Consider the following 72,089-nt stretch of genomic DNA (forward strand, 5'->3'; position numbering starts at 1 on the left):
CTTGTGTGTGTATATTTAGTGGGTGTCGGTCTGTGTTCGTTGTCGGCTCGTCTGTGTTTCTCGGTGTAACGACGGCTCTCTGCATTCTCCGCTCTTAGGTTTGTCATTTCGTTTTCCCAGTCTAGGTTTTGTCAGTCATTCCTCACTTCCTGTTCTGTCGCTCCACTTCTGTAAATAAAACATCACTGTCACCACCAGTCAACTGCCTGCATTTTGGGTCCTTTTCCTCCTACACCACACGGCTCACCCCGCCAGCCGTGACAAGCCTTGGGTTTTGTCTCAGTTGACTGTTAAGTAGACTTATGTTTGTTTTAAACAGTTTTTAATTTTTTTAACTTGTCTTTTTCTTTTGTTTCCCATAAAACACCATCCTGATCTGTCTTGTCACCTGTGGACACTGTAAATGAATTGCACATCAGGTGAAGAGTATTTATGTATTTGAGTATTCCTACAAGACCCTTATAGCACTGATTAGCCTTGCAGATTGAAGATCCCTGTGTTGGTGTTGTTCTGACATCATAACAACGTTAGTCCAGGATCAGCATCGCAACTGACCGGTCACATTGTCAGAGAATTCAGTTAGCATTAGCCATTAAGTTAGCTAATGCTACTAGCAAGCCAAAATGAGTAACTTGCTGATAAATGTATTATCTTGCATAAATTAATAAAGAAAACACTTCCAGAAAAGAGTTTTATATAAACAAAGGCATTTCTTGTTTTTTTGCAGCCACATTCCAACGCTAGGACGTCATAACTATGTGATTGGTCAGTTGCAATGTTGATCCAGAAACACCACCAACATGGGGATATCAGATTGAGCAACTGAGGCACAAAGTAACAGTGACAATTTTACTTTTTTTCTAGTTCAAGCCTCTGGACCATCTGAGGATTTGTTTAAATTCATGTAATAGTTAGAGATTGTCTTTAGCTTTAGAGCTAACAGTAGGGCCTAGCAAGACAGGAAATTAACAGAATGGCACGGGAGTTTCTGAGACTACCTTGACTAGATGGATCAAATGATTAAGCTAACCAACTGTGAAAAGAATTAAAACATTAATAGATAATAAATAATGGAAAATAAGCATTTGTTGCAGTTTTCCATCCCTTGTAATAGACTCATGAGGTCTGTTTCTATTGTTAAAGCTCATGATTAATATTCTCGACATTAAGTATTTTGCGTATATATAAATATTTTTTTTCTACAATGAAGCAGCTATATATTAGAGGTATGTATTTATAGGGAACTATTAAATCAGCCTTTCTTTCTCGTTCTTAATTCCTATGTGGCTTTGCTTTTTCCTTTGTAGTGGGGATCCCCATCCCCCTCTACTGGACCACTGTCAGTGGGAATCTCCTTCAAACCCCCGCTGCTGCCTGGCCCGGCATCGCCTCACGCTGCCTCCGCACATATGCATGTCATGCGGTGTCAGTGCCGAGGTGTGCTCTGATGTTATGGGGCCTGATGGCAACATATTCCCTGCTGATAGCGAAGATTGCTACACTCAGGTATAGCTCTGAGTCTGTGTGGCTTGTGAGCCCGCCCTTCATGTTATGGGTCTATACCCCGGCTGACTGGTGAGCCCCCTGCACCTAAGCGAGTCCTCAGTGACAATTCAGCATGGCAGCCGGAGGTTTATGGGGCAGGCGAGTCTTCTCCACTGTTCTCTATGCTCTGTTTCACTGGGCACTTGCCCCCATTTCGTCCTCTTCTCACACTAACCCTCCTGTTTTTCCATGTGGCTGAGCTTGGACCAGGAGGAGGTGACTCACACGCTGTGGCTGATGTACTGAGCATCATCACTATGCCCCTCTGTTTTGCATCCCCCCAGTTAAATTTAAGCGAATGCCTGACGGTACGGGATGCAAAATGGTATCAATCCTCACTGGGCAATTCAGCTGCAAATGCTACACTACGGCTCAGTTTCCGCTACTGCTCCCTAAAGCTCAGAGAGCATCAGTGACTTGCTTGTCTAAACCTTAATTTTTTTTTTATTTTAGCAAAAATAAAATAACTAACTCAATAAGATATGAGATAAAATATAAAGATCATAAGAACAGATGGAAGAAATTTCACAAAACTTATTCACGTAAGGCCTTGGAGGAGTTTTTCCACCTGTATTAAAAACAGCGCTGAGTAATATTCAAGTTAGCTGTGATTTAATATGACATTTAGTAGATTTTGCTGTAGCACACAACACAGAACAGCAGCAGGCAGCACCCATGGGAATCTCGTCTCCTGGCACACAGTTAACATTCTGCATTTGTCCAGCACTCTGTAATTTATTGGATCTCATCTGTCCAGGCTTTGATTTATATATTGATTTGAAAAATAAATAAAAGTGATAGGAACCTGCATTGGGGTGTAATGATGGACTGTGTCGACATGCAGGAGTAGGGATATGAAACATTGGGAGGAAATTAGATATTATGCCCCCAAGACAACTGCAGCCAGCAGCACATTCATTATTGGCTGGATATTTATTATTAAGAATTTCTCTTCATGAGTGACTGCTGTGGAATATTTCGACCGTGCTTGAGCAACCAAAATGGTGTGTGTGCGCGAGTGTGTGCGCGAGTGTGTGCGTGTGCGCGCTGTACAGTATGGTTTTGTAAGTGTGTGCGCAAATGTTTGCTGCCATGTTTCAGCAGATGAAGACAAGAAGAAGGCTTGGTTTGTCAGACTCTTAAGAGTAACACACACACGCACAGTCCTGTCAAGCTCCTTAGGTAAAACGATAAAAAAAAAAATACATGCAGTTCACGCATAAAAAGTCACGATCTCGGTTATAGAAGGCACCGGCACGCTCTCCAGCTCCATATTTCAACGTGACAGGACCACATTTGAGAAAACAGTGGGCTAGAAAAACACTAGACAGCTGTTAAATACCAAAACTCCTTGCCAGGACTTCCACTGCCGCTCTGCACCAGTTTTAATCACAGCACAGTGAATTTCAAACAGCAGTATAGAAAAAAGGGGGCTGCTGTCCAAGCCTCCAGAATTTTTATTTCATTTTTTCCCTCCCACTTCTCTGCTCTAATCCACTTCAATTATGTTTCCTCCCATTTCTCCTGATCACTTTACAGCTCAGGAGCACCTGTGCTAATTGTAGCTGCGATGATTGCTGATATGTTTCGCATCCTTAAAGGAGTTTGCGAGGGGGACGACAGATAAACATCCAGCCCTGGGGCTTTTTGAGAAGCATGGCTCAGCCTAGCAGATGGCCATCATATTATATGAGGAGAGCTTCTTGCGCTGGCTGGTACGGGTGGGTGGGGTGTAATGAGTCTGAGGTAGGAGGATGAAGAGGTGTGAAGCAAGGCTGTTGTGGAGAGTGAAGGAAAAGAGGGAGGAAAAGGTGGGGAGGTGGAGGTGGAGTGAAAGAAGGTAATGAAAGGAAAGAGAAGATACATAATGAGAGAAGAAATGAGAGCATCAGGAGGAGATGAGAGAGAACGACAGAAAGAAGGCCTAAGAAAAGGGGGAAAGCTATTAAACGAACCTCAGCTCATTTAAATTTCTAATTCGGTGCAGAAGTTTGAATTTTGGAGATGTAATTTGGTCTTTTACTGAGAATCAGCCTTGGGGCTATGTTTCAGCTACAGCCAGCAGCTGGTCAGCTTAGCACAAAGAGCAGTAACAGCTAGTCAGCTCCGTCCAAAGGTGATAATATCTGCCTTACAGCACCTTGAAAACGCATTAAGGGAAAAAAACAAAAAAAACTCCACTGCTTTGTGGCAACCTCACACTGATGACAAAACAGGAAAGTACTGCATGATCTTCCAAAAATAGTAACATAAACCTACTTGAGGTTGTGGAAATGCACTGAAATAATATGAAGCTTCAGGCATGCTTTGCATTCCACATCTACTGTCTAAGTTTTTATACATAAAGGTGCTAGTAGTTCACTTTTTTGTTAAGTTTGGGCAGAGTCTTGCTAGCTAGTTGCTAGTTGTAGCTTCATATTCATGCTACCAATCAGACGGTCGGTGTCGGAGTTTTCTTGGGCAAGGTACTTGAACCCCAAGTTGCCCCTGTGGTGTCCATCAGAGCCTGAGTATGTGTGAACGTTAGAGAGTGTGTAGGCATAGATATATGAATGCATGTGTGTGAATGTGACTTGCAGTAAGAAAATGCTTTGATTATTCAACTGAGTCGAAAGACACTACATAAGTGCCAGTCCATTTACCAGTCACGAGCACTATTAGCAGAATATGCTGCTTCTCCAAATGCTAAACTGTTTCCTTTAAAAATACATTTTTCTTTTAGAAATCAATGAATATTAGTTTCAATATTATCTCATCTTCATATCATCTCGTTACACTGCTGTTATTCAGGCCCTTGTCCCATCAGAAATGAACAACGTTAACTGTGGTGGTGTTGTTCCATTAAGATTGTCTTAGAGCACAGGTATCTGCGACACACTGATTCATTTTACCAGTTACGCCCATGTTTACCCTGCTAAGACTTCTCAGAATGACTCCTGTGACTCCTGGGCCTATTCCACCTCAGGTTGTTCTCATGTTTTAAAAGAGGCATAACAGGCACAATGGGAGTGTGTGTCCCATTAAACCCAGGATGACAGGGACTGTGTCATCTGGTATGTGTCTGTGTGTGAATAGCAGTGTGAGGGCAGCTGCATATCCCTCACTTCGCCACCTTACTGCCCTCACTGACACATAGCACCCATAATGAATGGCTCTGCCAGCGCTCTCCTATGTGGCCATCCGCAGTCTGACCACATATTATATAGCAACCTATCTGAGGTGGACCGCATATTATATAGCAGCCTATTTGCGGGAATGATGAGCTGCGGACACCTCCCATTATTTATTAGGAAGGGCCTCAGCCGTGCGAGAGCAGAGGTTGGTTGGATGTGTGTGTTGGCAGGTGTGTGTGTGTGTGTGTTGGGAAGTGTGGGGTGTGAAATGAAGAACAAGAAATGGGTAAAGGATAGAGGAAAAAAAAGACAGAAAAGCGGTATCCCAGATGACTGCAGCTGCATTTATCTTACAATGAAACAGTTTCCTGTTCTTGGATGTTTGCTTTAAATTTAGAATTTCAAACAGCCTGTCAACGTTTAAAGAAAAACTAACCACCTAAACTCACTTATTACAAGACAGCACAACAAAATAACGCAAAAGTACACGAGTTAAAATAAAATAGCTGACTTCGGTGGATGGCAAATTCCTCTGTGGCTTTGAAAAATGGCAAAAAACCTAACCGTTCTAACAGGGGTCAGCCGGCTTCGTTAGGTGTGTTCTCTCGGTGCTAAAAGACAAATGATGTACTTTGCCTTGGGTCAACTGGGCTTTCCCATCCCATAATGACCTTTCAGGGAGCTGGAGGAGAATAGCCTTTCCCATAGCGATAAAGCAGTTCTGTACGCCGCACATCGAATGTATGTAATGGCAAACTAATGTTTTTAACCTGTAACATGACCCTTCAACCTCTAATGGACTGTTTCGCTGCCCATCAATCATACAAAGACAGTATTAAAGCAAGGCGGGCTTTAAAAAAAAGAAAGAAAAGGGGGAAAAAAAACATGTTTTTCCTCCAATTTTCTAGTCTGTGTGAAACTCAAATCTACAGCCAAACAAGAAAACATCCAAAGTAATTTTCTCTTTCCAATTGAGTTACGTGCTCTCAATCTGCGCAACACTTGCCATTTTGCTGTAGAAGAAAACTTAGTAGTCCTTTGTGTGTGTGTGTGTGTACTGCTGCACTACCAAAGGTTCCCCGGAGGAGGGAAGATCTCTGTCAGTTTGTCATCACACACAAGCTGCCAAGTTTTATGAAATACCAAATTACTAATTGGCCCAGCGTTAGGTTTCCCGCCTGGAAGTGAGACTGTAATATCGGGACCTCTATTAGGATCACAGAGAGAGCCACACTCAGCCCGTCTCCTGCTGAGCTGGCAAGTCTCCGTCATTTCACAGCACGCCGGAGACACGCGCGTACAACACAAAATGATAATGAGGGACAGACTCAAACATTTTCACTGTGTTCGTAGGCTACTTAAAACACCGCAGCGGCCACGGTTTCACTACCAACATTGGCGATAAAATGAGCACTACTGCAGCGCAATTCTTTTAAATGAGAGGGAAACATCTGATCGGATGGATGATCCTCAGTCCAACTGCATTGTCTAACCACTTTGTAAAGTTTGCACAGATGTGATTGTTAGACTAAAAGCCTACACATTAACTGTGAAAATTGTAGAGGTCTATTTGTTCTGAATGAGGCCTGAAAAACATCAAGCTCCTTGGAGCCTGTCTGGAGCACAATGAAAGCGAACAGGTGCAGAAGACGTTATGATAAAACCTCTATGAAAGGATACACTTGCCTCACAATATTTCCACAATACTGACAGACAGCAGCATTGTTCACATCATCCAGTGCTTTACATCAAAAGAGCCGTGCGGTTAAGCGGGGCTAACAGCACGATACTGAGTGAATAAGACCGGACGAGCACAGATCTCCGGGGTGATGACTGGATACTGAATCTGGATTAAAACCAGATGCACAGATATGAAGCTAAAACCAGAGATTCAGAGACGGGTGTGTGTTTGTATGAATGTGTGAAAAACAGCAGTACACCACTGTCCTGAATGTACTGGCAGTCGCACTAACGTCAGTCAAGTAATCTTTTTAACCACAAGAGGAAAAAATAAAACCGGTTATAAATCCAGACCAAAAATGCTTTAATAGCCCTGCAGGGGAAGCAGCGGTTTGCCTGAGGAAGAACCAGGTGTGAGCTTTATCATGCCATCATTTAGAAAAACTGAACTGGTATTTATGTGACACACACACACACACACACACACACACACACACGATGGATCCAAATGAATAGGACAGCCTCAGCGCTGTGAAGACTGCTGTTTATTTTCCGTCTAGCAGCGCTCTCTTTTTTCAGGACTCCTAATCAAACACGCCCAAGGCCACTGGATGGATAAACACACACACATTTTGGCAACATTTCAATTCTTCTCTCAACTGGTGCAAAAGGAGAGAATAAGGGCTGGCTGACAAAAAAAGAAAAGAAAAAGAAAACACCACCACTGTGATTACTAAATACGTATTTTATTGTAAAAAGAGCTTTACCCTTTGACCCAAACGTATATGGTTAGCAAATTATGGCAGCTGTTGATGTCCAGGAGTGACTGACTCCCAAAAATGTGACCATCGCACATAACACACATTATGAAGGTTCGAGTCACATATGGATTACCCCAAGAAAACCAAAACAAACAAACAAACAAAACTTATGAAAGCCACTTTTATAAAGAAGGTCCTGAAAAACATTTTCTTCCATCTTTCTGGCACATGCAGGGGCAAATATACTTCTTTAAAAAATTAATATGTATTATTTTAAGTTGGGTGACAGTAATTTCACACATGATACAGATTACCACGTATCTCTGTACTTGTTCTTTCAAACATTTCATTTTTGCTCCAACCACTCGAAGGTTAAAGTGTTTCACTCAATTCCAGTGCAAAACTGTGCAATTTGGTGAGCTAATGATCTGGCTTCCCTTTAGAAAGTCTCATACTGCATGTCCTCAGTGTTGTGCAACACATTGAAAAAAAAAGTTTCAGTGGGTCTTTGAAGCATTGCTTCACAAGATCCCACTAGGCATTGATCCCCTTTTAAAACGCAGTTCCTTCATTTTCCTGCAGACAGTGCCACTTCGGTTAACCAGCGGTGTCCTGGTACGCAGATGGAATACAGCGACTCCCTCTCCCACAGTTTGATTATTATCAGCTGTCTGTAAGGCTGATTGGAGGTCGAACCCTGTGTGCCCATCTTTGGCTCAACATTAGTGGTGATGAGGCCCGGCATATGCTTCAGCACATCCTGTGGGTATTTCATCCCGGAAGAAGCAGAGAGAAGTGGTCTGTCGGCACAGGACTTCCACCAAACCTCTGAGTGTCTCCTACACATTTTGTGAAAGAAATCGGACTTTCTTTCCCGCCAGCAGCCAGCTCCTGAGGTCCTTGATGGAGGGAAGCTTCATTTTGTCCTTGTTTTTACTGTAAACATTCAAAAAAATTCCAAAGAGCACCAGAAGGCCGCCCCAGATGTACCTGACGAGGGCAAAGACGGAGAGGTTAGATGTTTTATACAACTAATGTGGGAAGACTCACGACACCCCGAGAAGTTTGTGGCTTCAGCTGAATGATGCAAAAGGTTAATAAATGGATAAATATCTGCTTTCCACAGAAATGCAAGGAGATAGTCTGTCCTAATGAGCAACACTGGGCAAAGGTTTGCATGCACAAAAATCCACAGGGCATTGTTAAAATAACAACACATAACGTTTTCTTTTTGGACAGTTTGAGTGAAGTTGAATTTTGCTGAAACGATGGACCAATGCTGCTGCCCTATCAAACACATGCAAACCAGGTGTAATACAGGTGTTGTATATCATACAACTCTTCAGAAATTGATGCAATTAGTATTTATAAATTTGGTTAAATCTGCCATTTGCTGATAACACACTGTAGTACTGCAGTTTTTTGGTTTTAAAAAGTGTTAGCTGTTGCCATAAAAAGGGACTGAGTCCAGTTAAGGGCGAGGGCACACACCAGCTGGAGGGAGAATAAATTTGGCTGCGATGACACACAAAAGTTTGTCTGTTTCGTGATACACACACACACAGTTTTCAAGAGTCACTGAACAACAGAGCAGCGGATTCACTCTCTGACAGCTCAGAGGGCGAGTGAGAGGGTGAACAAAAGAGGGAAGGACAAACTGAAGGAGCGGAGGAAAACTCGAGGTCTGCAAATGGACCGAGGACATAAAAACCAAGGGCAGAGAAGCCAGATCAAGTTTTTTATTAGTCAAAAGAGGGGGTCAGCGGTCACACTGTAGACTTACTTTAAACTAGGAGGAAAGTGTTTTAAGTCAAAAGGTGGTGGTACTTACTGGAAAGTGAAGGGTTTTGCAAAGAACATGAAGGAAAGTACGATAGTCATGGCCTTCCTCCCAGTGGTCACTGCACAGAAACCCGCACAGATGCGTTACCATCAGTGACACTCGTTACATTTCTTTACTTAATTACTTTTAAAATATGACTAAGAAAAGACAAACATCCTGGGTTAAGATAGTGGTAATTTTTTTTATCTATATAATTGTGTGGCTGACTGAAATATGACTATTTGCCGTTTATGCCAACAATGCTGTTTTCACACGAGATAAAACAATTCTGAGGAAAACTTTATAAACTGCGACTCTGACCTGTTACAGCAACCAAAGCGCCAAAGAGCTTGATTAAGGCCAGCACAAAGGAGATCCCAAAATAACCCGTAAGAGAGAAGAAGAACGCGTAACCATATGTCTTCACGGGATGCTGAGAAGGAAAGAGAAGAGAACAGATAAACGAACAGGGTCCAGATGAAAAAAACACTAAAAACTGCAACCAACTACTGGAAAACATCAAAACATCATCAATCTACAAGGTTAAAGTTGAAATATAAAAAACAGCATCCTGACACATTAGTCCTAAAAGGATCTGATTTCACATTCCTTCCAATGCTAACGGTTGAAAACATAAAGCAAACAACCCCACTAAAAGCTAGGAATGTGTAATGACATCATCTTCAGGTATATTCACCTCTGAGCAGAATGCTACAGCTGGTCCCAGCCCACCAACACACAGCAGGCCCACCAGTATGTAGACAAAACCAATGGAGTATGAGTACAGCACCTGTGAGCGACAAAATGCGGCATTACCACAACATAGAACAGAAGTACTTCCAATCACACCATCAACCAAAGCATTCTGGATTTTTCTCCAACAATGTGTGATCCTATCAAAATGCCTTTGGATTTATATTATTTCACTAGTGTACCATTTCAGAGTTGGAGCCGTTATGGAGTTTCATGGCTTTCTCTTGCACGTTTCCAATGGCAGCATCTGCACACAGTGCCAGGGAGATGAGAAGGACACCTGCGTGCACAGAAACATGCACATGTAACCATTCAGGGCGAAGAAGGGGAAACATTAACAAACTACTCAATTTCAAACAGACGCCTCAAGGTGCTTTAACTAAATATATTATAATATTATTCTAGAAGTTCATTGAGCACAAATAGACATTTTATGCACTAAAATAAAAGTTTCCAACCACACTTCAATGATCCAAGAGTAAAAGGGAAAGAACCTGTGACAGACGTCAGCAGCTACATTATGGAGCTGTGCAGTTATATATACAGTGTCTTTAATGTACTCATCCAACATCTCTGTATTTGTATAGGAGCCTCTGTTCGAAAACCATCTGAGTTTGCAGGTGGATCTCAAAGGAAATACCTGTGACATTGAAGTTGGGGGCCACTTTGCTGTCTGCTAGGGTAAACCAGATGAGTCCCAGACTCATGCAGAGAGCAGCAGACACATCAGCCACATTATAGCGTTTACCTGGGACATAAAGATGGAGAAAAATGTTATTCAAAATATCTTTTATTTTTCAAGCCTTAAATCTAAACCCATTTCTTTTACTTTTAGATTTCATGCTGGTGTAGTTTTAAAGTTTTTAAAACTACACCAGCATGAAATCTACACTTTAATGTATGATATGTGTAACACTTTAAAACATCCCAGGCACAATAAACCAAACTAAGAGAGAGTTTCCCCTCAAGCACAGCTTACAAAGAAATCTTTAAAAGATGACGACCCACCTTTAATAAACAGAAGTTAACATTGGACTGAAGTAAAAAAAACATCACTAAAGAAAGTTTTTGAGTTGTGAACAATATCCGTTGCAAAGTTTCTTGGGCTGTGCATGCAAGAATGAAAAAGGAAAAAAAACTGTGAAAATGAAAAAAACGTGGGGGGAAATAAAACAACAGGATGAAGGAGTCTTTCAAAAACAGGCTGACGGATGGATGCCTTGAGGTTGACAGGGGGACGTGGCATCAGGTTGTGGTCGGCTTTGATTCCCTGACTCGTCTTTGAAGGGCCTCACATCAGATGCACCCCCACACCCCTGCCTCCATCCCTCCATCCATCCGTTCATCCATCCCTCTCTCCCACTTTCTTTCCTCTTTGCATTTGGAGTGTACAAATTCTGTTTTCCACTCGACCCCCTTGAGGGACTGTGGTCCTCACATCTATTCATCTAGAGAGACGCAAGGAGGCGGGTGAAAAAACATAAAGAAATAAAAGAAATGCACCAAACCCTTCTCACGTTCAGGACGTTGAACCTTGTGAAGGCCAGTGTGAGGATGAAAGGACAGACAGAAGAGCGGGGAAGAAACTGCACGTACTGCCGACCGGGCCCTCACGACAGAAAACAACAGACGCGGATGAAAAGGATGCACTGAAAGTTGAAAGGTGGTCACTGCTTCAAAGGAAATATGTGATGAATGAAATGAGGTGAAAAAATGAATCTACTTTCCCCCCCCTGTAAATGATGATGTAACATTCACTTTTATTATATTCTGAATAATAAAAAAAATCTTCATTTTCAGTTATTTTGAAAAGACTGTTACCTCATGTGCCAACAGATTTGAGCTACATGTACGATTACAGTTTTGTTGAAATGATGAAAACTTAAGAGATTACAGTAACAGATGCATGCTCTGAGGGGATCTCCTGAAAGCAGGAACCTTTAAGCTGACCCTAACTGTTGATTGACATTTGAACAAGACCAATTAAGCTTTTATATGCCAACACAAAAAACAAATACCAGACTAAATAAATATACCATTCAAAAAAGTTAAAGGAAAACTTTGAAAACAAACCGAATCCCAGTGGGGGGAAAAATAATACTGATAGGACTGGATAATGTGTTAGGAATAAAAGGAGCCCCAATGTGCTTGTATGCATCCCTGACAATATCAGGGGGGTCCCCTCCCAGTTCTGAACCATTGCATCACAGAGCTTCTGGACAATCTCAGGTGCAACTTGGCAGCATAAGATGGACAGAAACATAATGTCCCATGGGTGTTCTCTTTGATTTAGGTCAGGTGAGATTCGTCAATGTTATCACTTACTCCTCCAGGACCTGCCTATAAATTCTCACTGCATGAGACTGGGCATTGTTGTGGACCAAGAGGACCAAAGGACCCATTGCACCAACACAGAATCTACTAATAGTCCAAGGATATTATCCTGATACCTAATGGCAGCCAGGATGCTGCTCACTAGCCTGTAGATGACTGTGCGTCCCTCAATGGATTCGCCTCCCCAGACCATCACTGACCCACCACCCAACCAGTCATGCTGCATGATGTTTCAGGCACCATAACGTTCTCCACAGCTAATCCAGACCCTTTCACATCTGTCACATGTACTCAAAGTACATGCTCTCTGCTCCCATCTAGAGAGCTAGGTGTCTAGAGGATGTCAGTCCCTCATGCCACCCTCATGAAATTTACTTCTGATTATTTGGTCACACCAGTGGCCTTCTGGAGGTCACTTTTTGTAGCTCTGCACATCCTGCACAAAGGAGCAGATACCAGTTCAGCTGACGGGTTGTGCATATTCTACGGTCATGTTCAGCTCTCCTAAAGTAACTGTCTCACCCACACCTTTAAGACTGTGCTGGGAAGCATAGCAAACCTTGTGGCAATCAAACGTATTAATGTGTCATCCTGGATAGGGATGGGTATTGATAAGATTTTCACGATTCCGATTCCATTTTCGATTCTGTTTAACGATTCGATTCTTTATCGATTCTCTTATCGATTCTTTTTTTAAAAAAAGGAGAACATTAAGTTCGATTAGCTTAGAACTTTGTTTTATATCTTCTCTTTGAACAAGATAGAAATTTAGGAGTAACATGGCCTTACAAACCCAACAGTGAGATCTTAAGAGATCCACAGCCTACAGCTCTTCAATGGGGTGTCACAGGGTCCCCAGGAAAAAAAAATTGTAAATGTAAAATAATAAAATAAATATTCTTCTGTAGCAATAACAAAGTATAACATAAATTATTCAGTAGCAATTACACAAGAATATCCAGTAATGTCCCTGCCTACAATTAAACACATTCACTTACTGAAAATCATCTGCTGTGGCAAATGGGTGCAAACCTTTGACCACAAACTTAGTCACTGCTCGGTGACATTCGTCTATCCTGGCCTGAAAGGAGACGCTACCGGTAGACTGCAGCGAGAACTGCCAGCATCTGAGCCAGACTCTGTCTGTCTCTCTCATCATGGTCACCTAAATGCACAGTAATGGCAGGTTTTGTAATGAGGCAGATCGCGCAAACATAATATGCACTGTTAGTTGATTATTTACCTGCCGCATTAACGGGAGAGGACGTGCAAACGTTACCGCTGCTGCTGGGTTGAGATTCACGAGTCCGGAGCGGAATTAAAAACACGACATTCATTTAAGGTTATCGCGTGTTTTGTGAGCAAATGCTTTTGCATATTCGTAGTGTTTCCTTCCTTAAATGAAATATCTACTTTGCAAGTATTGCAAGTTGCCCTGTTGTCATCCGTTCTCGTAAAGTATAACCAAAGTTTTGAGCGTTTGAGCCGCTTACGCGCCATGTTTCCTGCCAGGTAAATGACGCTCCGCAACGTGATGACGTCATTCGGGGCGACTGGAATCGATAAGGGAATCGTTTGCAAAAATGGCAAACAATTCCAAGGAATTGAAACAGTGGGAACCGGTTCTCAACAAGAACCGGTTTTCGATACCCATCCCTAATCCTGGAGGAGTTGGACTAACTGTACAACCTCTGTAGGGTCAAGGTATCATCTCATGTCATCAGTAGTGATACTGACTCTAGCCAAATGCAAAAAATAGTTCCTTTAATTTATTAAACAGTTTACATAACACAGGAAATCCCCTCAAATTATTTTACAATGAGAAAGGCATAGGATTGGTCTACAGAGAGCTGCAATACTGATGCCCGTGGATGAAGACTTTGCAGAGCAGGAACCAAAATACACACAATGCGCACACTGTAAATAAGTATCAACATAGGAAACTGACCTTGTATAAACACTCCTCCAATCATGACTGGGATGAGTTTACAGCACTTGAAGATGACCTGTGTAGGGTAGTTCAAGTAGCCCAAAGAGGTATTTGACAGGCCCATAGTGCCCACTGTTAAAAATGCTATAATCATATAGGTCTTCCCTGGTATCCTGGAGATGAAATTTAGAAAGAAAAAAAAAACAAGGAAGAAAAAGTCAGACACAAAATGTGTTTTACAGTAAAGGCTGTCTTCTGAGGGGCAAAGCATAATCTGTTATCATACCTTCTGCGTTTGTCCTGTGTGAGCTGAAGCTCTACTAATCCAAACATGGAGTAGAAGCCAAACTGGACCAGAGTGAGGTACCAACCAAAGGGCTTGAATCCTTCCACAGAAAATATTAACTCCTATATTGAGGGACGAATATAAAGACATAACAAAACACCCTTAATAGCCTTGTCTCAGTTTTATTTAATCAATATATTCACATGTTATCACTTTGAATAACATATGTAATTACTGCATTTTTACTGTATTACTATACGTGTGTGTGTATAAGAAGGATCGTAATCCCCGTTACCTGTAAGTATCCATACATGAGGTAAAAGAAGAAGACTCCAGCCACACAAATAAAGAACTGTGTCGGTGCACTTAAGCTGCTCAGGTTGATCCCCAGAACCCTCAGCTCCTCCACAGACTTTATATGAGGTGACATCACCTCTGTAGACGAGGGGATGGAGATTGAAATGTGCTTCCGTGAACTGTTGTAGCCCACCAGGCCATATTTGGCACTCATTGTGTCGGCGCCTGCTGGAAGCTGCAGGGACATAAAGAAAGATTTGATGCTCCTCCTTTATGATGCTTTGGCATAAAGCACAGACTGCAGCTTTGATAAGAAGATAGGGAAAGAGCTCAGAGAGGCATTTCATCATTACTGTGTATACGAAATGCAGATTGATACACCCTTCAAACTGCATGCAGTTGAGAAACTAGCATTAGGCAGGCTAACCTAATATTCCAAAGTAGAAAATGAAGGATGGGGCGGATAAACTAAGCCTGGAGCTGAGTTTTCATCACCTCGTGTAAGAAATGGTGACCATTCACTGGGTCATTTTTATGATGACAGTAAAAATAAAAATAACCAGAGTGGCAGTGCCATCAAGAGAAAGACCTGTTGAACACGTTACACCAAGGGAACTGTGCTGAAATGAGGCGACTAAATGAAGCCATACTCTCTATGATATGAGTATGCAAACGATCCTTGCAGGCAGTGCAAAGCAAACAAGAGATCTTAGAGTAAACACTTAAGCGAAAATACCAGGCCAGGTTTTAGTGATGCAGTATTTTCGATACTTCGTTATTGAGCATGCACAGAATAATGTCACTGATTCCCCATATGCTGTTAAAGACTTTTTTTTCATTTTTTTTTCATTCTAAACTATGAGTACTGCTAGTGATCACTACTCTGACTCAAATCCACTCAGTATACGTTGCGGTCAGTGATATTCTGCCATGAGTAAAACCACTGAATAGCATTCACTAAAGCATCCACCACATTAAAGCTGTGCTAAATGAAAAAAACATTATAAAAAGAGACTGTTCTTACCCCTGTTTAAATAGCCGGTAACGGTAGCTAGGCTACGAAGCAACCCGTTTCTAACGCCATGAATACTGAATGGAGGCTGTCATTTGATTAGAGAGCAACGATTAACCATCCAAAGACACAGCTATTAACGTCATCTTACCACACGTTTGCTGTTAGCCACACATTTCGCACCTGACATAGCTTTATCATTCACCCAGAGAAAGCTACAATAACAAGCTCGTTACCTTCAACAACACTTCCGGGTGTCTTTACGTGCTCTTATCCCCAGTTTCAGAGGCAACACCGGTGAAAATCATTCCCCTCGACTCGCTCGGCTTCATCTTTCACACACTCCGAACATTTTCACGTTTTTGGTCCTCAGTGACAAAAAGGCCAAAAATGCGCTTACAAGCGTGCTAGCCTGCTAAAGGCTACATGCATTTGCAGGGATGGCAGGCTAGAAGCAGCCAACAACTTCCGCTCGGCTCCGAACTCTGAACTGCGCCGCTATTGGTCAGCGGAGTCAGGCAATGCTTCTGCAGGTGGCTTGTTTCACGTAAAAATAAAAATAACAAAAATGTATTGGTCGGTGCCGTAGTGTCGATTCGGCACAAACACAACAGAAGTGAATTATTAGCTGCATTTAATAGGAGAAAGACCTGACGGGCTGTAATACGCTAGCTTACCTGGGTAGAGGAGTTCATCATGAATAGGTAGGGTACTCTTCCTGTCGCTGTCCACATCATCAGTGACACAAAAGCTCTTCTGGTTAATCCTGCTGAGTGACGGTGTGAGGTGTCAGTTTTCATTTTACTTTCAATTTTAAGAATGTATTTTTATGATAAAACTATTATTTTGAAAAGGTTCAAATTAAGTACAGATATAAAGTTGAAGTCAACCAGGATAAAGGATAGTCAAATATAATCTAGAGGTGTTTTGTTATTTTGATGTCATGCTATGTTGCACCTCTAACTTTGCTAGGTTTTACTTTTTTTCTTTAAAATTTTTTTAAACTTTTTTTTTAACATCCAATACTGCAGTTAGATGGGAGAATTTCTAGGTTTATATTTTATTTTAATTTTTTAAGTATAATTTAATTTGTTCGCTATCACCTTCAAGGTCATCTCCTTGTGCATTTCTTCCAGCGTTCCTGCACCTGCATCACTCCGTGGAGGTTTAGTTTGGACAGCTTCACGCAGCTGTCAAAGCTCCTGAGAGCAAACATCAGCTTCTGTGGTAAGGTATCAATCAGATCTGAAGTGCATGTAGTAGGGGGGAATTTGGTCTCCAGTTAAGGCATTAAAGGTGCATCACATCAGGAAACATGTTCAGCATTTGTCCCCAGAGGTCAGTTTGTGGAGGCAGAGCTCTTTCATAACATCTTGAGCTGTCTGAAGGAAAGCATTTAGTAGAAGTGACTTGAACCGTGGTGTTTGCCGTTTTCCATACTGTACCCACTGAAAAAAAGCATTAAAAAAGAGCACAGTAGTTTTCCCCAACCCGACGTAATTGTCCCTCAACACCTGGCAACCCTAAATCCCCATTTTGATCTCTGATCATCGTTAACTTTCCACGTTCATGCTTTATATAAGAATACTCACAGGACTTTTAGATTGCATGTCATCCACCATCGACACTTTTGCTATTGATACTTTACTTGATATTTAACTGTAGAAACATTTTTCTGCTCTCATTCTGGACGATTTAAGTTAATTTTTGATGGAGTTTAAGTATCAACGGTGGAGATACTGAAGCTGTAGCAGTAATCATTCTGATGTTTAGGTGTCATATGAGTATTGTTACCGTGCAGGACAGCTTCACAAGTCAAATCATTCTCTATTGTCCTCAACAACTGGTTTTCCCTGATTTTCTACATTTCCTCTTTCCACCATTCCAACAGTCTTCCACCTTTATCCTAGTATATTTTCCCATCAGCTCTTCTCTCCCTTCACCGTGCTTTCATGTTCATATAAGCTTTGCTCTGCATCACAGTTCTTTTGCTCTTCCCTCCCCTTATTGCATTATTCCCTCCTCAACCTCTTCTGTTCTGGCTCTGTCTCTTGGCCATCTCATATCCCTGCCTCTCCCTCTTTGGTTTCCCCGGCATAAGGAACGAAGCTCTTTTTTTGCCCCTTCATTTCCCTCCTCCCTCATCTAGCCTTCCTTTCTCCCTGCTGTCCAATCTCAAATCCTTCCCTCTGCCTTTCTCTCTGTCTCTCCCGCTCCCCCGTCCTCCTTCCCCAGCCAGAGGTTAATACACTCCAGGATGGCATTATTTCCTCCCCAGCCCTCCGACAATATAAAAATTCAGAATGGACAGCTCAATCCCTCTTCCATCTCAGATTTGATTGTAATGGTATTGCCTCCTGTCCCTGGGAGGCCCCTGCCGCCTCGCCAACCCAGCCTTTATGACACTAAATGGCCGGGCTACAATTTTTCCATCTTTTCAAAAAATTCTGTTAATAACTCATTTGGAATGAGCCGTCGACACTCCCTGGGCTGTCTGCGGCCAGGTCTCTCACCTCTCTGCTCACAGGGGTCACAATATACAGAAAAAGATGCAGGGCTGAATCGCAAATGTAAAAGGTTAATTAATCTCCCTGAATTTACAATCCCATTCCCCGCGCACTCCAATCGACAGTCCCACAGAGACAAAAATGTCATATTTACAACCTGGCATGGAGAAAAGCACTCAGCAATGCACAGTTGTCGAGCACAGGCGAAGGCCTGTCCGACCACTTTTCCTTCCCCCCGTCCAACTTTACAAGTGCAACCATTCATCTCGCATGATGGATTTATGTAATAAAACCCATTTCCTTTTCCCATACGATCCTATTAAATAATAAAATAATTATTTATTGATTATTCAAAAAGGTACATATGCGCGGGTAATGGCTTTGTACCACACCACTGGACCCGCAATAAATAAAGCAGGCAATGGGAAGGCTTGAGAGGGACAGAGGAATAAAGCAGGGAAAGAGGGAAGGGGGGGGGGATGAAATGACTTTTGAACTAGTGAAATCTGGATCCAATATGGCCTCTTGCAGTACAGATCAGGAAGGACATTATTCGATCTTCAGGAGGCTCATGTGGGAGTGCGACCTGTGAATGTTTTTAATATTGTAAATCGACCATAGAAATTAGACTAGACAACTGGGTCACGGAGTTTCTCCTAAACGATGGCAAACACCAGTTTTCTTTTTCTGACCGGGTTACGAGTGTTCACTGTTTTGCACGGATACAGCGAACACCTGATAAAGCACACGATGAAAAGTTAATTACAGAGTTGGAGCAAGGGGAGGCTAAAAATGTCCATTTTAATAATTAACACACTCTTAAAGTGTTTCTTTTAGAACTTTTTGCTACTAAAATATCTTATTGAGCTACACTGAACTGTCCAGTAGTGTCCGAACAAAGACATTTAAAAAAAAAAAAAAAAATTTTTCAAGAAAATAATCTCATATAAACACCCTCCCCTTAAATGATGCTTCATTTTATTTATTATTCACCATCAGTGTCATAAAAAAAGCTCCTCTGCCCAGCCGTGGATCATTTCAAAAGAGACACTTTAATGTCAGCCAGATATTACATTGAGGGCTTCTTAATAACCCATTTGTGTTTGGTCTTATCCTCGGCTAAAGTGCACTCGCTCTCCGTTGTCTTTTTCCTGGGCTTGTCTCAAGCCTCCTGCATGCTACGGAAAACAGATGCTATCTCGGCTATATTACTTCTCAAAGCACTCATATCCTCTCCCATGTTATTTTCTTTGATCTGCTAGGCTTGCTGCTCTTACATTTTTTTCTCAAACCACCCTCCCCACCACCACCACCACCACCACACCATCTTCTATCCTCTCTGCCAGAGTGCAGAGGCAAACCGGCCAGACTGGTTCACGGTGGTTGTGGACCTTTCAAATTCACCTCATCTGTTCTCTGTCATCGGAGGGCACGAGGGGCACGGTGTGTCGGATCTCTTAGAATCTCCGTTTAATGAGCCTGCACCATCAGAGGACAGAGTGTCAGCTTACATCCAGTGAACACGTTAAAGCAACAACTCCTAAAGTGTTAAGATTTATATGTTTTGTAAAAGAAAAAAACAGCAACAGTTTGATGATGGATTAGTAAAAAATAAGTCCAAAATCTTCTTTAGTTCCAGCACTTCATACCTGTCCAATCTTAAAGAACACAACTGTTTTGTGTAAGAAGAATAATTTTAGTTACAAGTTGCTTTGAGTTGATGGGAACTTTGCAGAAAGTTTGGGTGAAGAGAAACTTTCACAAAAACAAGTTCAGGCTTTGGCCCATTAAAGCAGGTCATATCAGTACCTTATACTCATGCATTTGTATCAATACAATTTAGAAATAATGCCTGATTTCGTTTGTCAAGACTATACTTTTTTTTCTTTTTGACATTTTTACCTTTAGAGAGCTGAGAGTGAAGAGACAACAACAATAATAAACACAGGGCTCAACTTAAAGTAGAATGACATACATTAAGTCCCCAGGCATCGATCCAGAGTTATAGCCTCTACTGTACCAGGTTGGTTCTTCAAGTTGTTCCCACAAAAAAGCAAAAAACATCCCTCCTTTTTCCACCGGTCGACTTCCACCGGTTTTCCCGGTCAAGTTTCTTTCAAGAAGTCAAACATCCAATTGAAGCATCGCTTCAACTGTTCAACCTTACATTGAACATCAGTGTGTTTTTCCAGGTTTTACAGTAACATTCAAACACACGTGCAGTTTTTAGGCTTATCTGTCCACACTCACAGGTCATAAGCGGTAAAAAGAGAGTTAACGGGGGCAGCTGAAGGCAGGCACAAGAGACAGAGGAATCTCTGACTTTCTTATGAGCAGCCAGGAGGGGGAAGCATCCCTCTTTGCAAGTGTGCTTAGAAGAAAAGGAAAGAAAAAGTAATTAAGCAAACAATTTACCAGGAATTGTGTGTCTGCTTATCCAATCTACCGTACTTGCTTTTGCTCTAATACATACAGACAGAAAATGGAGGTGGGGGTGTGGGGTGCGGGGGGTGCAGATAGATTGTTTTTTGTCTCCTCAGAGTGACGGTAAATGACACACATGTTTCATTGCCCATTCATTTAACCTGCACTGTGCTTATGAAGAGAAAGGGATTGCAAAACAAATTACGTAGTGTCATTTAATTAGGAGTTTGGCTGTGAGCAATAATCCCGTTTTTTCTCATAACCTTTAACTACTTAATGGATTTGAGAAGCTATTACCTTTCAAGATTTCCGTTTTTAATTATTTGGAGTATTGTCACAGATATGAAATGTCAATCACACTCCGGGATTAATGCTGCGCTTTATGACTGAATATTATTTACTTATGGGTTGAAGCTGGAGGAGCTCTCTCATCTGACAGGTTTGCAGACGCAACAGAACTTTGCAATATGCAAAATCCTCTCCGTGTCGTTTATGCTCCCATTTGCTAACAGCCTAATTCTAAATCCACGAGAGGCCATTATTTACTTAGATATTATAATTATGTTTATGATAACGGCAAGCCACGGTAAACCTCATAGTAATATTAGAAGCGCTCTTATGTGAAACTTGGATTGGATTATAATAATGACTCAGTTTTAATATGTACAAACTCAATTTATAGCTTCCCTCCTTTGGCGCTTATACTGCAGGTGTGCGTGTGTTTAAAACATAATCCGTGCGCTATGTGTGCATGTGTGTTTGGATAAGTCCTCTGCAGAGGAACTACCTCTCACCCTGATCACGTTTAAGGCAACGCTGTGAAAGTAGCAGAGAGAGTTTGTTTAGTTTCCCCTGGAGGACATCGCAGTTCTCTGCCAACAGACCAACCCACGTACTGTGACGCTAGGCCTGACTGTGTATACAGATATCTTAAATACATGAGCCATCTGAGGTACCCTTGATTTTTTCTTCTTCTTCTTCTTTCTTTTTTTTTTTGCCAGATACTTACAGGACCACAAGGGCATGTGTCCCGATCTTAAATCAGCACTCCTGCTGTGACAGCACGCTCCGTACCTGGACAAAGTGGATAATACGTGTCTATTTTGAATTTTTAAGTAGATCCAAACTATATATATATATATATATTAGAAGCGCCCAATATAGCTTGTCTGGAAGTTGATAGTTTTACTCGTGCTAATGTCGAGGAGAATAAATGAAACGCACCTCAAGCAGTTCAAATATTCATAGCTTTATTCAAATAGATGTTTTCACCCGGGTTTGACACGGCTCTTAGGCTGGCGTGTTGGCTCCTCAGACCCCCCATGGCATGGGGCATGTAATCATCCTGAAAGTCTCTCTGGGTGTCTGCACTCTCATAAAGCAGGAAAATGGATCGTGTGGCCCAGGAAGGGAAAATGAAAGAAAAGGAGAATGAAATTACAGACCTGGCTGACTGCACAAATCATGCATATCATGTTTTATGGCTTGCCAGAAGAATTCAACACCTGTGGATCATCGTAGCTATAATTGTACATGAACGCACCGGGATGGAGGTGGGAGGAGAGAGTTGTGGTTTGCGTGTCGCTGAAAGTGTGCGCGCGCGTTCTTGTAGGTATCTGTGTGCTTGAGAGTGTGGTTTTATTTTTTTTTCTTTTGCTGGCATGACTGGCTTTTAGAGACAGAGGTAAGACAATAAAAGAAAGTTACTGGAAACGCCTGTTGTTCTTCCCCGTATATCCTGGGTGAGCCACCCGCAGCCCACACGGTTCTCTCACAGAGGCTTCATTTACCAATGTAATTACCCTGTTTATTTACCCTACATGCTTTTGGTGGTAAAACGGGGCCAATTCATCAGATCAGGACAATTTGGCCCGGCTTTGGGCTTTTGCCATTTACTTTAATTAAATGAGGCAATCAGTGAATCATAAATCACAGCCGGTGTGACCACTAGCTCTGTTTGAACCCGGTCTTCCTCTTTAAAGCTGACACACCCCGCGCTACAACTTAAATTAGACACAACTACAGCCTCTGAAAGTTCCAGTGTGGATTGTAATTCTAGTTTATTATCACTCCTCCAGGTGCACGTGGGCTAACGCTGAAAATCTGTTTTTTAACTATTATTATTATTATTTAGTCCTAATTGTGTTTTTTATCATTTTCACAAGTTTTGACACTTTCTTTAAAAGTTGCATGAAAGATGCATGAATAAAGGTGAAACCCCTGATCGAACACCACCACCACCACCACCACCACCCTCTTCCTCTTCTCTCCCTCCCTTCTGCTGTGGATGCTGATGCTTGAGTCAAATTGATTACACCACTCCATCTGCATCATGACTGGCCTCCTCCTGTGTTTGCCGCCTCTGCCTACAGCACAGAGTTAGTGTACAATTACATATAGTTTAATATATCTGCCTGAGCACCTTTAAATAAGCATCACAAGTCCACAAGGTGATTTGTCTTCCAGCCCCATTACTCCATTGTACATCTTGATAGCCAGGGATCGCTCCTAGCTATGTTTAAGCATTAAATAGTGTATTATTATTTCACATAAATCAAGCTGAGTTGTGAGGGGGGTATTCATAAATTTTGCATTTCTCACAGACAGTATTTTAAAGCCCCTCTCTCTCTCTCGCGTGCGCTCTCTCCCCTTCTCCTCCCTGCCGCTCTGAATTTGGGAGACTAAAGCAATTCGGCTCCCTGCACTTGATAGTACATTAAAGATGGGCATATCAGCGAGGTATATTCAAAACAACATGTAATGCAGTTTAGATTAAGTTTGAGTTGCTTTACCACATTCATCATAGCACCGTTTCCATAATGAGCGCCCTTGCTTTTTTTTGTCAGCGATGCAGCCCGACACATGCACCGATGCCATCAGAGAACACTGTATTGTTATTGTCATGAATAATGGGGGAAAACAGTAATAAAGCCCATTTATCATAATATTTTCCCAGTTAACCATGGCTACTGAATCTCTTATCTGTGCTCAGCGACGAAGGGACGAAACTCAATTTAAATGTGAGCGTTTGCCGTCACTCTTTGCTCGCCAGGACGAGTTGCTGCCCCCCCGAACACCCCCTTCCCACCGGCCTTTGGATATTAGACTGTTTGCGCAAGACGTCTACTGAGGAAATGACTTCACTCAGGAAGCTGGATGTCAGCTTTGCACACGAGCAGGAGAACTGCCAACGTTACAGTCAGGCCGACAACACGTTCTTTTCTCAGCTCGCGCTCCGGTTGAGTGTAAAGCCTACAAAAAGTGACAAAGGAGGAAATTGGACTCGCGGTTGTTTTGGTTACTCCAAGGACACCTTACACATTCGTTTCTATCTCCAGTCTCTGGCCTGGTTTTCTGATTGGTCCTGACATACCAGTCAGAGACCGGTGTGAGGTGAAACTCAGGGATTTGTGTGTGTTAACATTACGAGAATTGTACGGCAGCTCTGCCAAGTCCCCCTAAAGATTACGCCATTAAAAGGTGGAAGATTACACAGTCGTGAATATTTACATCACTGTAAAATAGCTGTGATGCTTGATTATAATATTTATGCTTACAAAATTGTGATTACGTTGGCAGAAACAATGTCTGCATTCTTTTTACTTGCTCTGATGTCTGTGCTCGTGCAATTTATAAATTTATCTAAGAGAAAAAAACTACATGAGCCACCCCCCAAAACAAGATATGATGGCTGTCATGTTGTAAAATGGATAAAATTACCTGAATTATGCAGTATTAGTGAAACTTCATGAGTCACTGGAAATCATACTCCTCGCATATTGGTTAGCTTAAATTGTTTAAATAATGCAAAAGTCTCATAAGTTTGACTTTTGTGATTCCATGCTCTCATTGCAACACTACACCACAATTAAAGCTAATTTTCCCTTTTAAAACATGCTTATCATTTTCTGTACCTAATAATTATATGACCCACTGGGCCCCCGGGGGGGCTTCACTGCTGCAACAAAGTCAGTAGAAAAAAAAAAAGAAAAATCTTGTAAAAGTCAATGCAAATTGGAAACTGACTGGATGCCAGGACAGTAAGTTGAGGATTGGGTTGGGGGAGGAGGAGGAGGAGGGGGGGCGAGGAGGGGAAAAAATGTCTTTGAACTAGTTTTTGCTTGCAGAAAATATCGCTCCTGGGTTGATATTCTTTCTGAAGTGTTTCATGGCAGTGAGAATTAAGAAATAAAGCAGAGAGCCAAATGATTCAGTGAAAAGATGGCACACACCCACAGGTATTCTGTTCACATGACATCACCATGCGTAAAATTGACAACTTCAAGTTTTTTATTATTGTGATTTTTTTTTTAAAAAAAATACTTGGTTAGTTTATAAGAACCTCTTATAGACTTGAGCAAAAAGTTGCTCAAGTCTTTGTCGGGTTTTTGTCAGTCCGGCAGTTTTCGTTAAACGCAACTTTACAAAAAAGACCTATCAGGGCTTTTGTTCTTAATCGCATCACAGCCGCATGAAGGTACATGTGAACGAGAACTTTTTTTTTCCTTCCTCCACCTTCCTTCATTCCTTGGAAGAACGTTTGCTCTGACCTTGACATGTGCAGGCTGGCTGGATGTTTTCCTCTCTTCTCAACTCGGCTCACGAACTGGAAACTTTGCTCCTGTCATCTCTCTTTCTTATGATCGCTCTGCTTTCTTTAGCTTACGCACACAGGGAACAGACTGGCGACGGTACCTGGGAGGATAAATGCTCAGTTAAATTGAATAAACACGATCCAGACATGCGCCATTCCGGCCTGTCTGTTGCGGACGACTCGCAGAGATCCCCCGATTCCATCAGTGAAGAAGGTGCAAAGATTAGATGTCAGCCGAGAGAGGCCACTGTCAGATAAAAGAGGATCCACGGCTCTCGCGATAAACGTCATTTTAATCCAACATCAGATAATCAGTGATTTTACTGAAATGGTTTCATAGCTTCCTTTGTTATCTTTTGATGATAGATAGCAGTATAGAGTGCATACGTTCACGCTAGTATTTCCTCTAATTTTTTTTGCACACACCCCTGCTGTTTGCTCGGTTCCTGTCAGTTTAGCAACGTCTTTATCTTAAGGTTGAAGTGAAAATATACTCGTATTTTTCCATCTGTGTAATAGTTTGTAAGTGTTCAATCGGTGTCTAATGCAGGACTTAAGAGGGCCCACGCCCACGCACCCCACCCTCCTAGTCACCATAAACGTATACGCTCCAGATGCTCTCTTGTCCTCTCGTGTTAAAACAAAATCGCCTGTCTATCATCTCACCATAGGTGCACTGGGTGGGGCAGGATTCCAGTCTTTTGAAGCGAACTTGTCATGAGAAATCTGCATCGCCGGGACAGAGTGCAGTCACAGGCACAAGATTAATTGTTTGCGGTGCACCACTTCAAACATTTTTTTTCCAGACGCTCCATTATAATAAACTTTTGCACAGCTCGTCATCACCTGTGTGCACACCTGCGGACGGGCACGCTCAGTGAAAATGTCAGTTGTTGTGAAAATACACGCACGTGTTCACATGCAAGAAGGCGAACATGCACACAAGGGTTCATAGTCATGGAATATATACGTGCGTGAATATGTTTACTTAAAATGTGTAGATCCATAAAATAACTGCATAAATGTATATTGACAACTGACACTCCTCTACATACACACACTCACACACAGACACACAAAAGCATGCACGACTCCGGGCAGACTGCAGCAACACAACATTAAGCGGTTTTCTCTTCTCTGTTATCTCCAGCTTCCTTTTTGCCCTTTGGTTAAACATTCTCTTGGCATGCATGATCTCATTTAACTTTGATTTCCTCTTTTTCCAGGACGGCATCCTCGATGGTTCCAATTTCCAGCCCATTCCCCAATTTTCAACCCCAATGACAGACAACATACGCTCGAATGGGTGCTTTGCTAAAGAAGGGAATTGGTAAGTGATGATTTTAAATGCTGTTTAAGATAAAAAGAGGAGTTTTCAACAGATAAGAGTGTGCCTGGGTAGAGAGCAGGAAGCTCGGAGATACCAGTTAGAATGTACTGTTACAGTAGCCACATACCACATGTGTGATTTATGGTGCTGGGCTTCAGATAGCGTTGCAGTAGAAAAGTCATTTTTTCTTTTTTTGTCGTTTTCAATAAACTATTACTTTACATTAGATATGAAATATTTCTATAACAGTGTTGGGAAAAAAAGCTTTCATTTTTTTTGAAGTTGTGCTGAAACTCTGAACCTAAAGGGAATATATAGATAATTAATTTTATTCTTTAAAAAAATCCTAAATTTAAAATGCAAAACCCTCCAATCAGTGTAATTTGAAGGTGAACTGTTGAACTGACCTGACTGCTTCTCAGTGGTGTAACAATAATTATACATATTGCATTCTGGGCTGAAAATAAATACAAATTATTACACCTTTTCCTGAATTGAATTTAGGCTTTGGATGCATAATTTTAGTTTTATAAATGAAAACATAATTATAGCAAATTTTGTGTTTTCTTTAAACAATAGAGTTCTTCTGATTATTTTATTACTATCGCAAAATAACTTAGAAGCCTTTCCCTTGAGAAAATTTGTAAAATTAAAAATAAGACAAAGGATGGATCCCCAAACAATGACAATATTTATTGAATTTGTTCCTCTCCAGTGTGGACAGTGTGTCCAGCATGAAGTGCTTTTTTTGTTTTTTCCTCTTGGTTGAAAAGAGCAGCTCATTGTAGAGCTTTAAGTGGTTTGTGTAATCCCCTATAACCTATACCATGAAGCCACAGGATTGTGAAAATCTGTTTTCAGCACATTTTGAGTAGGAGCGAACCTGGGAATTCTCTCTCCCTCTCTCCCCAACTCTGTCATGAAACAGAGCACCCCATTTCCATATCAATCGGATTAGTTCCAAGACCAGGCAAGTAGGAGTAATGTAAGTAACCGTACAAATTTAAATATAGGACATCAAAAACATTGTTAGGCATTCATTTATTTTTGAGGCAGCCCTGGCTCTCTGTTTCCCTCTGTGAAGATGAGATGAAAATGTATCTCCTTAAATTTATTTTCATTTTATTTTGAAAGGCGCTCAGCACCATAGTATTTTTTTTTTTTTTTTTTGCCATTTCATGTGCACCATGGCACCCCGCAGTTTTTCTGTGCTTAACCTCTTTTGTGAAATGAATATGTCATATCGAGCAATCCACTTGTTCGGAATGCAACGCCGAAGCGATTTCAGGTGGGCAGCGTTCACGTTCACACGGGAACGGACGCTAACAGTCGTGGGCCGTGGACTCCTGTGGTATTTCAAGTCACGGTTAAACATTTAATTCATAATGGAGTTACACAAGTACATTTTCACATTTAATTTTTTTTTCATACTGTAGATAAAATAAAATATGTTGAACTTTGTGAGTGTTTTTATTACTGGGATTAAAGGTTGGTTGGTTGGCTTCAATAATATTGCAACAGCAGTGAAAAAGTGAAAAATCAAACATGATCTGATGAGAGACAATAATGTCATAAATCGTAAATGCTGCACTTTTAATTCTGGTGTTTTTTAATTTTCAGACTTTAAAGCAAATAATTCCATTAAACTTGTTGAGGAGTTTCTACAAACGACACTGTTAGCTGCTTGTGTGTTTTATTCCAGATTACAAATTATCACCTTTTTAACTGCACATAAAACAAAATCTCTGACTCAGAACCAATAAAAGGAAAACATTTGTTTAGAGCACTTGCTCTGAGTGGGAGGAATTGGGAGGTCATCGTGTGTGAGAGAGTATCGGAGAGATTATTCAGCAGTCCGTGCTGCTGACTGATCAGACGGCCCAGAAACTCCCTGTCCGGATGTGGAGATAGATAGATGGATGCCTGCCTGTGCTTCCTCAGCCCTTTATAACTTAGCTCGTCTCTCTCTGTAATTGAAAAACTAGCTAGGCTGTTTTGTCTTGGGATTTGTCCCTTTATAATGCAGCTTCAAAACAGGAAAACCAATAGTGGGAATAGACCCCCAAATGTAATTAATTTTGTTGGGGGCTGTGGGGGGGGGAAGAGGGGCTGTGGGTGGGGTGGTGGTGGGGGTATTATTGCAGGAGGAAGAATTCTAATCAGTTGCAGATTCCTTCCTGTTTGGTTAGCGTGACCGTGGCCAATTACCAGTGAACTCTGTGTTACAGTTTCACTTCCTGTGCTACCCAAAGAATGGGCTGAGGACGCTGATGCAGAACCGTGGAGGACAGAGCGAGGGAGTGCAAGAGAGAGAAGAGATAGCGGGGAAAAGACAAAACAAAACACATGAAGCCGAGACAGCGGGAAAATAAACAGAAGAGAGGAGGGGGAAGAGAAAGAAAAGGAATGGGGTGGAGGGGAAATCTCCGGCCAGATCTTAGGTGCACATACGTCCTTTATCCAGCTAATATAGGACATGACATGTGGTTTCCAAAGGAAATGAAAGGATTTTGGACCTGATTTCTGGAGCTGTTCTCAGGTAAAGGCTGCAACTGCAGAGCAACAGACTTGAACTCAAGGCACAAATGCAATAACGCATAACTCAATCACTGCAGCGATGTTATCGAAAGACACAATTTGGCTTCGCTGTTTTCCCCTAAATGGAATCAAACCACAAGACTGAACAACTGAATGACAATTGGCTGAGGCCCACCTGAATTTGCATAAAGTGTCCTTATTCTTTTTGTTGTTTTTTTTATTTTTTTTAGCATGCAGAAGTAACTCAATAAGCTATGGTACTTCCTGGGAAATTCACCATACCTATTAACCCATATGCCGCTTTTGGCCAGGCCAGCTGTTTACACCATATTACAACAACATGCCTGAAATGTCAGTCATTGCAGGACTTGAGCCTTTTTTCTTGTTTTTATTGCGTGAATGCTCGCTCGCTTCCACCTCAGCATGAGATTTTGGTGGGAAGCTAGACTCGGTGCCACCACAGAGATTTCCAGTGACAATCGCTAACAAGCTCCACTGCCAAATTGGTTCCCTTTGGCTTGATTCCACTCCTTAATTCTCTCCTCCCTTACCCCCGATTGCTCCTCCAGAGGGGTCTAGGCTCATAGTTTCCCATCTGTAATAGTTTTTGTGGCATGTTACTCTCCCCAATCTACTCCTATAATTCGCTTTTGATGGCACAGTTTAGTTGTAGTTAGAGGAGCCGTGCACTCTGGAGACAGCACTGGCAGTGGGAAATTAATTGATAAATCCTGTTGTGATCTGATCGGCAGCGCCACCGTAATGCACGTCCTCTATTCATCTTCTTATAAGTTGAAATGGTGGAAAATTTTTAAGGCAGGCACATTTAATTGCTTAGATATAGCATCAGTTGCAGATTGCTACTTGTAAGGTATACAATATATCTTACAGATTAGACAGAGGTAATTGGCATTTCAACAGTGTCAGTGATGACACTGCAGATAAATTCAAATAAAAAACAAACATGCCGGGAGTGATAAGAACAAATTTCTTTTCTGGTAAAATTCGAGATATCTGTTTTATATTACACCACAGATGACATGACATTTATTACCATTTCCAGCACAGTTGAAAACATCTCAAGGGGCCCGGTACTGTAGCGGTTACAAGTGGAATAAACTGCTTAGAAGATGTTCAAGGGATGATGCACATAACTGGCAATATGAATGTGAATTCCCTGAGAAGCTTATTTTTGCACACACATACACACACGCACAGAGTGAACAACATGAGAAATGGGCGAAGAGCCATAGTATTCAGTGCAAACTGGAGGGCCCAAGTCGCTAAACTAATCCTAGTACCATAGGATCCCACTTTCAGCCCTGTCTTTTGCTGCAGCTGCCTGGGATCATTTCACAAACACGAGGTATTCCTGGAAGAATTGATTCTGTTAGATAGTACATTGATCACACACATCGCCTGCGGACAGAAGATGGCTTTACAAGCAATAATACGGGAGACAATTATATTATTTTAGTGAAATAAGACAGAGTACAAGCAGCGAGTGCCAATAGCCCAGGCAGGGGGAGGGAGGCACAGGCGGGCCCCCTCTGCGGCTGCCTCGGTGTGTTTGTGCTCCATCCTCAAGTGGCACGGTAATCCACTAAACTTTCCTCCACCCGCTTCCCTCAATGCAATCAGGATGCGAAGGCTCACCAGTGATTGCGTTCATTTGTAAAAGCATCCAAGCCAAAATTGAACCCCAAGGCTGATAAACTATAAAGATGCTGATCAGATCGCAGCTAAGGAGTCCACACTTGAGGGCACGAGGTGTCAGGGCTGGAGCCAAAAGAGCAATGACTCTGTATACCTCACTCAGAGCGAAGCGACTGCCCCGGAATACAAACAAGAGGGGAGAAAACACATAAAGACGACAACAAACTGCGATAGGATTTTTCATCCTGCAGCATCTCCCAGAAGAGGAGGATTTTTAGATGTTGTTTTTTTCACCCCCCCCCCCCCCTTCCCTTCTTCTGTTTTATGGACTCAGTTGGTAAATGCATTTATTGCTCAGGCTTAAGCAAATGTATTTTATTGATGAATTCTGTGCGAATTTCATAATGCATCTCATGAAAAGCAGAAGCCCAAAAGAGATCTTGCAAAGGGAGCTCATATGTTTTCAGCCCTGCAATAGTAAGTTGGAATGAGAGCAGTCCGGCCTATTTTGTCTTCCGCCGCTTTGCCCTGTTGTCACCGCACGCACTTGAAGAGTTACTAAAACTTTTTGTCTGTTAGTTATTTCTCACAGCTATTGCCCTGTGTTTTTACTTTAAACACACATCTTCCCCCGCCAAAGCACAAAGACTGAGGACAGACAGGGGAGAGGAAAAAACCAAAAAAGAAAGAAAGGCAGGATTTGAGGATCTCCATCCTCGTGGCCCCAGTGCATTAAATGTCAAAGAGCAGTCAGCGGGAGAGACTGATTCCAGGAGGCGATGTGAATGGGACGATTGAAGACCTGCCTTGATTGACAGCTCCTCCTCTCTCGCTCTGCCCCGAGGGTGATTGACAATGTGGTTCATCTCACATTTTGTGACTGAGCTAATCCAGTAAATTCCTACCAGACGCAGCACAACTCAGCAGAGACCTGCCTCTCCTTTCCCAGGTGGAGCTTTCATTTTATCTTTCGCCCTCTCCCCAAAATAAATATGTTTTTCCATCTGTGGCACTCCAAACAAATTGGGGAGGGGTATGGTTGGGGTTGGGGGGGACTATAATTAAGTGTAAGTACATAATTAAGCGAGTTTAGAAAAGTGCTAGTTTTCTATGAATTAAAATGTAGACTAATTACATGTGGGAATTAGCCTGCTGTTGTGCTAGTGATTAATATTGTCATAGGTTACTGTCTCAATATGCTGCCAGTTAGAAATGGGATCACCTCACTGGAACGATTGATCTCTTGCCAAGTTCAATAATTAATTGACTCAACAATCACTGACATGCAACTATCTCACACGTCGTCTCCTATGCCCACAAGGTGCGTCGCTCGTCCTCTTGACCTTGCACCTGTATTTTGACGTGCGCCTGTTCCCAGAAAGTCGCTTCCGCCGCACTGCAGCTGGCTTTTCAAAGGCGAAAGGATACACGAGTGCAACATAAATAAAGAAGAACAATGAACTTAGAAGACCTTTCGACCTTGTTTTCGGGTGTGTGTGCGCACCGTTGCCAGTAGAGCCCGAGAGTTGTTGCAGTTTCGTTTTTTCTTTTTTTGGGGGCCTCCTTGACAGCCGCGACCCACATTAGTGCAGCGGCTCTGTAAGGAGAGAAATTGGGGAAATACAGTATTTGATGGTTTCATTAATCATCATTCCTAAATTATCACTAAAGTGAGGGTGTGCGTTTAAGAATGATTAATTGCAGAGTGAGGCTAATCAAGCAGTGAATTACCTGCCTGCTCTTTTTGCAGGAGGTTGGTGTTAACCTCAAATGCAAAGCAAAACGGTGTCATGGAAAATTAGAGAGAGATACTAATCGGTGAAGGCCCTTTGTTTAAAAAAACAAAGAGACACAGATTGTGACGTCATCAATAATTCTCTGTCTTGGTACAGGTGGCTCCTGTGATCTGCCCGAGCAGAGCCCAGACAATACCCCAGTGTGTACAGATCAGGTGTTTAACTTGTAAGCATGATGAAAGCCTCGGCAACCAGTTGCGACAATGGCAAAGTGAGATAATAGCCCGCCAAGATGAGCCGCGGATGACTTGTACAAGCATCAAACTTTCACGGTGCATTGCACACTCTGAATGGTATGCTTTTGAAGTCAGAGACTCTCAGGGGTGTGGCAGACGTTGTCTGGTCCACCTCAGCGTGTTGGGTTATTAGGCCACTGCTTTGGCTCACACTAAGGCGCTTTCTGATGAGGATTAGCATTCGTGACATTCAAATGCGTGCGATGTGACCAGATCCTTGAGAAAGGAATAAGTATTGCATTAAAATATACTCCATAATTTGACTCATGCTTCAGAGCCAGCGCTCATTTGGAGGCAAATATTTTGTTCACATACACAAATGAGCCCTCCTAATTGCACGATTTTATGCACAATTCAAATTCAAATCATTCCTTCTTGACACAGCCAATACATCTGTCACGCGGCTCCTCATTTTTTTGTTGAATAATTAAAAAAAGAAATAGAGAAACATACTAATGAGGGAACCTTACTTGAGGGCTTTGACGCTCCACTGACTATCATATTAATGTATTCCTGTGTGAATTAAACGCATCATCAAACACCTAAGTTCCCTCCATATTTTCCTCTGAAGACAAGGGCTGGACACCGGTGTCTACCTTGCCCTCTGCAAAAATGAAGGGCATTCTTCATTAATACATCTCTTGTGATTACTTGTTAATAGCCATGTACTAAAAAGGCCTCCTGCTCAAATTGACAAAATCGCCGTGAATTTAGCTTTTTATGACAATGACATTGTTTCGGTCAATGATTAAGTCATTAAGATATGTTAAAGTCAATTTAAAGTGATATGTAGATTTAATATACCTTGCTGCCTTTGTCTTTCCCGGCTCTCTATAAATGTTGTATGCATCCAGAAACCTCCTTTGCTGTTAAGAAAAAATAGATATCTTGAACTGTGACAGCTGCAGACATGTTTCAGGCATGACAAAAGACCTTTGTGAAATGAATTTCCTTGCAAAGAGCACAGGAGTTGTCTAATAATGTGCCGCAAACACAGTTTTTCCCATCCTATAGTTTAACTTATTAGATTGCTTAAAACAGACAAGCTATTCAATCTTGTGCCAATCCAAATATTTTTTCCAGACAGCTTTCTAGGCGGTCTTCTGATGTGGCTCTGTGTAAGAAACCAGGCACGCCAGATCAGTGTGGAACCGTTGGTTTAAGACATTTTTATTTCCATTTCCTTAGGTCTCGGCACCAAAACAGCTTTCTTAATGGTTTGGCTTAAAATGCACCTTTCTACATGTTAACCACGCTTCCCCTCTTCTCACCATGAGTCATAATCCATCCACCCCCCCCATTCTCTTTCACTTATCCCTGCAAGGGTCACAGGGACATATAATCCATTGTCTGAAAATGAGTGACCAAAGGAAAGCAAAACATTCCAACATATTGGAAGAGAATACTTTTACACAAACACACACTAGTTCTGTGGAAGCCTGGTGTGTTTTATCACCAGCTGTTACAGCAACAGTACAAATTCTTTGTCTTTTTCCTATTCTTTCTTCAGTATACCTTTGCACACCTCCCTAAATCTCCCTCCTTCCATTTATCCCATCATCCCTGCCTACTCACCGCAGACTTACAGTTAGCAGAAATCCTTCCTCTCGGTTTCTGACAGCTTAAACTGGCTCATTAAGGCAAATTGGGGAATAGCAGAGTAAACTGAGCTTGCACTTATTTTAATGACCGCTTTGTAACAGAGCAAACATGCCAGCTCATGCTCCATGTAATGGCTTGTCCATACTGAAGACATATATTAGAATTAATTATCATAATAGACCATTTGTGCTTAACTACTAAATGGGTCAGTTCTTGTGGATTGTACCGCAAGACTTTAGAGAGATAAGTTAAGCTGTGGGAAAGAAAAGGAGTGGAAAAAAATCAGATTCTAATAATTACACTGGCTCCAAAACAAAGGCACAAAAAGTACAAAGCACACAGTTAAGGTGGGACTAAAATGTTGGTTTGAATATTTTGAATAGAATTGCCCATAGCCGTTAGAGAGCAAAGCAGGCAATGTGTGATTGATCACGTCCCACGGGGGTGACAGCCAGCATGCCATTTATACACAACAAACGGCATTGGCTACACTAAACTAAGCTCACACAACCTATGCAGATAGCACAGTCTTTCATTTTAACATGTGCATGCTAAACCTGGCTGATAAACGATTTGCCTAGCAGCACTTCCGTCCATATTTTATCACGGCAGACAATGCTCGGTGGCGTTACCAGACTTGGTGTATATCCAGTATTTAGGCAAAAAAGCTTCTCCTCAACCTCTCAACAGCTTGGCACCCATAATTAACTTCCACGGGACTGATGGGAGCTTAGTCAGAGGCAACAGGAAGAGAATAAAATATAACACAACAGCTCAGAATAGAAGAAAACAAGAGAAAGAGTCTGTCAAGTCTGGGTCAGTGATGGTTCAGAGCTTCTTTTTCCTCACTGTACAGATAACCTCCATCATCCAGCAAGTTCCTGTTAAGGGTAGAAATGGCTGAAAGGATTAACGAGTGTTTATACTTGAAGCTCTGTAGCTGCTAAACGCATTAAAAACCTTTAAGCTGTTGCATGCCGAGAACATTTTAAGCTAGTATTCTCAAATTTGCCAATAAGTATGAGCAGGGTGGAGTGTTAACTTTCCTATCCAGAGGCAAGAGCCTGGCAAATCTGGAGTTCCAGTATTTTAAAGTACTTTTTTTATTTAATGAAACAAATTTCTTATATTAAAATTTGAAATAACAGAAAATAGAAACACACCGTTTCTTGAACCAGTGCGTTCATACACTAAAAACTATAAACTCCACAAACCACAAACATGCGTCTACATACATCTGATTTTTCAGCTTTGGCTTTTTCTCAATGGAGTGTCAACCAGACAGATTACAGGATAGATCCTGCATGTGCTTTTTGTTAAAGGGGTTCATTAATAGCTGGATATGACCTCTGACCATCCCTTTAAATCATTAGCCGGTCAACTGGCGGTTTCTGTTTACCATGCTCATTGGAGAGCGGCGTGTTAGTCGAGGTGGTTAGGTGCGGGTATTTTGATGTTGATGTGCATCAGCTCATATCTGCTTAAATGAGAAAATATTGGATAAATAATAAAATTCGGTCCAGTATGTCTCATTGTTGATATCTCATTACTGTATCACATAGAAATAATAAAACAAGCAGTCTTTGTATGTTAATGTATTTATTGTAGTTAGACTGTGTGGATATCAGATTGATCGGGGAAGCTTTATATTATATGATAGCAAAAAATTGAAAGCATTTGGATTAAGAAATAAGAGTTACAAATGTAAGCGCATTCATCACATGTGTGTCCATTTGTCTCGATGTGTGTGTATAAATGAGATAGGAGGGTAGCTCCCATTCAGTAACCTATCACTCGAATCTAGCTGTGGGGCACAAAGTCCATTTGTCACGTCCCACTTTTGTTATCGCGCTGCTCTTCAGAGAAAACAAACAACAAAAGTGCACAAAAGACCTCCACAGAAAAACGCTGCCTCATCCAATGAGAGGTTTGCATTAGATACTAAGGGGAGTGCAGGAGAAGTGAAGCTCTGCAGAGAAGGCAGGGGAGGAGGGAGATGTGTGATTAAATGCGTGTGTGTTTGACCGTCACTCTGAGCGGGTGCACGGCATGTGTTTGTGAGCTTTCATAATGCGCGGGTGTGTATGTGTACGTTCGGCACTGTGTGGAGGTGTGCAAGGGATGTCTGTTAGGAAGGTACCCGGAGCCTTGCCATAGCGCCTGGTGCCTAAATCATGTGTACAAGCTGTTTCCAATAAACTGTTAAATTTGATAAAGAGGTCTGGTATTATATTACAAAGCCCACGGGGCACTCGGACCTCTGCTATCATGAATACATTTTGCCTGATAATAATGCTGTGACTTCAGTCGCTGCCACAGGAAAAACTGCTGCCCTCCTGGAAAATCAAGTTGCGAGGCAGGGTGACACCTGTATAAATGGACAGGTGATGAGATTATAATATATTTATGCTTTCTCGGTTAGTGTTAAGGGACTTCTACAAGTGAGCTTGAGTAACACAAGTGTCTAGAGGGGGTGACTGGGTGTGCCACAGGGGTAAATCCTCTCACCTCACAGATCAGGACTTTTATTCATGAGGGAAAAACTGCAGAGATATACAGTGGCATTTGGTTATAAGTCACTGTGGTTTTTTGAGGCATCCATGATACTAAAGACCATTTGAGTTTGGAGGATTTACAGCTTAGAGGAATCCTTTTTTTCCCTGTGAGAGAAAATAATCACAGAATGAAAATTACTGTCTTTTAAATAAAAAACCCAGTAGTCAAAATTGCACTTATTTGGGCCATTATGGACATATTTTACTATAATTTATGATATACGTATATTTTCATAGTTGCGTCTACATACTTGTAGGTATTCTTTTATTAATTTCTTACTTTTAGTGTCAGGTTATTCTTCCAAAGTAAAGCAAAATAAAATAAAACTTTGTTTGAAGTTGATCTAATGTTGTTATATTTAGAAACTTAGTGAATAAACTGTTATATGGTGTGAGAATGTGATAAAACTTTTTATCAGAGAGAAAGTGTGAGTTTTTGGACACTTGAGCCTAACATTAGCTAGCATAACATTAGCTAGCATAACATTAGCTAGCATAACATTAGCGTCGCATGTCTAATCTGCTGCTACTTATTGGGAATAAATATTGGGAATAAATAAGCATGGTTTTGAGTGTTGTCTCTTTCCTTTGTGTTTTTACTTTTGTAGTGAAGGGGACCCCTCCAAAGATAATAAAACCTAGGCATGGTCCTTCATATTTTGAGTCTGAAGGTGCAGGCACGAATTAATATTTGCCTCCACGATACACGAGTGCCTTCAAGTTTTCTTTCCCTCTGGCTTTGGCGGTCTCTAGCCATACATATAAAATGCAGAACATCAGTGTTAATCAGCTACTATATTCAAGATAGCGGGGCAACATGGTGGCTTCCACAAACTAGCGGCCGCTCTTATGTATTTTTAATTGATTAATTCTAAGTTTATAATAATGTATCAATTTGTAATTTTTATATTATTATGTTGCCTTTTTCCATTACAGAAATAAAAAAAGTATTTTTCTTTAAGTATTTTAGTTTAAACCAGAGAACTGATTGAAAGTTAAGTGTGTTTTAAATAGCATAAGCCTGATTTTGTAAACTAGTCCTGTTTATAGTAAAATAGACAATAAAAGGGGGGTATTGTTTGGTGTGTGGCGACCTGTTGCTAGCTCATTAACATGAAGTGTCCTCACTCAGTTTAGCTTTTTTTTTAGTTAAATAAAAGCATGTAACCAAGTAACACTGCTGGTACTAATAAAATAAACACGTTCCTGTGATCTTAGGATTTTAGAATTCCTTACTGTGTTACAGCAGTCTTATTTGGTATTCCCGACTGCACCAGTCTGCCCCATATCTCTGGTCTCCATACAGTATCTAGGTAGCTAAGAAGGTAGGCAGGTGATGAATGTTCAGTAATTGTAAGAGTTCAGTGGTAAAAAGATTCAAATCCATGACAGTGAGAAATGGAAGAGAGCCCCCGGGGGAAATTTCAGGCTGTGAGGAAGTGCATCCAACCTGTCTAAATAACAGATCACACCTCAACTTGGTCACTTGCTCAGAACGTAGGCTCTGATATTAGAAATGTGCCTTTATTGCAAATGAGGGCTGCTGTGCAACTCAGTGTAGCGCCTTGTTTTTCTTATTAAAAAACAAGTATTAAAGGTGTTACATGCATACTTTTGGCATATTGACATTAAGCAAATAAAATGTTAACAGTTAAAAACAACAAAAAAAAGAAGGTCAGAAGCACAGGGATACGTCTCATCACTATTCTCCAGTTTTCCCACTGCGGCTTTGAGAGGTTGGAGATTTGCTCAGTGTGCAGCATTTGCATAATGATATGACAAATGAATTGTGGAATAGGTGTCGTGTGTTTTGGTGGGTGCATTTGTGATTCTGCATGCACACAGCGACGAGAGCTTGTGTAACGTGCGCATAAATCTGCAACCTTGTTACATGTGTGCAGTTGTCTGTCTGCGCTTGTGCATGATCATAGGTCTACTTACAGGGTTTGAATGCTCCACGGATTACTGTTCTCCGTTTCGGGTGCACAAGCCAAACTAAATAAACACAATAAACTAACCACATGTGTTTAAGTTCAACCGGTAATATTAATAATCTGCATCGTACTTTAGACAGTTTTAAACAACATCCCGCTAGGTTCAAGAGAAACGCTCCACTCATTACCAGTGGATGTCAGATTTGGCCAGCCTGCCTCTGAATCTGACTTTTATGACTCACCGTTAAAGTCCAAATGAAATGCAACAAAGGAAGAATTTTGTTTGGCAGGAGCTGAAATTAATAACTGAGGTTCTTTTTTATGAGTGATTATGACTGAGCTGTGATTATTTCCAGCGTTGTAATCAAGGATTTTGTAAAGATCAGAGGAAATATTTAAGTGTGCATTTGTTCCTGTGCTCATCACTGCAGAATGCATTCTTTTGCATATGTGCATGTACACAAAACTCTGCAGGGCTCATGATGCAGCCGTCCATGTTTCAGCCACCGCACCACTTAACCAACCAAACCTCTGTGCTGAAGCTAAGCGTGCCTTATCCCATCCAGTATGAGATGCGATATAGCAGATTTGAAGCTAAACAATTGGGCAGTTGTTTTTTGATAACATTGCCCGAACACATTAACCGTAATGATAGCAGTAGCGACGCTATCTTAATTTAGCACAAATGGACAAAGGAACAAAAGCCTTGTGTTATCAACAAGTGGCTGTCACTAACTTTTACAGCATTCCCATGTCTTATTTAATGAGTTTTCACCGATGTTGTGCGATACTGTAGATATTCTGACAATGAAAAATGAAGGCTCATGATAAATACCTTCAGTGGGTATGGTACTTCCAACAAAGTTTTATAACTTCATCATCAAGGATGCCGCCTTGGTTGCAGTTACATTTCATAAATCATCAATGATACATACACAGAACAGTGCCTGCGGGTATTTCCCAAAGCGTAAGGATAAAACTTTTTGCTAATAATATGGAAAGACTTCATCACTTAGTCACAGCAAAACTGCATAAGACATCAAATTGACAGGAGGAAGATGGTTGGCGCTAAAGTGTAATCAATGTTGTCGATATAGAACGGCACGTGTGGGCAACATCCTCCCCAGAAAGGACGCCGATCTTCCGGCTTTAAGTGGACGGACAGTACAAAGATAAAAACCTACAAACCTCTTGTATGTTGCCTAGAGATATTGTCCATGTACAACAACTTTACAATAAACCAACAGTCCAAGTTTAACTCGGTGGTCACAGTAAAAATATAATAAAGAAAAGACCAGGGGCCGTCTGCTTCACTGGAAGTGGGGCTCGTAAAGAGCTGACCTTAGCAAACAACAACAAATGAGCTCTCTGTTGACTTCCTCTGTAGACATACAAACCGGATAACTGGTCTTAACGGGACAATCACTGGGCCCTCGCATTATTAATGACATTATTACTGCATAGCGACAGAGTGAGGGAGAGAAAGAGGGAGAGGCGGTTAATAAAAAAAGGAGCGTAAAATGAGGAAAGCTAAAAAATGAGGCAGACAGAGGAAGGTTTTAGAATGAAATAAGATGGATTGACATCACCACCTTTGGAGGATTGTGGAAAGGACGGTGTCTCTCTCCTTTTTGGGTGGCTAGACCCTCCCTCACAGTTAATTGGAGTCCTCGGCTCGATCCCACCATCCCGTACTCTAGTGGCGCCCCCCAAGGTGCGGGGAATTACCGTGTCTACCTCCCCTCCTCTATATTTAGGCCATTTAAGGTTGCACTGTTTTAAAAGGGAAAGTCAAAAGATGCCATTCTTTATGAATGTCTGAGGATATGAATAGGGTCGCAGCTCCTCTCCCTCCATCCCCTTAGGAGTTCACCTTTTCAAATATAACGAATGCCTCAATTAAAATCCCTTTCAAACTCCATGCTTATTTTTCGATAACAATTGTCCGCCGCTTCCCTTTAGTCCCCCACTCGCTCTCTCTCTCCACCCTCTCTTTTTTTCCCTCTTTCTGAGGAGGGGTGATGTAACGGGCAGACGATGGCTACGCGTGCAAAGAAATGAAACAAGGGAGGAAGAAAGAGACAAAGATGAAGGAGAGAAAAGGAAACACAGGGAGAGAGACAGCTTGAAAAAGGGAGAGGTGTGTGCATGTGTCTGTGTGTGTGTGTGTGTGTAGAGTGGGAGAGGGAGCAAGTGCATGACGGAGGGATGAATGTACTGTAGGGCCTAGAATGATGTGAGCCAGTAGATGGCAGGGTAAGAACAGTAATATGGCTAGTTCCACTCTGTCTCTCTGTAGCCAAACAGCAGGTCAGTGGGGAGTCCTAATCATACACACACACACAGACACACACACACACACACACGCACACAAGGCAAAATGGAAGCAATAGTCAGAAGTATATCTTTTCCAACAAGTGCATTTAAAGACACTTCTGCAGATAACCTATCTGCATGGTATTCCTAATGTTTCCACACATTTTCTTGCATGAGCACAAAAAGATTCAAGTATGCAAGCAAACCCTGATTCATGTCGGCAAGTACAAGAAAAAGAAGAAGACATTTTTGCAAGATACGTTTGTTTATGGTAGCTTTCCTTGCAAGACTGTCTGAAAATAGTTACCGTAGTTACACGTGTCATGTTTTAAAAAAGACGGTGACGTTTCCTGAGTTGTTTTGTCCTGATAAGTAATTTGGAAAAACTTCCAACATTTTTTTTTTGTCTTTTTCTTTAAGCTTTGTTGTCAGAAATGTTTGCATGTGGCGTGCCTTATGCAAGTTAAAACTAATAGTTACAAGACAGTTTGTCGCCATTTAAGGCTCAAAGGGAAATGAAACTAATGCCGAATAATAATGTGTTCTTAGGGCGCCATTAGCATCGCAACAGTGAAATGCATTAAGGCTGTATGGAAGATGGCTGGCTTTAATAAAAGACCACTTAAAGACCGCAAACAACAGCAAACAAGCAAATCTAAAAAACGTGGGCCCGCTCGCTCACTTAAAACCCGTGGACTCTATCTGCATTCGAAGGGTACGGTGGTGGAGATTAACTGCCTGGTGTTGTTTAACTTGGCTTCGTCTTTGGCTGTGTTCGATTAAACTGTAGGGAGGAAAACCAAAGGCAGGCTTTTTCCATTCAGTAATATTGACTAATTAATAATTATGACAGTTCCCCTTCTATAGCTTTTTGGTTACATGCTGATTTGTGGCCATGATCACAACCACCCATTTTTTGTTAATGAAAACATGCACAACAGTTGAGTTTACTGCATCTTAAAAGCCTGCGAATACACGCAGCTAAATTAGACTTGGGCAAATGATGGTTTACTGCGCAGGCTACAACTACAACGCAGAGCATGTAAAACTGGTTCTGTCACAGTCAGAAACTAACAAGCGGGCTTGTTTTTGGAGTTGAGTGTGGTTTCCATCAAGAGCTCCAGCTGTTTCACATGAACGACATTGAGAGGCTCAAAGCTATCTGCGCCTTTGCTAAGAGGCAGAATATATATTTGAGCACTCGCCCTCTCTCTGTCTACGTCCCTTTCTCTTGCCTCTGCTATCTGTTTGCGCCGGTCTCGCCCTCTCTCTTTCTTCGCCAGTCTAAACCAATAATCTGCGATATCTTTATCTTGAGAGTCACGGTAATATCATATAGCACGCAGACATCCCCACTTGCCTTTTGGGCTTTTTTCCCTCCTGCCTTTGACTCTGACTGGATACTCATCGTCAGGAGCATCTCTTGACAATTTCCAAAATGCGATGTAATGGTTTGTTTATGATTATTTTCTGTAGAATTTGTCCCATTTGTACTGACTGATGTTTATAGAAGAGCACACTGGTAAATTGGATGGCGAAATCCCCCGGTGAACGTGTCCCTTACACATCCAGTGCAACCTCAGTGAATAAATCTCTCAGACTCCAATAAAATATGTTATTTCTTCTCGATGAATCATACAACGTGGCCGCCGTTCATTTCTGACCATGCTGCGCTGGCTGCAGGCTCTGATATTTTTCAGAGAGAGCGTAAGATATATAGAGTAGGACAGTGGCTGTTAAAGTCTGTTAGGGAATACACATCATCAGCTAATCTATAACAGAAAATGATTTTCTAACTGATTTGGAAGGTTGACCGCTAAAGTTGTGCCGCCTTTAATATATTGAATCCTGCACTGTGTTTGCTTCCTCTTGGTTTTCAACAAGTTACTCCATACTTTTTAATATTGCGTTTTTCCCACGCACTTCATTTCATCCACACTTTTAATTTATGACTTTTTAAGTTGCACCACCCTTTCTTTGGAAAATGTCTTGTTATCTAATGATTATAAAGAGGCATCTAAACCTGTCACAGTCTGTATTCTTGTCTGTGCATCCACACCTGTGTTTACTGCTCCTCTATTGTTACAGTACCCCCCTCCCCCCACATCCCTTTTTATTTGCCATCCGTCGACATCACTCACCTTTCTTTCCTACGAATCCCTACCACTGTCGGCCTAATATTATCCTCCTAAAACGCAAACAGCTTTTTACCTCGCTGCTTTTCACCTTGTCAGGCCACAATGTAGCAGGCAAGTCGAGGCAGACCTCTATTTAAAGATAGTGAAAATGTTTGGGTGGCTCAACCCTTTCAAATTAAATGGATGGCATCCCAGGGAGGCCTATCAAAAATGATTAAAAAGGGTGGAAGACAGCGAGTGTGTGAAGTGTCAAGACGAGTCGGCACAGGCTGGTCGACCTGCACCGAGAGCCAGGAAGCTTATTAGCATTTCAGCGCATAGCAACCTGCCTAGCCCAAAGCGATGATCTTAACACGGTCTGTCCAAAATCTCACCGCAACCCCACTCCTCACCCCCGCCCCACCTCTCTCTTCTCGTTGCCTTTCCTCCTGCATGTGCAGAAAACATTCACGTCAAGTCGGTTGTTCACTCAAGTCAGGAATGTTTCTGTGTGTTAATGTCAAATTGGAGCTGGGGCCTGACACAGTGAGTGTTTGTATACAATACTCGGAAAAGTTTAATGCCATCCAAATACTGTGCGGAGGTGTGTGTATGCGTGTGTGGGAGGGGGATTCCTATCAGTCCGTTGCATCAAATTGGAGTGTTGGAATAGATTAAAGCTTCGGTTTGCAACTTTTTTGGAGGTAGAAATTGAATTTGACTCCGACTCATTAAAGCGCTTAGATTCCCGTCACGTTGCTGGACCCAGCAGAAGTGTCAGTTTCTTTTAGTAATACCAGCGTATTTCTCTGCTTTCCAAACCAATATGTTTAAGGCAAACTTAAAGTGCCGCTGTCAGCTTTTACCTAAATGTAGGCGTTCAATTTTTGCGATTTTCTAACTCACGGTGCTTCTGTCTGAAGCATAAATCATGTGTAAGTTTCAGCTCCATCTGATGCTGCTGTTTTAGTTCAGTTAGTATTTCAGCCTTTTGAGAGCTGTGGGCTAAAAGCACAATCTGGACAAAGAAAAAAAAAGTGGCACTGTCTTTCATTTTTAATATCTGTCATACCCCTTTTTCTCATCTCACCATCTCTGTCTGAGTCAGTATTGACTTCACTGCTCAGAAAGAAAAAGAAAAAAAGAAATAAATTGGTGCCCCAACCTCTATTCCCAGGCACTGGTATGTATATAACTAGAGTGTGTGAACATGCTTCCTTCTCAAACATCCTTCTAACTGGTTGTTATTATACACATACCAATTGAGTACAGCGATTACTGTAATCAAGGAAAATAGTAATGTTCCAGTCAAATAACAAGGATCATACCAAAAATGTAAGGCTTAAAGACAATCTTTATGCTACTATTGAGTCCCCACATGACTCAAAAACAAGCTCAGAAATATAAGCAACCAGAGCAAAGTCTTGCAAAGTGGCTTCTTCCTTTTCCCTCCTTTACTTGTTTCCTATTCCCTTTGTCTTATCCCACAGCAAGAGCAACGCATCACAACTGGACCTGAATGCCGAATCAGTCACTGCGCTGCGCCACGTTTCGATATCAAGCATTTCATATGACTTTATCGACTCTGCGTTTTTATGCTCTTCTTCATCCTGACAGTATAAAGAATGGGCTGACGACATTCTCCCAAGATTGGAGGCCATTTTGTGGCTGAGCTCTGAGCTCAGCAACGTGACTAATGGGAAGCCCTGGAGGACTTTCGGCGGTATCACTCAAAAGCAAAGTTTGAAACAGCGAGGCGGAGAGTTGTGTTTACAGATGCACTTTGGCAGCAGATATTTTGCAAAATTTGAAACGTCTATTTTGGCCGCAGACGAGGCTCAAGTTTTGATTGGTGTAAAAATAAACCAAAAATGAAATTATAATTAAACTGTCAAAACCTGCACTCGCATACAGGAGGTATCCTTTTGTCCCCAGACTAGCTTGTCTCACTAAAGCGACCTTGGGAGGGGGAGCCTGCCTGTCTACCTTATAGCTCCCAGCTCTCCAAAAGCCCCCACAGAGCATCTCAATGTCTCAAATTAAAGATAAGGTCTGCCTACTCTGTGTACAGTAGCTACCCTACCTTTGGCATGTGGTCGTTGCTAATTACTTTGAGCTGTTAAGGGAGACATATCTGGGGAGACAGGCAGGAGGGAGAGACCTACAAACCCAGTTTAAAAGAAGAATCTGATTTTCCTGTTGCTCCCGATGGCTTTGTTTGACCTGTTGGGTATGCATTGTTCTCTTTTGGACACGTCTGCGTTGGGTTATACCTGTTGTTTTCATGGGAGTTGAGTGAAATCCTGCAGCTGTGCGAAGCTTGCTTGCAGCAGCGGCTCAGATATTGCATCGCAAATAAATACATGAGACACTGGATGTGAATGTATAGGAAATATTCTGCTGATCGTGCTCGGTGCACTGTTGCATGTGCAGCTCTGTGGATGTGTGTGATTAGTAGGTCTGGATGCCTTAAGGAAGCTGCTGAGTCTCTCCTGTGACCTGGCCCCGGTGTTAGTTAGTGGCATGGGAGCACTCAGCTGTCATAAATAGGTGTAATTTGCTGGAAAACAGTAACCACGGCTAAACATGCTCTGGGTTGTGATTATTGGAGCAGGGTAGGAGGGTGGGGAACAAAAAGCAAAAGAAACAAAAGCAGAGAACAAATGGTAAAAGCATTCATTTGTGAACACAAAACAATACTGGCGGTAATCAATTTGGAGCACTAAATTAGCTGGTATAAATCATCTGCCAGGCTGTGGCAAGCAATGGTGGTGGTTTCAGGGATCTGGTTTTAGCGTGCTCACTGCCGGGTAAACTGCTCCATTTAACTCTCCTCCGACTCCCACTGGCTCATTGCTAAATAAGGATATCAATTAGGCTAAAGCATTCAGCAAAGGCTCCCAAGTTAACCATCAGCCGAGGCATGAATGGATCTTTGGGGATATTGACTGCTGCGGCAATAGGTTTGTAAGTGGGCTGACCAAGGGGTAATTAAAGCAGCATTATCATGTTACGCCGTTTATGGTACTTCTGCGGCTCTATGCTGTCCATGCACGCAGAGGATGCGAGTAGCGACTAGCAACAAGTAAGACTTTGGTTGTAATCCAGAAATATCTTCTTATTTCATTTAACTTGCAAATGATGTTAAATGGCAGGAGCATCCATAAGTTTGTATCTCACCTGCGCCCTTTAAACCAAACTATTAACCAGCGTTAAGTGAATAGAAATGTCAATTAACGTTCATTCCGATTCTGCGAGAAAGACTCATGTCTTGACGTGATATGAGGAATGATATGATATCTGGAGTAAGCTCAGGGCTGCCCGCTGTATAAGGTGGCCTTGATGTATGTGCAATTACAGCATAATTGCAGAGATAATTACTGTATGGGCAAGATTAATAACTTTATTAGCTAAAATGGTTCACTTTTAAAGGAGGGAAATGTATACGTAGGTCTTTGCGGATCTAAATTTGCTGAAAGTCAATTAACAGGCTGATTTTGTATCTCATTACTCATGTGTTTCACCTTTGAAAGGCACCTTGAGGAGCTAAATTTAAAATGTAAAAAAGGTCAGGAAGTCCCTCGCACAATTAAGCCAGGAGTTTCTAAGAAATTCCATCAATGGGAGGAAATGACAAAGTGTCTGCTTCGGCTAATCTAACAAGAAAGAGCTACTACAAAATTAAATCTTGTTAACTGTCGGACCAGCCTCTTGAACATATCTCAGTGACCAGACGAGTTAACTACAGTTTGCTCGAACAGCTTTTTTTTTTCCTTTCATGCTAGTTTTAATGGTTGCGTATGACGAGGGGACGGCTCTCCGAGCGCCGTGTTTCGAATGAACAACAATCGGCCCTTAAGCTCCTTTGAAACAATAATAACTTCTCCTCTTTAATTTATCCAACCTCACCACGTTGTACCGTTGACAGGGCTAGATTTGTCTTATCAAGACCTATTAACCATTTCCATTTTCTTATTAAATGCGTGCTGTATAATTTGTGATTTTTCCAACGTGATGTAATTATGATGTATCATTTCCCTCAAATAAAGGCCCTGTCCTCTCTTGGTGTTAATTTGAGCGTGTGAACTTTATACTTTGAACTAATTGGTTGCTGTCGAAATCCCCTGAATGTGAGTAATTCGATCAGGTATTCCATAACCATTGTACAATTTAATTTGAGTAATTTAATTGGATTTGACTGCTCATTTCTGGGCCACTCTCCACTCAGTATCCAAGAACTGCAGAGCTGCAGAGGTGTCCTGAGGCAAACACACACACTAGCTGCCACCAGTTTCTCGCACCAGCAGAGTTGGGATCTTCCTGCCGGATAGCGTAGACGGATCTGACGGTGGACGAGGAAATCTGTTTTGTGATATCATGTATTTAATGTGGGCGATATTAAAGTGCAGACATAATGTAAGGTTAAGATTATTAATTCTAGGTGACGGTCAGCACAGGCCGTTATCCATCATAGCTACAAGGTAATACCCTAATATGTTTACACAAGCTTTATTTTTTCCCCTCTCTCTCCGTTTTACACTAAAACAGGGGAATTGCTTTTCTGAAATTACATTAACGCAGGCATCTGTCCTTATGGGGTCAGCTATCTTGTCTTACTGATGGCTGGGGCCTGGAGACTCGGAGGCGGCGGAGAGCAAAAGCAGCAGAGACTCCCCTGCCACCCTGATGTGCTGGGAAAACAGTGCAAGAACCATACTGAGAGACAGAAAGGGAGCAAATGAGAAAGGGAGGAAGAAAGAGAGAGTGAGATTAAGTGCACTAAAGATGAGGGAGAAACACAGAAGAAAGATACTGAGTGAGCGATGCCCATGGGCAAGACTGGCTCTGCCTCAGCCCGGGCCCTCCTCCTAGTGCCAGAGACAAGGATGACGCTGCCACTCTGCATCAGCCTTATGTAGTATTCATAGCAGCAGGTCCTTCTAACACAATTTGCGACCTCCACCCTAGCAGAGGAATATTGGAGTTTAACAATGGGTGGCTCGGTAGGGAGCGAGCGCGCCGAGACCCCAGCGAGCAACTTCCTCGTCTATTATTTCTCTTTTTATATATTGTGTAGAATGTGTCTTTTCTGGGAATTCCACAATAAAATGACTGTTATTTATCATTACCAACCTCTTTATCATTTAGTCAATAAAAGGCCTCTCACTTTCTCTCTCTCCTTCCCTCCATTGCGGTCTGGGAGTCAGATATCTGTATTAGTCCCCACCTGCCTCGGGGCGAGCTGTGTCAAAAGCTAAATCATGATCAGCTATGGCTTTCTGGCTAAATTGTGTATGAAGGCCCGGGGCGGAAAAGGTGCACATGCTCATTATTGGAGACACAGAGAGAAAGAGAGTGAAGTTTGCGCACACACGCACGCGCACAGACACGCACAAACGCCGGAGCACATGCATACACAATAACAAAGCAAGGATAAATCGCAAGATTACACATATGCTAAGAGTACAGAGGTCAGGAGGATGTGTATAAAAAGTTGAAGTAACAACTTGAGTCAATCTACGAGTTTGTATCGTGCGAATGTTGATGTTACACAGCTTTACACTAAAATTCAGGTTGAAACATTCTGTTCCCAGACTTTGGTATCTTATAACTAGAGTGTAGTGTTGTTCCAGTCAAACATCAAAGACCTAAAGCTTAAAAACAATCTTTACGTCACTCGTATTCCCCCCACACAAACACAGAAACAGCTTAGCAATACAAGCAAGCACAGCAAAATCTTGCAAAGTGTTTCCACTGACGACTTCTTCTTCTTAATTTTTCCTTTCCTTTCTTCCTATCTCCTTGTCTTATCCTACAGTACTGGCAACACATCACAACTTGGATTCTTATCCATACAAATTGATCTCTTTTAAGAAAAAACTTAAACACAGATCTGATGTAATCAGCCAAACTTATTTGTGCGATTGCAAGCTGCTGTCTCGCTCTTAGCTTGAACAAATTTCTTTCCATAAACCAGTGTAGTTTAAGCTATTATCAAGGGTGCGATGACTGCTTCTGAACTTGGAGTAAAAATGCATCCAAGGTTACATTTTAGGAGAAAAATTTAGGTTTTAAAAAATTCTGACCTGATCCCGGATAAAGAATCTTTTAAATTTAAAGATAAAGCCTAGTCTCCTGGAGAAACGTAATCTTTTGAGCTTTGGAGGTAGACAGTAGCTATTTGTATCTCGTACCTTATACGATCATGTAATGTTGTCTAATTTGTGGCACTTTGTGCATTCTTTAACTTTGACCTGACGGCAAATAACTCCACAATCCACCAACTAATTCTGGGACACCATATCGAAAACCCTTTATTAGTGTTAATAAAATTAATAAAAGAATGTTTTGTATAAACATGCCCTATTATAATTCTCTCTACTTTGACACCTCAAATGACACATTCACCAAACTGTGCCAGCTAAGAAAACTTACGATTATCTCTTGGCCAGGTAGAGTGTTTGGAAACTCTGTGGCTGTGATGAATCTAGCGTGAAAGCTTGAAAGTATTTGTCGTACCATAAAGGAAGAGCAGGGAAACTTCAGTTCAAAAATAATAACAATTAAAAAAAATCTCCCCCTCAGCATGTTAAAATGTCAGTTATGTGCCAACATAAATTCTTAAAGCTATCACAAGCTAACTATTTGCTTTCATGCCCTCAAAGTGAAGCTCTCCAAAATTACCCACCTGTTCCTTTAAATGCAACATATTTCTGTGTAGTATATAATAAATTGTCAAGACTTGCGTGTGATAAACACAAAACATACCTTGAATGAAATTGTCCAAATTCGTTGATGCCTATCCAGCAGATGCCAGAAAACATTAACCATGATTGCTTCTCTTCATTTAGAGCTGGGTTGTATCTACTAGCTATGCACACACACAAAGGATTTGGTGTCTCCTTTAGGACATTATCACCTTGTCCAGTCCTCTGGAGTTTACTCCTCTCCCCTGTGGACCTGCACATCCTGCTAGCGCTAATTAATTAAGAGGGCAGGTTGGCCACAGTGGAAAGCAGGCCCAGAGCCTTTTCATCTACCAGAAACAACCAGACAAGACGCCTGGAGAGTTATCACCTCCTCTCCCAATAATGCTGCTGCACAGTCTGCAGAAATCAGTGGAGATTTGGGAACAAGTTGGCTACATATGCAAACTGTACTGCGAGGGGAATTAGATTTTGTAATATCTTTGCGGGCTCGCCTACTGTCTGCATCGTCTGCGTGATAGATTTATTGTATGACCTGTAATTTATTAGGAAGACAACAGTACCCATCTATTTGATTCGTAGATCTCACTGTATGTAATGTAGCCCGCTACAGCACTAAACTGTATTACCTGCCTCTTAACACGAGTGCACGGTTCACATCGTAACATTTGCACATGGTTCTTGTACACAATGGAAATAAAGTGTCAGAGGGAACTAGAACTGGGAAGAAAGTAGGGGAAATAATACGACCACATTTAATGAAAGGTTAAATTTTCATTTACTCACTATTGACTGAGCTGAAAGGGCCATTATTTATTGTATTGGCATGATGTGGCCCATTAGTGCTGTATTGGAATTGGTTTGGCTTCTTTCTCTCTCCCCTCCTCACTGGCTCTCTGTTGTTCAGTGTTGTGAGATTGCTCCAAGCTAAAGTGTGAGAAAAGACCTGAGTGTGTGCGTGTGTGTGTTTCCACATGTGTGTATAGGAGAGGCACAGGCACGGGGTGATGTGCGCTCAAACTTTCCCTGCTGAATTCCTTTTGTTCATTTATCCATTGTCTGCATCTTCAAATATCGCTCGCTGATTCGGCCATCGATCTGTTGTTCTCGCGATCTTACTGACACATCAATGACAATCTAATTCCGTTCAACGGATTTTATCGGCCGCTGTCTCCGCAAAGTGACAAGACACATTGCGGCCGCACGTAACCTAATAAAACAGTGGTCTGCTCAATCCAGATTAAGTCACGAGACAGCGCGGCTCCAGAAACACACGGCACATTCATTTAGAGAGGCCTTCTAATTGGGGCTGTTAGAGGGCAGGCGAGAGGTGTGAATGTTGCTTTGTTTGAAGCCAGAGAAACCCTCCCGAAGACCATTTATTTATTTGTTTATTAGCATCCCGGTGTACACAAGACAGCATTGCAATAATGAGGTGACATCTACATAATTCCACGCTTAACGCGAGCACCCCGAGGCGAAACTCTACTCAAATATTCAAACGCAGGATCAGGTCAATAGCTTTGAGGATAATAAGGTCTCAGAGTTTTTGTCTGTTTTGAATACTTGCTTAGGAAAAGCGCAGTTGAAACGTTTGCAGGCCAGAAGGTTTTTTGTCCTTTATATACGAAAAATGTATTGTTTTCACCATGAATGATGTATAGCAATACAGAAAACGATGAGTTTCATTCTTCTGTTGTTTGAAAATATTAATCAGCGTCTGCAAATTAAATCGGAAGAAAAGTAAGAGTCATCAAGTTTGTGCTTGTTCCTTTGTTTCTCCTTGTTTTGTTCGTATTTATGCCGTGTCAATTCAAAGTTTAGACGAATATTGTTGTTATTGTAGCTTTAAAATAAAAAACTCAAACTACTTGTTTATTTTTAATTACATGTAATATGGGAATGTTTTTCCCTGACAGCAACACACATGAAATAGAGATGTAAATGAGGTTGCTGGAAGAGCCTGTCGAGGCCTGTGTCTTAGTACATCTCAAAATACAATTGGTAAAGATAAATAGATGTTAGAATGATGCGTAGCATGTTGAAATATGATTAACCCCATGCTGGAATCGGTGCTGCTGTGACCTGACCTTGGCAGTGAAAGTCTGGCCTCCTACACACAGTAATTCTGGGCCTTTATCTAGGAAAGCTAAATAAAAGCACTCTGACAGAGGGCACCAGATGGCCTGGGCTTTGGACAGACTGGCATGGATAGACAGACTTCTCAGTGTCACATTTATATAGCCGTACACACATCACACACTCATTCAAGCAGATACAGTCACATGCACACAAGTACACACACTCTCAATAGAGTCACAGAGGTCAGCGTGCTAAGTATGGCGATGCCACTGTGAGTGCCATCTGGCAAACCGAGGTCAAGGTTACACCTTTGGGAGCTGTGACCTGGAGCAACTGAACCTGTGTGCACTTTTGGTAGACCAGATTGGATTTTACTGTTGTGCATTGTGGCCATTTGGACTTCTTCTTCTTTTTTAAAAAAATGTTTATTTGCTCGGTGTCATTGTTTACAACAATTACCCCAGTAACAAATGCACATCTACACAGATCACACATACCTGCACGGTCTTCAGGTTTTACGACACCATCATGTCCCTTTGACACGGTTTCTTTCCTCCTTTTTCTTAAACTCTACATAAACAGCATGGGGCTTTACTGCCTTGTTTTCTGTCTGTTGGCACGCTGTGCCAGCATCCGACACCAGCTCCCTGCCACTTTCACAGGCTGTAAACATCTGGGCAAGGCCTTTCATCTGGTCAATGTGGCAAGGGGACCCAGGGGCTCTGGATTAGAGCCATGATAAAAACAGGCTCCAGCACTTGGTTTAGCAAGGTTTAAGACCGCCACTGTGACAAGCTGTGTTTAAAAAAAAAGCTAAAGGAAAAAAAGAATTTACAAGCCAACACCACAAATTAATAGTTTCCTACAGAAGGCAAACTTGTTTTAGAGTGAGGTCATTAATTTAGCATAAAAATGGGAAGAGGTAGTAGATGCCGTTTGAGTGTAATTCCTGTATTTTTCCATATTAGTGGACTACACAGGGTTTTCTTTTTTAGCGCGTGGATTTCTGACATTTGTTTTTCAGACTAAATGTGAATTCAAATTGAGGACTTAAAGCTATTTTAAACTTTCATGTTTTATGGCTCTACTTTACTAGATAGAGTAAAAGTCAGGGCACGCTCACATGGGAAGCGATGTGCCTCACATGTGACATCCAAAAAGACTAATAATTAGTAAACCGGCGGGTACTAGGGCTGCTATGATTAGTCGACTAGTCACGATTACGTCGACTATCAAAATCGCAGACAACTAATTTAATAGTCGACGCGTCGTTTGAAGCTTTGTAAGATCCCGAAACACGCAGGAATAAGTAGTAGGATTTAAGAGTGTAATAACGGACTGAAACAGAAGATGGCAGCACTGCATGTACAAGGATGCCAGCTTAAACCCCGAAGAAGAAGAAGCCGGTATCGTAGCTGTGTCCAAATTCAGGGGCCGCATCCTTCGGAAAACGCATTTGTAGGCCGATTACGTTAAATTAAAGTTATAGTTTTCACACAGCTGAATAAACGTCAACAAGATAACTGATTATCAGAAGTGTGAGATGGTAGAGAATTTACTCCGGTGTCCTGTTATATTTTAGATAGCAAGGAGCAGACGGCTGAGTTGATTAAACTACTAATAAACTATCATCTTGTCTTTATTTTTAGTTAGCACAGACCTTAAACACCTTAAGCTGTAAGCTAATGATAGTTATATAAGAGCAGATGCATGCTGGTGCAATAAGCTATACGTTTTACGTCCAGTGGATGCATGATCTGATTAGTCGACTAATTACAAAAATAATCGGTGACTAGTCGACTATCTAAAGCAGCCCTAGTGGGTGCCACTAAAAAGGTATTGAAAGTGTAGCTGCTTGAAATAAAGTTAGCTAAAAATGTGTTTTTTTAATCCAAGCACACATGACAGCATTGCATTAGCAACATTTCAGAGACAGTCAAATGTTCGTGCTGCTAATTTGTGCCACCAGCTAGCAAGCTAACATGTAAGTCTCACTGTGGTCGCCTTCCATGCAAACTTTTATATGCTCAAACTGCCAAATTAAAAATGATCCTCAATCTAAACAAGACAAAATCAAAATTGAATATTCTTCGTCTCAAAGGTGCACGGGTGCGTTCTTAATCTGTGTTACGTTCACAAACTTACCTACTTCTTGACGGTTGTGCCTTTACTTGTAAAAGTATGTCATAAAAATTGAAGATAGAAGAAATGACAAGCAACAAAAGTCTTAAAACAAGCTGAAAACATTGCACGTGTCCTTTCCCGTAGAGCCTCCTGGCTTTTTGTTTTGGATCCCGCAGTAAATCTTCTGAAGTAAGATGTCAGTCAGTGCTAGTGTCATCAAGAAAAGATGATGTCATTCATCTATCTATATATAGACCTATATGGACTCGGGTATATCCACAATGTGTTTTATCTCATTGAAAGGGCAAATGATTTTCTTTCAGCGCTGTGTCAGGATTGGGATGGACGGCAGTTCAACAACATTAATATTTAAGGAACCTCAGCGACTGGCCTCACTGCCATCCATTATTCGGGTGCTTTTCGACACTCACGGATTGTTGTCCCTGGGTGACACACAGAAAACATCCAGATCTTGCAACATATAGTGAAACTTTGAAATGTGCTTGTCTGTTTGTTATGTATAATAGCTGCTAAGAAAAAATATATATTGAAATAATTGTGTCCTTGAATTGTTGGCTTGTATGATCATTAGTTTATACGCTGTTTTTTCCCTCTCGAGGAATGCCACGTGGGAACTTTTTGCCGTTTTTTATTTCAATATACTCTAGCTTTAAATGAAGTGCCCGTATACAGCATGTGCACATGACTCTGAGTAGCTGTACATCTCAATCTCACACACACACACACACACACACATGACGCCTCACATACCTGGAAATGATTTCAGGGACTCGGGGGAATGTGGCCTAGCCGCACCCCAGTTCTGACACTGAGAAGCAGCCCCAACTCCATGTCCCTCCTCAACCCACCACCTCTGTGTCCTGTTTCTGGGGCCCCTAATGCATCCCCAGACCCCTACCAGAGCAGAGGCTCTACAACATGCTGGAGCAAATCAAGTATTGACCTGAAGCAGTTATGTGCTGTAGAACATTATATTCTCATCCGGCCATGGTGACTGTAAAGAACACACTGTTTGCCGTGAAACATGGCTTTGCTTATGCACTCTGCTGCATGCCCAGGCGCCCACGACGCTCGTATATCAAGCGCCGGCCTTGTCGCTTGCTTTATTGAGAGGGAAAACAAAGGGTTGAGCCGTTTGGAATCATTTTTTCTCAGGACGATTTTTCAAAACAGCACCAAAAGCTTTCCTTTTGGGTTATGGGGTGGCCGAGGAGGAGAGAACGGGCGATAAAATTGATGAATGGCAGATTGATGGATTTCATTCCTCTGCTGTGGAGAAAAACAAGAGAGATGCACATAAGGTTTTTTTCTATGTTTTGAGAGTTGGAGAAAGTTACTTGTGACTAATGAAGATGTTTGCCTGTGCATTTCCATGCACGAGTGGTTTTAGCAGCTGCAGTGTTTGTTATTTTTGAGCCAGCCGGATATGTATAAGCACACGAGGAGAAGGAACCTAAAAAAATAAATACTAAAATCATAAATGACATGATTACATCATGAAAATACAGAAAATGAAATGCTTCTGAATCGGAAAAAAACGGAGTCACGTGCAACAGAGCAAACTCTTGAGCAGATGCGTGACATGGCTTTGTTAACAGCAGAGTGGAATTTCAGTATCCTTAATGTAACATTTAGATCTGTATATAAAGTGCAGTTCTTTGTTTAACTGACATCATCAAAATGACTCAGATGAAAAATGAGGTTGCAAGTTTTAATATCCATTTATTTTTACAAGCTCAGTTTCTATCTTTGGTATGTTTGGATGAATAAAATGCTAAGTGTTAACCTGGAGCCATATGTAGAGCAGTGCATAGTTACACAGGTGTAACTTGAGGCTTCAGATACTTTTACATGGCGCTTCTAGAGTTAACACACGAAGGACTTTATAAATACACGTAAAAACATAATTTGTAAAATCTATAACATTTTATTAGTGTCTAACATATTGTATAGTGCAGCTGTTAAGAAGTCAGATGGGCTAAATGATAGATGTTGTTACACTGGTGGCGCGTTGTTACATTTATGTCTGGGAAAAGCACTATATAAATAAACTTTACTTACTTGCATATTGTGGTCGCGTAGCTGGCTCAGGATTCCACCACCAAGTGTAAAACACTTTTAACAATTTGAACTTTGAAGCAATGATGCAATAAATACAAAAAAAAAAAAAACTCATGAACATTTACAGGAATTTATTGTATTTACAGGAAATGGATGTTGAAAGTTTAAAATCTATTTTTCATTTGATACATTTCATTCAGTGTGGTCTGAAACAAGAACTGCAAAGCATTACACTGACCCTACTGCTGAATGCTTAACAAACTGCAATCAAATTTGAAGCTAAATTCAAGTACAGAAAATAGCAAAAACTTTATTTTAAACACAGAAAAATCTTTTTTCCCCCACTTTGTACAGTGTAAAAAAATCCTAATATAAAAGTATTTTACTGTGTATTTTACAGTTTTGTACTGTTCATTAAATTTACATCAAAAGACTGTGATTTCACATTTCAAATGTAAATTAACGTAAAATCACTGTAATGTAATAAAACATAATTTTCTTGTTCATTAAATGTATTTGTCTGTACATATGTATATTTAGATTGTTAAAATACATTCACAAATGTATCATGATTTCGCAAATATTTGTCCGTTATTTAAAAGATTGAACTGTTTAATTCAAATGTAATGCTATGGAAAAATATATAAAATGATTCTTATAAATTTTTTTTTACATCAAATAATAATAATAATTATTGCTATTTAGGGCGATCGGGTCTCAAGAGTTGACAGTTTGCCTTGTAATCAGAAGGTTGCCGGTTTGAGCCCCGGCTCGGACACTCTCGGTCGTTGTGTCCTTGGGCAAGACACTTCACCTACCACCTACTGGTGATGGCCAGAGGGGAATTATAAAGTAGAATTGTAAAGTGCTATATGAATGCAATCCATTATTATTTAAACCAATTGTTAACTGTATATTTCTGTACATTTAAGTATTATTATTCATATTGCCACATTCATTGACCTTGTTTATAGGTAATTTCATTGTTTAATCACATTAAATTGTTCCTAATTCAATGTTTAAAAGCACTTGAAAAAGGCAAAATCCCATGTAAAATTAGGGCAACAAATTGTATTTTCATTACTGGAAATAACCATATTTTTATGAGTAAGTTATTTTCTGTTATTTTACGGTATTATTTTGGCGCCCCAGCTGCCGGAATACTACTGTTTTTTTAAGATGTTTTTTCTAACAGTGTAAGACACATTAGAAAATTCAATAAATAAATAATAAAAGACATCATAATAGTCTTTTAAAGGTTACTATGTTGTGTACCAAACCTGTGCACTTAGGTTAGGGAAGAGGTAATGGTATCAATTAAATATTCATAACTATGCCATTTCATGGATTTTCTATATTGAGAGCAGAAAGTTTGTGAATAACAAATGAAAAGCATTTCAGTGCAAATTACACCGACATGATCAGCAATCTGTGAGGTAGCGGATGTAAACATGATGTTATTGAGAATACGGTGAAATATGACGGTAATGCAACACAGATGTATGTAATACATAATGTTTCGTTTGAGAAAGGGCATCGTTTCTTCATCCTTTGAGTACACTGCTTTGCTTGGTTAATAAAATGTATACAGCTCAATGGCAAATAAACACTTAAATCTTTCCAATCAATTGCATTTAAGTAAATATATATATATCATATTTGATAACCTAACCTCAATTTTCACCCTTGCATTCTTCCTCCCAGTCAATACAAGGCCTTAGACTTTAATAATGACCCATTAAACAATGTGTTTAGTAAATTGATCTGTGAAGAAACACGCAATCACCAACAGCCACTAATGAGTTCCCATTTGTCTCAGCGAGCAGCGAGGAGACAGAATGAGCAGCCTTCATCCCTCTCGCTTCTCTTCAATTTGTTCATTTATTACCGTTTTCCGCTATTTTTCTTCTGCTTACTTTTCTCAAATTCTTTTCCTCTGCCCAACTCATCTGAAACCCGTCTCTGTGTCTGGCCGCATCTCCAGCTATTCCCCCCCTCCCTTCTTCTTAAAGGCCACAGGTGACTGAACCCGTGACTGTCCTGGCGTCAGGGGATGATACATAACAGCTCAGCCTCAAATGACAAATCCAGCCGACACTGGGCCGAGAAGAGACATATTGATTTTTCAATGATTAATAAGTGGAAAATAATTGTGTTTCATTAAGATGGATGGAGTTTCATTTAGTCCTGTCTCCTCTTCTTCACTTCAGCGCCAGGCAGGCAATCAAATCTGCCGCTGCTGCAACCCGTTAGCCTGCTATGGCAACAAGGCCAGCCACATGTGTTTTGTGTGTGTGTTTGTGTGCCGCTGCAGTTGGAGTATTGGGAAAAAGGAGAGTAATGTGAAAAGGAGATGAGAGCCTATCTCTCAACAGGCCACGCATTTACTAGCAGCAACAGCAGGGCAAAATATACAGACCCCATAGAGAGATCACATGGCGACCACAAGAAGTCAACTTTTCATCCTGTGAATATTTCAACAACACTGATTATGTTTACATACATGGAGATTTCCCCTCTGAATAAGATTTTTCATCCGGGTTTTGGGTCAACACATTGAAAATATCAACACTTGGTTAGAATAACCCTGGTTAGCTCATGCCCTTATTATGGGAAACTGGAAACCATAAACTATTGGTGGTGATGACTGGCCAAATGTTGGCACAAATGTTCCTGCAGAATCAAAGGGCTTCTTTCGAGACTCCCTCACCCTTTTGTGGTTATTTAGATCACAGAAAAGGAAGAGAAACCAATTTCCTCAGTGATAGCAGCTTTAACATACAGCAGAAGACACTGCATTTACAAACAATGCTAATAAGGAGCACAACTGGAGTGGAAAGAAAAACTCCACTCTGTCTTACTCACAAGTTTGTCCCACGTACAGGAATGCTGCATAAATACGGCAGATGTAGCAAATCACTAACTGAAGTAAGAGTAGCTATGACTAAAGGAAATACTCTCATTACAAAACAGCAGGTCACGCAGGCAAATGCGAGAACGTGTTCAAACAAGGCACTGTGGAGGTGATATATGAATTCTGGTCACTGGTTAAAGTTAGAAGTTTTGGAGTGGCTTGTCAATCTGCCAGCACTGTCTCGAGCAAAAATAGTTGTAGTAAGAATCTATATATTATTCTAATCCTGCATTTTTATTAAGATAGGACTGTTATAGAAATGCACTGTTCACTAGAAACTCGAATAAGCACATTTATTTCCCACTTTAGTAGTTCAGACATAGATCGCAGGCATTGTTGGGTGTAAAGCATAAGCTTCACTGTAATCACAGGTCATTTTTCGGTAATGCTGTAATGTAGCACATTTCTTTTCCAGCATTAGTAATCACACTACAGTTTTACTTATGGTGTTAATTGTGTTGCAAAGTTATTTGAAATGTCTGCATAATCAATGGATAGACAAGAAAAAAAATCAAATGTGTCTTTGTATTCAGCTGATTTCAGGCGGAAACTGGTGGAGTGGTTTGCAAAAATTTGACTAATGGAAGTATTAGTGTTACTTTTATTTTTATTGCCCAAAAAGGACAATAGAATGACAGTAAAGTGTAATTTGGGTCCATGACCGCGACTGCATTATACTGATAACATAGCATCTGCTCTATCTAAATAACTGCACAGACAGCATGCTAACACGGTCAGGAGGGTCAGGCACTACTTTGGTTTGTTAGACCCAAAGGGTTATCAGCTAACATTAGCAAGGCATTCGTTAATAAGTGCTCAGTGGCATACATGTCAAATACTTGAATTCACTCACCAATATTAAAGAGCAGTCTACTGGGATGGGCTGTCAGTACAGTTAACTGCACAGTAAATCATATTATTTGTCTGCTTATTGTGTTTATCCAGCACAAAACATAGTGAAGAGGTCCAGTTCAGTGACTCAGAATAGATGAGGTGATGCCAAGAAGTGCTTCACCTGCTGTCAGTCAAACGGGCCATGGACCTAATCTGGAACTTTATACTTCAAGTTATTTTTAATAGGTGAGTAAAAGTCATAGAGACTAAAGCCATTTGTTGTTACCAGGCTGTTTATTTCTGGTTTAGAAATGGCGATTGACTTACTTTTAGAGGCAGCCACAAGCGGCCACTCGAGGTACTGTATATCTTTATTTGCTGAAGGGTTACCCCGGGAATACACCAGGCCCGGCTGAATCATGTTCTGGTTCTGATCACTCCCACTCAAAACAATGCTTGCAATTTCACCAGACGAGCTGCAGCGGCCCAGAAATGGGTCTCCGCTCTGTGCCACTAAAAATAGTGGTCTATTTTATACAAAAGCTGCATGAAGCAGCACAGAGAGGATGTGGAGGGCAAGAAGTCAGGCACACAGATGGCATTCGAGAATCCGTCAGAGATGTGACATCACACACCACGCGCCCGGTGTATTCCCAAAGTTACCGAGAGGAGACCCGTTCACCTCCTGTTTACCTATAAAATTGCTGATACAGATTTTATTATTTATTTTGATAGGCTTATTTCTTGCATTTAAACCTAGCCAATGATGATTTTTCTATAATAAATGGGTAAATAATATAAATGTGGTATAACTATGTAATAGACCGTTCTGAATATGTAAATACAAATTAATGTCATGTTTTTAGCTATCCTCAATTATAAGACACTTAAGTTAATGCAGACATTCATTGCGATGCAAATCAGTGTAATATCATTGCCGCACAAGCTGCTAATATTATCGAGTCCGTCCCCTAAAAAATGATCTAATAACATTGTTCTGAAGGATAAAGTCATACAAGACAGGGCCTTGTTTTAAATGAAGGCGTCACAGCAGTCGTGGGAGGGGGGAGGAGAGGTAGCAACCAGGTCTTCCATCCCGGCTTCTCTGTGTATCACTTTAATGTTCATATAATGACATCCCCTCCAAGTTTGTGTCATGGGCCATCAACAATCATAATTGTAAAGTGATTCACTGACTGATGTTGTCAACAGTGCTACTGTCAAGAGAAACTGATACCAGAGAAAGAGAATAGGGCCCTCTAATGAATATATCAATAACCTGTGACAGGTGAAGGAGTGCTCCTGACGAAATTTCAAATAAGCACTAACACCTCTCCTGGATGCCTTCATTTGTTTTTGCTGTCTGCCAGGGTGAATAAGTAAATAACGCAATTAACAGCAAAAATAATGTCATCAACAAAATTCAAACATTCCTTTTGAGGTTATGAGCCAAAAAATTCAGTTTTGTCTCGAATTCTAAATTGCGTAATGTTCAAAAAATTGCAGGAATATTTCCCTCCTGTTGTCATGTGATAATGTGTCAAACCGCCGCCGTCTGTTTACACGTACACCGTATTTTAGATAATATTTCTTCGTGTGTTAAATAATATAATATTTTAGACGTATTTTAGGCGCAGGATACCGCTGAACTTTTTGCTCGGCTTCGTTATTTGCTCATATCAAGGACACCGTAAGTGGGGACGTCAAATTGCTTGGGACCGATTTGTCGTCTTTCGTTCCGTGTGAGTGTTTGTGTTTGTCTTTGTGTCTGCACATAATCACCTACACACTTCACAGGGGAACGCTAGCGATAGATCACCCAAATGAGGTCCAGTCGAGGCCATGATCCATCACCCAGTGTCTAGTCTAACAGAGAGGGTAATGAGAAAGGAACCTATGCAACATTGATGGGGCCCTGGCTGCCGACTACGCATAGACAATGATGGCTGACTGAAGGAGTGACCGTCTTATTAAGGGCTGTTATGAAATGGAGATGCACATTTGAGGTTTTACCATTCGAAGCTCACTGCTATAATTAGGTGTGTTCACCCGTGCACTAAAGTCCAAGTGTATGATTGTGTGTCCGTGCACTCTCATCTGCTGCACACACCTGTCATCCTTACCCATTCTGGGGAATAAAAACATGGCTGAAATGCAATTAAAGGGGCACAGTGGTGCTCCATTGTCACATCACGCCAGGGCTACCTCTTTCTGCCTGCTGCATTAATAGAGTTTCAATTGCCAGCGCCCGCTTCTTAATGGCTGATTTATTTCATTTTAATGCCCTTGTCAGGAGGTAAGGCCTCGATTGAGGGTCTCATAATAACAGGGGGATCTTTTCCCTCTTTCTGCAGCGGTAATGCTTGAAATGTGGACCGGATCCCTTTTCACTGACGCAGCGGGGGCATGTGTAAGTTGGGGGATGGGATGTTTGAATATAAAATGACTTATACTGTTCGTTAATCTGAGCTGCTAACTTACTGAAGTTGACTTTTATGCAGTTATATGACTTTGTGTTTGTAATGTTGGTCAAAGTTGCACAGGAGGGTAATTATAAAGCAAAATGGGAGCATGTCATAATGCAGGATAGTGTATCATTAGTTAAAACAAGGGACATAAATTATGTGGGACATAACATACATCATATGTGTGCAGCAGTATTTAAATGCAGCACAGGTTTTCCCAACATCGCTGTCTTTGCCTTCATCTGTCTGTGTCTTGAATTGTAGGACAATGGCAACCCCGCCCCCAAGAGAAACTCAATTGACTGGAACTTCTGTCATTTAACACACTATTAATTGACTAATGTGCATCACATCGCTATGCAGCATAGGTAGATGAGGACCATGGGGCCTTATCAGAGTGGATTATGGGAAATTAGCTGAAGCAGTGACAAAACAGGCACACGCGTGCCTTTTCTCAGCATCACAAGAGCGCACAATCGGCTGTGGCAGAGCGCATGTTGCTGTTCGAGATTATTTGCACAAAGGCGATTATTCTAATCACTTAATTCCGGCATTATGAGAAATCTGCTCTGTTAAGCGTTATGTTCCCATTTCCCCAGACAACTGTGTGCAGAGAAGACTTCATCAATATCATTACTCACTACATTGTTTCACTCAAACAACACTTGTATGATTAATGAATAGGCAAAAGACAGTGAACAGCCATAATTCTCACAAATCAATTACTCATGCTAAGGAGGCCTGGGTTGCAGATCAGCCTTAATATAGTTAATCATACACTTTCAATGGGATGCATGAAGTCGGTTGTGTGGGTGTGATAATCAGCACTGATGCATTAAGTGCTTACCGTGTGCATGCGAGGATAGGTGTTAATGCGTGTGGTACAGAACATGCAGCGCTTTATTGAATATAACTACATCTTGTACATTATACGTTCTTGGATATAACATAATACACGAAGGAGACAAATGCATATAGTCTACATCATTTTCCTCAATGCATGCTGTTTATTGAATGGGCCTCCAACTGAGAGCTGGAATAGTACATTTTGCCATTAGCGCAAGAGGTCTTGAAGTTGAATTTCTAATGGTATGATGATCAAAGGACATCATAGCAATGAAGTGATCGCAAAACTTTGAAAATTAATGTTAATTAAGCGCAAAGACTGAAGTCTATCCTGATTATGGAACTGGGAAGGCTCCATCCATCTGGATGCCCTCTTCATTTTGGGCTAACGGCTCTAACGGGGTTTCTGTCTATGGACTAATCTTTCATTCATCAATCGATTGATTCCCCTGTCTTCATTATGACAGCGCTGACGCTGTGTTGCAGAATTGACAGCAAAGATGTCCAATCCTGTGCAAAAGGTTAAACATGTTTAGGTTGAAAATGACAGGTTTATAAATGAACATGTCCCGTCCAGTTTTTCTTTGTCTGTTTGTGATCAGCCGTTTTTATAAATGACATGCATCTGACAAAAATAATCAAGTAAAATGACCTGAGCTCAGTGAATATTCATAAACAAACAAAACATTTAAGTGGTTAAAGTTATACTGACCACATATGCCAAGCTGAAGATGAAGACTATTGATAAAGAAGTCGGGTACACAGGTATGCCATTGGAGTTAAACTTATTATTGAGTTAGCTCCCAGCAGATACTACACATGTGTGTGAAACCTCTGAGAGGAGGAAAAAGCCTGGTGTTTTCCAAAACGTGATCGTGTCTATTCACGTTTCTGCAATTCTACTACAATTTCCGATGCTTTCTCTTCTGCCTCACTCTTACGAAATCGTTCCGAAGTCGCCCTCCTCCACCCACTGATGCGATATCGTGCGTCGCCAGTCACGGTTCAAAGCGGAGATTAACTTGGTTTTAGTTTTTAAAAAAAAAAGCAAATAAACTCGTCTACGGTAGCAACCTTTGCACAGAGCCTGCTGCGCCTGTCAACAGGAAAATAAACAGATGTACATTTTTTGTTTATATCTACTCAGTATGATGGATTACAGAACACAGATAGCGGTAATTATCGGAAAACCATTAACATTCCGACATTATCCATACCCTTCCACATAGAGATGTGTTGTGGACATGGGGTGGAGAATCTACCTCATAGAGGGAACATATGCTGAGCGGATAAGTACTCGCTTAAATCCAGCCGCCTTGCCTTTAGGTTATATTTATCCTATATTTATTTTTACCACGTTTGCCCAGATTCTCTTTCTCTCTTTTTTTCTCGACACCAAGGTGTATGGGCTCGCAGTAATGCAGAGTGTATGGGAATGGCAATGGCACGCATTGTCCCTGTTTGACAGCGTCTCAATAGATAATCTCTGAGAGTCTTGGATTTTGTTCAATCTATTACCCATAATGGCATATATTTAGTGCTTTCTAACTTTCCCTCGGGCTTCTGTCACCCTAACACAGCATTGAAAGTGGCAGCATGTTAAAAGCAATGCAATGGCACGCTATCTGGCTGTTTATGAGAACTGAAAAGCATTTTGTTTACATTGGAGAAGGGACAATTTATTTGTAATTTTCAGCAATAGAAGCATTAAGGCTTTCAGTCTTGTGAACATAAGCATATTTCAGAGAAAACTGACCCTAATCAGTTCATTTGACAGCAATAATTTGAATTCAAGGTACGACAATTAATGACTGTTTAAACAGCAGCCAGCATCACGATGCAGTCTGCAAACAGTTCACTCAACACTTGGGGATTTCATGTACATCCAGGGATACCTTGGGGAGGAGTCACCTGAAATACACTTAAGCTCAGTCTTTATTTCACCGTATCGGATTCTATCTGCAAACAAACACAAGCGCACCTTCAGTAATCTGAGGAGAAACTCGGAATTTTCTGTACAGTTTAAAGAACACAAGAAGGTTTAAAAAGAATGATTTGCGTTTTTGTTTAATATGCTTGTAAAAAAAGTATTTTTAGCGGAAAGGAGTGGGAAAAATGGTCACTTACTAATACCGGTTTCAGCCTTAAGTCAGTACACATGGCATTTAATGTGTAATGTAAACATGATGGAAACCCCCCAATACTTCCACAGCGAACACTGCCTTTACCTTTCATTTTACTCTGAAGGACACCGAAGGACAGTGATGTTGCTGAAACTAATTTAAGCTAACCTTTAATAGCTGAGTAATATTCCACCGAAACTGTTGCATCTCTTTAGGTTATAGAGCAAATGTGCAGCAACCTTTTTAGTTTACAAAGAACCTAAAAATACAATCCCTGATCATAATGTTAATTTTAAATAATCTCAATATGAGCAAACATTATACTTAAACGCTGGTCATATCACTAAGATATTAAACCATTAATCTGGTGCAATCTTTAATATTTTATAGACAAACTACATACGATTTGATTTTGTGTTTCGTCAGTCTTCTATTAACAAGTTATGTGATAAAAAACTTTAAGCTCTGTTAATCTCTGTGTCTCTATACATTATGGTATAGCAGGAGCCTTGTCTACTGAGGTCAGTGGGTGGATGAGGAAATGAGGCATCGAGATTTGCTCTAATCTTTCCTTCCCATCATGTTAAGTCCATGATAACAATAAGAACGTGAAGACAGGAGTCACTGATAACCTTACCATTTCCAAGTTACACATGTACCAGTAGCATGCGTAGACTTTGTGAATCATCTGAAAATTCCAGTTACATCACAGTTGCCGATTGTAGTATAGGAAAAAAAGTTTTATTCCTTTTTTTTTTTTTTGCTCATTCTAGCGCTCCCCGTTTATGCTAATAGCGATGGTGTTGCATGATTAGTAGCGACTATTAACAGTAGAGACATTTGCTAATCAACCCGTAGAGTTATGCTGCAGGTCTGGGAGCAATTACGTCCACACACAGAGCCCATATTTGCAACACATACACACACACACATACACAGTCGAATGCACCTATACAGACTTGGGCATACTTTCACACACATGTACACACACAGTTAGAAGCACATCAATTACCAGGGCCCAAGTTTTACATTTAATCTTCTTATTGGATCCTTGTTAATGTTAACCACTTCCTTCCCCTGCAGTTTATTTTGCTTTTGTGCATGTGGCCTCTGCTCTCAGCGAGTGTTCGTGGACCAGACCATCCATAACCTGCACAGACAGACAGAGGGGGGGGGGTGGGTGGGGGGGAAAGGCACACGGAGCAGCTGGCCTTTCTGAAAGCGTCGGTTAACTGGAAACAAAAGTGATGCGCCTATTTAAGGACAATCGTGGCCATTTATTTCAACCTTTCCCCTCGAAAACATGAGCAGAGAAAGTTCATGATACGATTCACCCTCCTCAGACTGGCCTTACGTAATCTTCCAGTGCTCTAAAGTAAACTAAACAGATGCTGGCATTTTTTTTGTGTGTGTTTTTGCTGTCACACCTGGCCACAGTTTCATTTCCAGTAATGCTTTTACTGCAGACATCTTTGTTACAGTAAAGCCAGTGATGTTATCATGTAAAAATGGCCAGTGAGAATTATCTCACCAGTGTCACCTATGAGTCAGTGGCAGAAAGTGAGATAAAGACTGTGAGTTACGAGTTAAGGTAAAATTCAGTGTTGTTGAAACTTCCTGGTAAACAGTTTCAGCGCTACAAAAAGTAAAAGTAAAAGCCCCACTGTGGATAGTGTCAATTTCTTGTAAGCACTCTTTAACTGATCTTTAGCAGACATTATAAAATGTCGATTTTTTTATAACTTCCAGACTTCTGTGAGTTAACACCACTCCCTATCTTGGTTTCCCGACCAGCGCACGAGCGTTCCCACCACTTCCCAAAGAACCTGACCGCTTAACCCCTCCTTCCAGCCCGCACTGGTGCAACATTTTCCCTGTCTAATTACGTAATCAGTGTCCTCTTAAAGGTATAAGCAAATCACCATCAGGGTGAGCCGCTGACCCTCTCTGTGAAAATTTGAGGCTTAGAAAAACGCGATTTGTACCAATCAGGGAGAGCCGAGTCTTGACTCAGAGCCGCGGACAGAGAGTCAGGACCTCTCTAATTAAGACTCCTAACCCCGCACTGACAGACAGATTTGTTTTTGCCTCGCCTAGTGTTTGGCCAAGATCTGCTGGGACCCCCGAGATCAGCAGATATGCGAAGTGAACTACCAGCATCCAGCGATTGCTGTTCATTAACTGACTTGTTCAAACAAAACACAATCAAACCCCGAAAGCTGCCTCGGTGTGCAGTCCAAATAATAGAAATAATGGGTCTTTTCCTCTTACTTTTTACCCTGCAAACACTGAGGGTTATAGCTCATACATTATTAGCTGTAATTATGCTAAAATAAAGGGAGCAGAGAGCAGACACGACATTCACTTTGAAATGAGACAAATGTTGGCCTTTTTGCAAAAAAAAACGTGTTTTTCCTGATATAAATTGCACAACTATATGTCAGACTAAAGGAGGCATAGAGTCTGCATGTGGATAGTAATAATTGATCTGGCGCATTTCATTTTAGACATGGGGGGAGCTTGTTGGGTAAAGAGTGAATCCAGGCCATCAGTGCTTCCTATTAGGCATCTCTGGTATTTTCCAAACAGCTGCCTTTGATTATTCGCAGCAGGGGCTGCCACAATACTGCCATGAGATAGCATCAGCTGCCTCCAATGGCGCAGGCAGGGACAGGCAACAAGGACAGGATGCAGATGCAAACTCATACGCAGACAGACACACACGCGCACGCACACACATGCCAAGTAAAGACAAAGGCCAAGTAGCAAGGAGGAGGAGGTAAAGGAGTAGGGGGAGATGGCCTGCAGTGGCTCTTCAGGGCTTCCTGTCTTTTTTTCTTTCTTTTTTTTCCACTCCCTCGAGGCCAAAGATTCTTCCCATGGCTGGTCACGCTCATGCAGACCATTTCACATAGAACTCAAACCTTATTTGATGTCATACATAACCGCAAACCAGACCCATTTCCCCTCCCTGGCAATTGCTTTTATTAAGCAACTGAGTGATGCTTTTACGGAAAGTGATCTTATTTGCACAGTCAGCCCCCATTATGTAGACATGAAAACTTAATCATTTCAGATTTCGGCATTATTATCAGTGACTGCATTTGTAATACATTAAGCCGTGATAGTCTTTTAAGAGGACACAGATGTCTCCGTGGGTCGCAGCCCATAAAATGTAATCTGATTAGAGATAAGTTAAGGTGAGTTAGAATTAATAATAATTGCGACTCATGCATTAGCTTCAAACATGCACCGTAATGTCACGATAAGCAGCAAAAAATACAATAAAATACAAATATTTAGGAAACCGATAATCAGTCGCAGTATTAGATTAGGGCATAGAGTCTGCATAATAACTCAAATGATGTTCTGGTCTGATTAAAATGCCAAAGTGAGGTGTTCTACCTCCATCTGTTGAATGCCTCTAAATTGAAAATATGCTTGAGGAAGTGGGGGTCGGGTGTTTGTAGGGAGGGGGCTGCTGTTGATGTGGATGTGGCGCTTAAAGCCTTTTCCATTTTGGATCAAACTGAGATGAAACTTCCCCCCGCTGCTCGCTTTACAGCAGGTGCTTCATGGTGTGTGCCTCTCTAAACTCAACCCCCTTTTTACCCACTGACATTTAGCAGGCACACACATTTTGATCCCCCGCTGCCACGCTGCCAAATATTGAAAGGCAACGAGGAACATAAAGAGCGCGTATTTACTTAGCGCTCGGCAATGACACTGCACGGGAGGCTGAGGGAGAGGAAGAGGGTGACAGAGAGAGGTTGAGAGGAGGGGTGTGTGTGTGTGTGTGGGGGGGTGGTGTTATCTGTATCCATAGAAAGGCTCAATCAAAGACGGTTTTGCGACCTCGCGTTTTAGCAGTTTGCGATTTTCGCAGGGTGAAAACTACTTGGGAAGCACTCAACGTGCCAACCATCAAGCTTCTCAGTTTGCAAGAGCCATTTGGCAAATAATCAGTTTGTTATTGGTCTTAAATAGTGCCTAATTAAAAGAGTGACCTCAGCCAGGCACCCTCATCCTACACCTAACCTAAACAGGAAAAATCTGTTTAATTGCAGCTGGAAAAAAAAAGAAAAAGAAAAGAGGTTTTTTTTTTTTTTTGAATGGGGTGGTGAGAGGTAATTGACCCTCTGTGAAATAAATGAATCCTCGGGGGAATCGGGCTCAAATGGATGTTTAAATGCAAACAGTAGTCAGTCCACTCACAGCGAAAAGGGGGCCGAGAAGCAAGCAGCCTGGCCGGTCCCCGCTGAAATCCTATAAAATCAAATCAAAGAATCTGACATTTTCACTAACCAGAGGCCCTGGCGCTGGTTCCGCTACAATAACAAATGGACTAACGGGACAAATTGAAATGAAAGTTGTAAATGAATTCACGTTAAAAAGGTGCTGAGTGAGGGAGGGAGGGAGAGAGGGATGCAGAGAGAGAGAGACTAGAAGTGAGAGGAGAGAAAGAGAGAAGATTAGTGGTTAGGTGAAAATGTTTATTTTCACACTTCAAAGTTCCCAGCTCAGTGTGTGTGTTTAAGATCAACAGACCTTGTGATGAACAACCTGTTCCATGCTGGAAATACATTCTGTGAAACACAACAGTCCTCTGTAGAAAGCCTGCAAAGCACTGACTGGGGAGTATTGAATTACAACTCTACTGCTCTGTGAAGCAGAGAGAGAAATACACTTTCGCTCCCCTTTTCAAAAGATGTCACTTTTATCTGCGTGCCTCAACCTCGACACGCATCGAGGCCTTTTCATCTCTCTAAAGAGACGGCGCAGGAACCCGCCGAATAACTTGTACAGCACGCCGAGGCGCACCTCCACGTCATGACTGGGGACCAACGCTCGCTGTGAGGAACTGAAGCTGTACAGTAAAGTCTGCTGTACCCACTTACATTTACGGTACCGCCGCAGAAAGGTACTCATTGAGTCTGCATTTTCTTTAGTGGTGTTTTTATTTAAGTGGTAATATATTTCATATCCTCATATTTGTACTACAGAGAGTTGATTAAAGAATTTGAAAACATTTATTTCAGCTGGCGTACTCTCTTTTATAGCTAAAAATATCAAAAAGTAATAAACAGATACCAGACAGTTTATGCTTACGTCGCTGTGCTCAGATTTGTGTTTATTGTGACGTCATATTGGTGGATAAAGCCATCCCTCAAACGTGCATTAAAAATATAAGCAAAGTATTTGATCACATGTTGGGTATCTGATCCTCCAGCACGACTCTTTGAAACCCTTCGGCAAATCAGGATCACATTTTATTTATTTCTTTTCTTCCATGCCCAGCAGAGACCTAGCCTCCAGTGGCCTTCGACATATGATTGAAGTCACAGTCTTGAGCCACCATGGGTCCCCCTTTTTTGTAAAAGTGCTCATTTTTGGTGCCAAGAGATGGCAGTATTTCACAGAATATGTGTCAGCGAGCGGCGTAGAGGTGGTGGGGGTTTATCTGAAGCCACTGCAGCACTGGTTTACAGCTTTTTCTGTTTGAATTTTTTTTTAAAGGGAAAAGAAAGAATGAAAAAAGAAGGTCTTAGGAGAACTTGTAAAGGAATATCTGAGGAGCGTATTGTCATTCCTTTTTACATCTCTATACTGTATGTCTCTTAATATTTACATCTCCCTGTTGGATTTAATTCCACTACTGCCCCTCGGTTCCAGTGTGTATTTAAAAGATGAAAGAGTGAGCTGTAAATGTTGATGAAGTAATATACTGCATCCGAGTGAACGCATTTGGTTGGAGCAGATGGAGCCCCCTTTTTTCTGCGTGCTGGTTTTACTCTCAGTGATTATTGCAGAGATATCTGTCAGTGTTTCAGACGATGCTAGGATAAAGCAGCAAGAAATATAGAGGTGGTAGTGTTTAAAGATTTCTGTTTTTATCCTATATCATGATCATATCACGTCATGTTATAACATCATTTCATTTTACAATTAAATAGAAAACTGATAAAACAAGAACCTCCCGAATGTTCATCGCTGGTCTTAAAAAGTCGAAATCATCAAGCCGGCAACACACTTTTTTTTTTTGTGCCCTTGAATGAGATATTTGTGAGGCATGTATTGAGAGGCAGCTGCTCAAATGTTAGGGGAGGAAATGAAATCTAAATAAACAAGTTGCACCAAATGTTTCGTCAGCTGTCAAGACGGGATGAGGAGGGTCACACAATGAGCATCGAGGCTTCCTCCTCTGTGTCGCCCTGCATGCTCCTGGAAAGCCTGCCAAAGTTTTGTGTAACATTTTCACAGAGTCAGTATTTAAAAAAAAGGAGATCTTTATAGTTCTGCTTGGATTAATGCGGTTTGTGTGTGTGTGCGTGTGTGTGTGTGTGTCTCGTTAGAGTATGGTACAGTGCATATACATAAAAGTATCTCTGTCAAAGCATACGTTACACTGTGATGTGTGCGAGTTCCTCTTTTTATTTGCTTGTGTCCTGTGCTTATCTGACCATCTTTTGTGTGTGTGTGTGTGTGCGTGTGTGTGTTACAGTGTAGAGGTGTGTGCGAAGGCTAGAAGTCAGGCCTAGGCCTTTGTAATGAGCAGCCTGGGTTCTTTCTGGTTCAGCTGCTCCTCTCTCTTATTTCACGCTGCGCTGCTCTTCAACTCCAGCGGCCCAGTGACTAGAGTCCTGCCTCTCTCTCTCTCTCCTTCCTTTATACGCTTTCTCTCTCTCTCTCTTTTTTTAGTCTGCCTTATATCTCCTCTCTTTTTGTTTCACTCGTCACCTTCTTCTCCTCCTTAATTGTTTCCTAAGTCTTTGT

The 72,089-nt window shown here is 41.3% G+C and overlaps 1 protein-coding gene across 2 annotated transcripts; it reads right to left on the minus strand.

Moving 5' to 3' along the window:
* Window positions 1-7,063: 7,063 nt before the first annotated feature.
* slc35b3 (solute carrier family 35 member B3) lies at window positions 7,064-16,285 on the minus strand. 2 transcript variants are annotated; one of them, XM_087846058.1, is made up of 10 exons: window positions 16,211-16,285; window positions 14,520-14,756; window positions 14,225-14,346; window positions 13,957-14,111; window positions 10,315-10,422; window positions 9,857-9,954; window positions 9,619-9,711; window positions 9,243-9,354; window positions 8,931-9,000; window positions 7,064-8,089 (listed from the first exon to the last, which is right to left on the minus strand). In XM_087846058.1, the coding sequence occupies exons 1-10, from the start codon at window positions 16,268-16,270 to the stop codon at window positions 7,939-7,941; spliced, it is 1,206 nt and encodes a 401-aa protein (XP_087702184.1). In that variant the 5' UTR covers window positions 16,271-16,285; the 3' UTR covers window positions 7,064-7,938. The 2 variants fall into 2 exon arrangements, with proteins under 2 accessions (XP_087702184.1, XP_087702185.1); XM_087846059.1 differs by lacking the exon at window positions 16,211-16,285 and adding an exon at window positions 15,770-16,013.
* Window positions 16,286-72,089: the final 55,804 nt, after the last annotated feature.

Source organism: Neolamprologus brichardi, chromosome 9, assembly GCF_056152115.1.
Source record: "Neolamprologus brichardi isolate AB-2024 chromosome 9, ASM5615211v1, whole genome shotgun sequence".
Lineage (NCBI taxonomy): Eukaryota > Metazoa > Chordata > Actinopteri > Cichliformes > Cichlidae > Neolamprologus > Neolamprologus brichardi.

Bases quoted from the DNA above. Each gene is read 5' to 3' on its own strand.
- slc35b3 (XM_087846058.1), bottom strand. From the start codon at position 16,270: ATGATGTGGACAGCGACAGGAAGAGTACCCTACCTATTCATGATGAAC. The intron at 14,112-14,224 runs GTATGATAACAG...TTTCATCTCCAG, and splicing joins ACACAGGACAAACGCAGAAG to GATACCAGGGAAGACCTATA. The intron at 9,355-9,618 runs GTGAATATACCT...TTTCCTTCTCAG, and splicing joins CTGTAGCATTCTGCTCAGAG to CATCCCGTGAAGACATATGG.